This window comes from Indicator indicator, chromosome 33 (genome assembly GCF_027791375.1).
Source record: "Indicator indicator isolate 239-I01 chromosome 33, UM_Iind_1.1, whole genome shotgun sequence".
NCBI classification, from domain to species: domain Eukaryota; kingdom Metazoa; phylum Chordata; class Aves; order Piciformes; family Indicatoridae; genus Indicator; species Indicator indicator.
In genome coordinates, this window is record NC_072042.1 from 6,788,146 (window position 1) to 6,853,627 (window position 65,482).

The 65,482-nt window shown below is 59.6% G+C and overlaps 7 protein-coding genes across 7 annotated transcripts; 3 read left to right on the forward strand and 4 right to left on the reverse strand.

Moving 5' to 3' along the window:
• The first annotated feature begins 2,367 nt into the window (after window positions 1-2,367).
• SFN (stratifin) lies at window positions 2,368-3,108 on the forward strand. The gene has a single exon (XM_054395307.1). It carries the CDS (start codon window positions 2,368-2,370, stop codon window positions 3,106-3,108), a length of 741 nt encoding a protein of 246 aa, XP_054251282.1.
• A 5,269-nt stretch (window positions 3,109-8,377) lies between these two features.
• GPN2 (GPN-loop GTPase 2) lies at window positions 8,378-13,638 on the reverse strand. The gene is made up of 6 exons (XM_054395306.1): window positions 13,610-13,638; window positions 12,562-13,004; window positions 10,899-11,055; window positions 10,051-10,211; window positions 9,362-9,492; window positions 8,378-8,898 (listed from the first exon to the last, which is right to left on the reverse strand). Exons 2-6 carry the CDS (start codon window positions 12,976-12,978, stop codon window positions 8,826-8,828), a joined length of 939 nt encoding a protein of 312 aa, XP_054251281.1. The 5' UTR covers window positions 12,979-13,004; window positions 13,610-13,638; the 3' UTR covers window positions 8,378-8,825.
• Window positions 13,639-14,784: 1,146 nt separating this feature from the next.
• GPATCH3 (G-patch domain containing 3) lies at window positions 14,785-19,212 on the reverse strand. Its single transcript, XM_054395393.1, has 7 exons — window positions 18,855-19,212; window positions 17,789-18,201; window positions 16,302-16,476; window positions 15,911-15,970; window positions 15,498-15,616; window positions 15,223-15,350; window positions 14,785-15,115 (listed from the first exon to the last, which is right to left on the reverse strand). Exons 1-7 carry the CDS (start codon window positions 19,210-19,212, stop codon window positions 14,896-14,898), a joined length of 1,473 nt encoding a protein of 490 aa, XP_054251368.1. The 3' UTR covers window positions 14,785-14,895.
• Window positions 19,213-19,250: 38 nt separating this feature from the next.
• On the reverse strand, window positions 19,251-22,729 carry NR0B2 (nuclear receptor subfamily 0 group B member 2). Its single transcript, XM_054395207.1, has 4 exons — window positions 22,198-22,729; window positions 21,069-21,340; window positions 19,826-19,876; window positions 19,251-19,349 (listed from the first exon to the last, which is right to left on the reverse strand). Exons 1-4 carry the CDS (start codon window positions 22,718-22,720, stop codon window positions 19,251-19,253), a joined length of 945 nt encoding a protein of 314 aa, XP_054251182.1. The 5' UTR covers window positions 22,721-22,729.
• Window positions 22,730-24,359: 1,630 nt separating this feature from the next.
• Window positions 24,360-32,907, forward strand: NUDC (nuclear distribution C, dynein complex regulator). The gene is made up of 9 exons (XM_054395372.1): window positions 24,360-24,455; window positions 25,309-25,386; window positions 26,665-26,865; window positions 27,526-27,609; window positions 28,386-28,499; window positions 29,016-29,210; window positions 29,650-29,733; window positions 30,269-30,387; window positions 32,254-32,907. Exons 1-9 carry the CDS (start codon window positions 24,360-24,362, stop codon window positions 32,303-32,305), a joined length of 1,023 nt encoding a protein of 340 aa, XP_054251347.1. The 3' UTR covers window positions 32,306-32,907.
• Window positions 32,908-36,453: 3,546 nt separating this feature from the next.
• KDF1 (keratinocyte differentiation factor 1) lies at window positions 36,454-39,764 on the reverse strand. The gene is made up of 3 exons (XM_054395457.1): window positions 38,675-39,764; window positions 37,107-37,181; window positions 36,454-36,533 (listed from the first exon to the last, which is right to left on the reverse strand). The coding sequence occupies exons 1-3, from the start codon at window positions 39,762-39,764 to the stop codon at window positions 36,454-36,456; spliced, it is 1,245 nt and encodes a 414-aa protein (XP_054251432.1).
• A 5,280-nt stretch (window positions 39,765-45,044) lies between these two features.
• Window positions 45,045-46,042, forward strand: TRNP1 (TMF1 regulated nuclear protein 1). Its single transcript, XM_054395208.1, has 2 exons — window positions 45,045-45,064; window positions 45,373-46,042. The coding sequence occupies exons 1-2, from the start codon at window positions 45,045-45,047 to the stop codon at window positions 46,040-46,042; spliced, it is 690 nt and encodes a 229-aa protein (XP_054251183.1).
• The last annotated feature ends 19,440 nt before the right edge of the window (window positions 46,043-65,482 follow it).

Genomic DNA, 65,482 nt, shown 5'->3' on the forward strand with positions numbered 1-65,482 from the left:
TGCCTGAGCTGGGCTGAGGCTGTGCAGTGGGAGGGCACAAGCTGGCTGCTGGTGCTCATAGGGGGCTGAGCTGAGCCTAGCCCCCACCCCAGGATTGCTGCCTGGTGTTTTTGCAAGGGAAGGAGGTGGGTTTAAGGGGGGCTAGGTATGTTAGGCTGCCCCTTTGGCCCCCAGCCCCTCCATGGGGGGGGGCTTTTGTGTGTGGTTGAAGCTCTCAGAGGGGCTCTGCAGATCTCTCTCACCCTTGATGCTTCATCTGCTGGGCAGTAGGTGGGAGGCAGGCAGTGGGCTCTGATCTGACCTTGCCTTCAGCAGTGCCTTTTCCCAGCTCCCTGGGGTGTGACCTGCTCCCAGGGTGGAGAAGGCTGCTCTGGGAAGAGCTGCACTTGGCATGGCTCTGTGTGGGGACACAGAAGGGCTGAGGGCAGGCTGGCAGAGCTGGGCACCCTCCTGCTGCCTGCACATGCGAGCCCCTCTCTGGGCAGGTGGTACCCCAGACCCACCATGTACCCAGAGACTTGGTGGGGGGGTATGAGCAGCTCCAAATCTCTTCTTGCCAGGAAGGGCAGGGAGTGGTCTGGAGGCTGGGGGTGTTCTCCTGGGTGGCACGTGGCTGGGAAAAGCATCACAGAATCACAGAAAGGTTTGGATTGGGAGGGACCTTAAAGCTCATCCAGCTCCAGCCCCCTGCCATGGGCAGGGACACCTCCACCAGCCCAGGTTGCTCAAGGCTTCATCCAGCCTGGTCTGAAACGCTTCCAGGGATGAGCTGCCCACAACCTCCCTGGGCCTGTTCCAGAGCCTCTCCACCCTCAGAGTAAAGAACTTCTTCCTAACACCCAATCTAAACCTACCCTGCTCCAGTTTCTATCCATTGCTCCTTGTCCTGTCACTCCCAGCCCTTGTCAAAAGTCCCTCCCCAGCTCTCCTGTAGCCCCTTCAGGTACTGGAAGGGCTGCTGGGGTCTCTCTCCCACCCTCATACCCCCCCCACTTCATCTCTGCAGCACCCAGGTGAGGCAGGGTGGGGATGAGGGTGCTGGAGTGGCACCGGGGGCTGTCTGCAGGGATGAGTAAAGCAAGGAGTCATTAAAAACCCCTTTTACACCCCGGCCCAGAGCCAGCAGGCACCCGCCCCAGCCTGCCCTTCCCGCACGGCTCCCGCACAGCAGATAAGGGCTGGAGCTTGGCACGGGCCAGGGCTGTGCCAGCGTGGCCAGGAGCAGCCGGCGTGTGGCAACAAGCTGGAGCAGGCTGAGAGTGAAACTGCAGCGCAACGCGGAGCGCAGATCCTAATCGGGGCGGCGCTTCTCCACCGTGGGGCCAGCACCTACAGCCGCTCCCTGGGCAGCAGAATCAACCCCAGAAAACGTCTAAAAGGAACAATCCCCCACCCCAAACACTCCAGCATCTGGAGAGGTGAGCAAAGTCCCTGGCGAGATGCTGGGCAGAGAAAGGGGCAGTGGAGGAGCCCCAGGTTGGACCAGACGGCGCTTGGGGTCCTTTCCAACCAGAGGAAACTTGGGGTCCCTCCCAGCCTGGCATTCTGTGAAGCTGTGATTCAGGTTCAGTGGGGCCGGGGGGTGTCCAGGCTGCCCTGCTGGTGGTTGCCCCTCTCTGGGGTGGCTGGGGGGGACCGGTCCTGCTGCGCGACGGCTCAAAGGCCGGCGCTGGGGCGGTCCCTCCCCGGGCGCGTTGCTGAGCCTCTCTGCCTCGGTTTCCCCACCTGTGGGAATCAAATACCTGCCCGGCCAGCCCTGGCAATTACCAGCGAGTTAATCACCATAGGAAAAGGGCAGAGATAGGATTTTTTTTTTTCTGGGGTGGGGGGGAGGAGGAAACCATTTTTACGACCTGACACACCCCGTGCCCCATTTCTCGGGAGGGTTGGGGGTGGGAAGAGCTGAACGCTGCCACATCTCGGTGTGACCCCCCCCCGAATGGTACCCCACCTCCTGCCCCCTTCTCAGGCACTTTGATGGGCGTCCCCTCGGCCCCGGGGTGGGCGTTGGCTGGGGGAAGATCCCCAGGGCACCCATGGGTGCTGCACCCACTGCCGAGCCCTCCCCGGCGACCCGGAGGGCAGGGCGTCGGCCACCACCCCTCGCCCCTTCCCCAGCGCCCGACGCCTGGGGGCAGTGGATGATTCACGGCAATTTTCCTTTTAAGGCTGGGCTCGGTGGGGAGGAAGCAGAGGAGGAGGAGGAAGAGGGGGACACTCCTTCGACCTGGCTGGCTCCTCCTGCTCTCGCTCGAGGCTCCGACGCTCAGCCAAAAGCGAATCGCGGCGGCAGGGCTCGGCAGAGGCTCCGACGGCTCCCAGCCCTGCTCCTCGCCCCAGCGTCTGCGCCGCGCCCGCGTCCCAGCCATGGCAAGAAACCACCAAGTGCAGAAGGCCAAGCTGGCCGAGCAGGCCGAGCGCTACGAGGACATGGCAGACTTCATGAAGGCCGTTGTGGAGCACGGGGACGAGCTGTCCAACGAGGAGCGCAACCTCCTCTCCGTCGCCTACAAGAACGTGGTGGGCTGCCAGCGCTCGGCCTGGAGGGTGATCTCCAGCATCGAGCACAAGACCGAGGAGGGGGACGACAAGGCACAGCTGGTGAACGAGTACCGAGAGAAGGTGGAGAGGGAGCTGAACGGCGTCTGCAAGAACGTCCTGGCCCTGCTGGACAAGTACCTCATCAAGAAGGCGAGCGACGCCGAGAGCAAGGTCTTCTACCTGAAGATGAAGGGTGACTACTACCGGTACCTGGCCGAGGTGGCCACCGGGGAGGACCGCAAGAAGACGATAGACAGCGCCCAGGAAGCCTACCAAGAGGCCATGGACATCAGCAAAAAGGAGATGCAGCCCACGAACCCCATCCGCCTGGGGCTGGCCCTCAACTTCTCCGTCTTCCACTACGAGATCGCCAACGCCCCCGAGCAGGCCATCTCCCTGGCCAAGACCACCTTCGACGAGGCCATGGGGGACCTGCACACACTCAGCGAAGACTCCTACAAGGACAGCACCCTCATCATGCAGCTGCTCAGGGACAACCTCACGCTATGGACAGCCGAGTGCGCTGGGGAAGACGGTGGCGAGGCTGCCGAAGAGCCCAAGAACTGAAGGGCCCCTGTGGAGCTGGGGACCGGCCCCCGCCTGCCCCCCCTCCAGCCCCCTCGGCATCTCCTCATGGTGGTGTTTTTGGTTTTGTTTTGTTTTGTTTTTCCTAGTTTTTTTTTTCGGTTGGTTCTGGTTGTTTTTTTTAAGGGGGGAGGTATCTCAGCCTTTCCCCCCCAGCCTGGATGCCAGGAGCAGGGGTGGGTCGTGTGTGGTGGTTGCTGGGTGGCTCTGGCATGACCACCCCCTCCCCCCCCCATCTTTCTCTCTCCCCCATGCTTTTGTTTGTGGGGTGGAAAGGGAAGGAGAAGGGGAGGGGGCGCTCCACCTCGGAGGGCTGCCAGCACCCCACTATTTAACATTTTGGGTGGGGGTTTCCCAGTCCAGCATGTGCTGGCTCCAAACTCACCATTCCAGAGGGCTGGAGCTGCAGCGGGAGGAGGTGAGGGGTGGGGATGGGTGAGAAGGGGGGTCCGGGCAGCCCCCCCATCCCAGGGCTCAGGGAGGGGGTCGCCTGTTGCCAAAGCCTCTGTGCCTCTCCAATAAACCATCTCCTGCACGCCTGCCTCTGGTCTGCTTCGTCTCTCCCCCGCACACGTGTCCGGGCAGCTCCCGCCGCCAGGCACCACTCTGCGTCCCACCCCAGCAGGATGTGGAGCAGTCGATCCCCCGGGATCTGCAGCACCGCTTCAGCTGCTCCTGGTCCCTCCCAGTCCCTTGATGGGGTCTTGGGGTGCCCAGCGAGCCCCATCCCGTGGCAAAACCACAGCCCCTGGGAGGGCTCTGCCTCCATGGGGTGAAGGCTTTGGCAGCCCTGTGTGGCACTGGGTACTCTGTGGGGTGAACTGAGGTCTCCCATCCCACGGGAGGGTCTCCCACCCCCTTGCTGCAAACTCAGGGTGCTCCAAACCCCACCACTGAGGCCCTTGTGCACGTCCCCAGCTCCCCCCATCAGCTCTTATGTCCAAAGTGGTGGTGGGGCCCTAAAGGAGCATTGACAGTGACACAGGGAGAGCCCTGGGGTGGGGATGGCCCCAGTAAGGTCTGGACATGGTGGAGAGGGACAAAACTCAGCACTTCTGGCCCTGGCATGCAGCCACAGCCAAGGGTGCAGCTCCCAGGGCACAGCCCCCCCTGCCAGCACAAGTTTCGACATGAAAAAATAATTACCCTGAACTGCAGGCAGGGCAGGCAGGGCTGAGCTCACCACAGCAGGCAGGGCAGGCAGGGCTGAGCTCATCCCATCCAGGCAGGGCAGCCCGGGCTGAGCTCAGCACAGTGGGCACGGAGGGGCTGGGCAGGTGCTGGCCTTTGATAGCAGACTCTGGGATGCAGCAAATGCAGGGGGTCAGGATGTGTCCCCTCCCTTTACTGGGGTCCCCAACCTGGGGACGTGGGGGACATGCCAGCCCCAACCCCCAAGCATGGTTAAACCCCAAGGTGCCAGGAGCTCCTGGGCTTTGGGGAAACTGAGGCACAACCCTCCCGCACCCAGCCTGAGGCTGCTCCTCCCTGCGCAGCCACCGGCCGGGGACACACAGGGGTTTGCCGGGGCTCTGCCGTGGGAAAGACCTGGCAAAACCAGAACCTGCTCACCCCGGGTGGCACAAATCGCGGGGCACAGAGCCCAGCCGAGGGCATTAACCCCTGTGAACCCCCTGCACGCCCCCCAGACCCCTCTGCGTCCCCACTATGGCATCCATGGCAGCCACGGCGGCCGTGCCTTGGCCCCGCTGAGGTCCGGGGCAGGTTGCAATTTGCTCGGCAGGGCCCAGCCGAGCTGGGGGCCCCCGGCGGTGTCGGGGAGCCCAGCCGGTTGCCGGGGGGGAGGCCGGTGAGGGGCCCCGACGCTTGGCCTCCGCCTGGCCCTGAGCGCTCCCAGCCTGGGAACCGGCCCCAGCCCTGTAATTAGCGAACCGGGGCCGGCCGACGTGAAAAACCAGCCCAGGGCTCTGGCCGACCCCGCAGCCGCGGGCTGGGGACACCAGCAGCCCGGGCTGGTTGTACTGGGAGGGTCTGAGGTGGGAGCTGGGGGCTGCCCCTGCCCGGGAAGGGGGTTAACAGGGGCTGGCAGGAGGTCAGAGGGGCTCCCCTGGGCTCCCGGGGGTTAACCGATTTCGCCGGCACTCAGCGCTGCAGCAGGAGGATGCTCCTTAGCCCCCCAGCCGGTCCAACAGCTTTCTGGGGCCCTGTGACACCTCCTGTGACAGGTCTGTGCTGCTGGGGAGCACGAGATGCTCCTCAGGGCCCTCCTGGGTCCCCCTCTCCTTCCTCCTTCATGTGTGTTTGTGTGACCCAGATGGAAAGGACCAAGGTGACACTGGGACACCAATCCCTTCCTTGTCCCCTGGCTGGAACACCCACGAGGATGCTCTCAGCATCCCTGGCACAGCCCAGGAGGGGTGGAACAGCCAAGCTCCCCGGGGGGGTGTTTTAGTATCTTTAACAGCAGCAGAGCAAAGGCCTGTGGGTGGTCTGTGGCCAGGCAGTGTCCCCCCACCCTGGAGCCACTCTCCCAGCCTGGCCCTAGGAGCAGGGGCCTGGCACAGCCCAGGCACTAGGGCTGTCCTTCACTGTGGCTGGCAGCCACGGGGTCAAGGCTCCTGAAGGGGCTCTCTGAGATGCCACCCCCAGCCCAAAAGGCTCTGGAGGGCTGCAGGACCACAGCCTGGCTTGTCCCTTGTCCCCAGGTCTCAGAGTCTCCCCTGCAGGGCTCCATGCCTGGGGCTGGGGCTGGCCGGATCCTGGCCGAGGCTGCACCACCCCCAGCACCTCCCTGGTGTGGCGACACCCAAGGGAGACAGCAGAGCTGGGTGGCTGTCCCTGCTGGCCCCAGGGCAGTGCTGGGGTGTCACCAGGGTGTGCCAGCCTTGTCCTGGACTGGGGGGGGGTGTCTGTAGAGTTCAGAGAGGCTTTTTCACCAGGAGGTCCCACGGGTGGGCAGAGTGGGCTCAGCCTCTACTGGCACCAGGCTCAGAGGGGCCAGGGCAGGTAGGACCAGCTCTGCAGAACGCCTGTGCCCCCCACCCAGGGATGTGCCTCGGCTGGGGTGACTAATCCTGGCCTTTTGCCCTGCCTGGTTGCTCAACGGGAGTGACAGCAGCCAAGGTGTCACCTCCCTGAGCCCCAGGGAGCCTCCCAGCGTGGGGACATGTGGGTGCAGGAGCTGGCTGCATGGCACACTCCGGGTTCCCAGCCTGCTGTACCCCCTGCAGGGCCATTTCCCTCTTCACCCTGACCAGGAGCACTGAGGCTCATCCCTGCCCCACTGCAGAGCCTGGCCCAGCCTCTGCTTTCCAAGCCTGGGCTGGGCAGAGACCCTTGGTGTGCAAACACTGCTGGGCTGGGGCTCTGCCAGAGCTCAGCATTCCTTAGCTTGGAGCCAGCAGAGGTGCCCTCAGCTGACAGGTTTCTCCCCTCTGATGCCCATTTTGTCCAGCAGCAGCACAGTGTGGCAGGGCTGGGGCTGCAGGCACCACCTGGGTATTAAAATAAAAAAGCCAAACAGCCCCAGAAGCTTTGCTGGCCCTTGCATAACTCCAGCTCGACCTGACCATACCCTTTTAAGCCACCAAATCTCTCAAAGCCATGAAAAAGCTGACATCAAATCAGCATCTTTATGACCACAGCTTCCTTTGCTTTACAGGAGCAGAAAGGAGTCCACAAGAGCCCAAGGTAGGGATGGAGTTTCAGCTCTAGCTGTGGTTTGATTGACTTCTAGATCTTCAGGCCCAGAGAGCACTGAAGTCCTCTGCCAGGAATGCTGAGGGAAATCCCTGGGATCTTGGGAAAAGAGCTCAGGCACCGCCAGCAGCCAGGAATTTGACTTCTGTGCTTGAAATGTGGGACCTGAGCTGCTTAGAGCAAAGCCTGTGGCTGTGTGTGCACGTGGAAGGTTGTTGTCTTCTCTCTCCTTCTCCCCCTGAGCTCCACCTTGTCTCCAGATCCTGGCCACAAAGCTGTGAGGGGCAGGAGAATTCAATTTTAAATCCCTGCCAAGTCCCTGCCAAGCAGGACCCCACTCACAGATTCCCTGCATGGTCTGCAGTGGCTCTGCTGAGGGCCAGGCTGCCCCTGCAGGGGAGGCTCCTTGGCTTGGCTTGACTTATGCAAGGTCTTGGGCAAGAAGTGATGCTGAGTCTGCAGATGGAGCTGGGAGCTGGGACTCTCACCTGCTCCCATCCTTCCTGGTTGCTGCTGGGAGGCTGTGTGGACACTTTGCTTCTCACCACCCTGAGCTCCTTCATTCACTGTGCTGAAGGACACAGGCTGCTGCTTGCTTGGGGCTGGGGGCTGCTGCCACCATCCTGAGGAGCTGCAGCTGGGTGGAAATTTGGAATTACCCAGGAAGGAGGGGAAGCCCCAGGACTTCAGCACAGGACTTTTCCATCCCAGGCTGAAAGAATTTGGCCTGGAGAAGAGAAGGCTCCAGGGAGACCTTAGAGCTATATTTCAGTATCTGCAGGGGACATGGGCAGGCTGGGGAGGGACTGTTCAGAAGGGCCTGTGGGGACAGGATGAGAGGCAACAGCTTGGAACTGGAGCAGGGCAGGGTTATGTTGGACATCAGGAGGAAGTTCTGCACAGTGAGGGTGAGGAGACACTGGAACAGGCTGCCCTGGGATGTGGTTGAGGCTCTGCCCCTGAGACATTTCAGCATCAGCCTGGATATGTCCCTGGGCAGCCTGCTGTAGCTGGAGGTGTCCTTGCTGCCTGCAGGAGGCTTGGCCAAGATGCCCTTGCAGGGTCCCTTCCACCCCAATGCCATCTGTGAAGCTGTGATTTGGGAGCTGGAGAAAGCAAGGCCAGAACAAGGAAGGTGGCTGAGGGCAGCCAAGGCAGCTGCTGGGTCAGGTCCTGCCTGCTGCAGCCTCCTCCTGACTCACTCAGGGTCTGTCTTCATCACAAGCCTCCAAAAGCCAACCCTGCAGTTTGTGCATCACCACCAGCCTGCTACCCACACACCCAGCACCAGCGTCCAGCCCCTGAGGGGTGAGCTCCTTCCACAGCCATGGTCACTGCTCCTCACCCCCTCCCCAGCCACAGCTTCACCTGCTCTGGGGGAGGTGACAGAAGGACACCAGGCTCCAGAACGGGGCAGAAGCTGCCCTGACCCTCCCACCAGAGGCTGCTCAGCCCCAGGCTGTGGAGCACTCCTGGGTTTATTTATTCAGCTTCAGCACAGTCCCAAGATGAAAGAGAGAGGAGGGTTTGTTTTATTAAGAAAGAGTCCATCATTAGTTAGAAATAAAAGAAAAGCAAATGTGATCTGCCCTCCCCAAGACAGGTCAGAGGCTCCTTGGCCTCTGAGCACCAGGCCCACACATGCTCCTCCCTGGGACACCCAGAACTGGCTCAAGTCTCACTGCAGGAGACAGCTCCAATTGATTTGTCTCTCTCTGGTTCTGTCTTGGTCATGAGGAAGAGGAGACTTGGCAGAGGTCAGTCTCCTGGCTCTTGCTTCTCCTCTCTTCTCCACCTGGCTGAAGCCAGCTTGCTGCTAAGGGAAGGCCTGGCCTGGTGAGGAGCACAGAAACCCTGCCCTGTGCAGCTGGGCTGCAGCACCAGAGGTCAAAGCCTTACAGAGAGGGAGGCCAGCAGCCAGCCCTCTGCCTGGGCAGGCCTGCCCTTGGTCTGAGTCACAGGACGCCGAGGTGCTTCCAGCTGCTGGGAGGAAAAGCAGAGGTGTGACAGCAGGGAGCAGCTGTGGCAGGGTGGGTGTGTCACAGCTCCAGCACCTCTTCTTCCACAGCTTTGTCCTGAGATTGCAAATACTTCTCCTGCACTGCCAGCGTGCTGATAACGCAGTAATTAAGGCAAACAAGGGGCTGGGCTCAAACACTCCCTTCTGCAAGGAGCTCCCAACGTTCCCAGTGAGGAACCAGCCCCACACTAGCCTGGAGGCTGGCAGGGAGGCAGCAGGCTGGCAGCAGCAGGGCTGGCAGCAGCAAGCAGTGCCACAGGTGTTTCTGGCTCTGGCTGACCCCAGAGCAAGCAGAGGAGAATCAATGGCATGGTCTGAAGGAGATGGAATGACCCAGCCCAGGCGAGTGTGAGAGAGAAGAAAGTTGTCAAAAGATTCCTCCCACACTGACAGCTTCAATCAGCAGCAGCTGTGGTGGCTTTGGTGTGGACAGCCAGGGCCTGGCTGAGCTCTGTGCCTATCGCCCAGCAGCATCAGGTGAGGGCAGCTGCTGCCAGCCCCACCCCAGCCTCCCCCCCGGGGAAAGAGAAGTTAGAACTTGGCAGAGAAGGATACGAAGTGAAGTGGAAATCAGCTCCCACTGCTGCTGACATCAGGGCTTCCAGACTCCTGTGCTCCTGGTCCCCAAAGGAGCAGCCATTGGCCTTGTCCACTGCCTGCAGCACCTGCCGCATGCTGGCCTTGTCCTGTGGGGCAGGGGGTGGCACTGGCACCTGGCTGCTTCCCTGCAGGCAACAGCTCCTGATGGCCTTTACCAGGGATCTTCTCACAGGCTCTGGGCTCCCCATCCAGTGCCCAGGGCCCCAAGGGGCTAAGCAGGGACACTGAGCACATGACAGGCAGACAGCCTCCATCCTCTGGCTGCCTTTCATCACCTCTCAGCCCATTTGCCTTTGTTGACAACTTCTGCAAGCTCCCAATGAACATCTGCAGCTCTCCCACCCCAAGCTTCTCCTCCCAATCTTCTCATTACTTGGTGTTCCCTCATTTAAAACCCTTTCAGGTCCTCCTTTGCCCAGATTTGAAATGCAGGCAGAGCAGAGCCCTAATTGCCCACCCCAGGGACACAAGGCCCACACAGCCCCAAGCCCCTCAGCCTCTGCTGCTCCTCTGGCTGCCACAGGTCATTTACAAGTCTGGGTGCACCTCCCTGCCTGCTCCTGCCAGCTGAGCCCTCCAAGCCTGATGGCTCCCAGCTGCTGTCATCCAGCTGCTGGCAGAGGTGCTGCTCCCTGCCCACTCACCTGGACATTGAGGGGCACAAAGGACACCAGGCTGTAGTCCTCGATCACCTCCACCAGCTTCTCGTTGAGGCGCCGATAGTGCCTGAAGAAGGGGTCAGAAGCCAAATGGTCAACCAAGTAAGAGAGATCCAGGACCTCTGTGTAATAATCCAGGTTGAAAGCTGCAGGGAAACAGCAAGAAGGCAACTTGTAAATGTTCACAGTCCAGTGAGATTCACAGCAGCTCCCCAGCCAGCAGGGCAAGGGAGGGTCTCCTCCTGCCTCCACTCTGCCCTGGTGAGGCCACAGCTGGAGCACTGGGTCCAGTTCTGGGCTCCCCAGTTCAAAAGAGACAGGAAACTGCTGGAGAGAGGCTCTGAAGACGCTGAGGGGCCTGGAGCAGCTCTGTGAGGAGCAAAGGCTGAGAGCCTGGAGAAGAGCAGCCCCAGAGGGGATCTGAGCAATGCTCAGCAAGAGCTAAAGGAGCTGTGAGGGGCAAGAGGCTGGGGCCAGACTCTGCTCAGTGGTGCCCAGGGACAGGACACATGGGCACAAACTGGAACCCAGGAGGTTCCATCTGAACAGAAGGAGAAACTTCTTTGGTGTGAGGGTGCTGGAGGCCTGGAGCAGGCTGCCCAGAGAGGCTCTGGAGTCTCCTTTTCTGCAGAGCTTCCAGCCCCCCCTGGCCATTGTGCCCTGGGGCAAGCTGCTGTGGGTGCCCTGCTGGAGCAGGGGGGTTGGACTGGGTGAGCTCCAGAGGTCTCTTCCAACCCCACCAGTTTGTGATCTCCCAGCAACACAGCCCTGCACCCAGAGAGCTGCTGAGCCCCTGGCACAGCCCAGTCCCAGATCTCTCTCCCAGGCCTCACCCAGCTTCCCGTACTGCTCGATCAGGTCCATCTTGGAGAGGACATTGACATGGGGCAGCTCCACGTGCAGCATGGTGGAGAGTGAGGTGCAGAGGACAGAGATGAACTTGCCAGGGTCTGTGCAGTAGTGAGAGTCCACCAAGTGCACTGCAGCCAGCTGGGACAGCAAAGACACAGAGGAACAGCACAAGGTCAAGCCTGGGACAAGTCCATCCCCCTGCTCTGGGGACCCTGTGAGGTGGCTAGAAACAATCTGTGCAGACCTGGCTGCACCACAGAGAGCTCCCCACATAGGAGAAGTGACCTTCTAGGTCCTGCAGTACCAACCACCCCCATGCTTGGCTGCACAGAGTCACAAATGCCACCACAATCACCCCCATGGGCATCCCAAGGCACTCAAGCCTCAGGCTGCTGGAGCACTGAAAGGGCTGTGGGGAGGCTGAGCAGGGTGCAAGACACTAAAGCCTGCAGCTGCTCTTCCTTCTCTGAGGGTTTCTTTCTCTGCAGAAGAAATTTCCAGGCTTGTCTGAGCTCTGCAGTTTTTCTGGGGGTGGGAGCTGGGGTTAACTCCCCTCCTGCATGACCTCCACAGCTGCCTCCACAGGAACGCTCCGGGGCAGGGAGCACTCAAGAGTAGCGACTGCAGCTCACCAGGCTCTGCTGGCAGAGCCAACTGCTGTGTGAAATAAAGCTCCACAACTCAATTAATGAACACTTTGATCCCCTGGGTTTTGTGCAGCTCTAAAATGTGGTCCAAGATTTCTGTTCAGTCCCTGCCTGTTACACAAGGCTGCTCAAAGTCACAAGCAAGCAGGGCTGAGTCACAGCTGTGCTTCTGCAGCACAAAATAAAAGCCACTCTGAAGCTCACAGGCAGGTGTTAAGCACTTCAAGCAGCATCAGAAGAGCAGTGGAACCTCCCTTTTTTAGTATCTGCCATTTCATAGCCATGTCTTTGGCTAGAAGCCATGGCTAATGTGCAGAGCCCCAGTGCCATTCTCAGGCAAAGGACCTGCCCTGCCTGCTCACACCACACAGGCTTTGCTCACTCCTGGCTTGGCCCAAATGTAAAGCAAATGCAAGGCAAGAAATGCAGCATGGGGCTGGGCCTCTGCTCACCTGGGCCCCCTCATCTGCATCTGCCATTGTGCAAGAAAGCACAGAGCACGTACTGCAAGGTGCAGAGTGATCCAGCTTGGCTGTGTCAGAGCCAGGCAGGGCCTGGGGGGAGGCCTAAGCCTCTCTCAGTGCTGTGCACAGAGTCTCACCCAGCACAGGAAGCTTCTTCCCTGCTCCAAAACGCAGCAGGTAAAACACACAAGGGCTGTGGAGAGGAGCCTGGAGCAGAGCAAGAGTGTGAGGAAGGAACCCATGATGGTTTGTGATGATCCCACTGCGTTGAACACCCTGAGCAAGCCACTCTTGTGCCAATCCAAGCACAACATGCAGCAAAAGTCCCTGCTAAAGCTGCCTGCCATAGAAGGCCAAGCAGGGCAGTAGGCAGCCACAGAACTGGGGAGCGGTTTTGGCTGGAACAGACCTTTCAGATAACTCCTCAGCCACCAGCACCCACAACCAAAAGCTCAGAGCACGCAGGGCACAGCTTCTGAGCCCCTTGCACAAGCCTGTAGGGTGCCAAGGGCTGATCCCAGCCCCAAACCTACCCTGAAATTGCACTTGGCCAGCTGTGCGAAGACGTTCTTCAGGGCATTGTGGTGGGTGTAGAGCTCCACCTGCCCTGGGCAGTCAAAGAGGTAGTAGTGACCCCTGAACGCTGCCAGCTTCTCCTGCAGCCAGTCAAAGTTGGCTTCCAGGTACTCCATGCAGTAGAGCAGGCCCCCGTTAGGGCCCAGCCTCAGGCTCTCCATCACGTCGGGCAGGGCGATGAGCTGGGCGATGTCCAGGGCACACTGGTAGGGCATGGCCTCGTTGGCAGGGTCCAGGTTCACCACAGCCACCTTGCGCCCGATCCTGCCCATGAACTCCTGCATTCCATGGCAGTAGGTTGTCTTCCCAGAGCCTGGAGGCCCAATCACCACCTGGCCAAAGGCCAGCGAGCTGCCCTTGCTGCCCTCAGACATGGTGGCTCATGGCCTTCTGCTGCTGGCTGAGAAAGGACAAGGTCCCATTGGCCACTGGAGCTGCATTTGTCCCAATGCAATCTGCTGGAATTCACACCCAGGCAGCAGTGGAGAGCAAGGGAAAGTGCCACAACTGCTGCCTCTGTCACCCCTTGGGAGGGTAAGCCCTGTGACCCTCCAGCTATGCCTGGAAACAGGCCCAGAGCCCCAGTCAGACCCACAGGGCTGTGCCTGCAGGACACAGATCCCTGCTCCTGTCCTCGTGTGGGATCACTTTTACCCTAGCTGGGTCCCTGCTGACATGGCAGTGCCCACACGTTCCCTCCCTCACCCCAGCATGTCCCCACGTCCCCTCCACTGCTCCATATCCTTTTCTCCTTCCTGTCCCCTCTCCAAGTATCCATCCCCTGCACTCCCATGCTCTACTTATCCTCTCCCACTCTGTATTCCTTCTCTTCACCGTATCCCCTCTCCTCTCTTGTCCCCCACTTCCCGTACCCCTCCCTCTTTGCCTGCATCCTCTCCTCTCGCCACATGCTCCCTGCCCGCCGTGTCCCCCTTCTGCCCCCACCCCTGCCTCCTTTCCCAGGTCCCTCACACCCCTCCACTACCCTCATGGCCCCCTCCCTACCCCAGCAGACCACTCCGGGTCCTGGTAGGCCACACCCGGGCCCGGCAGACCGCTGCCCGGTCCCAGCAGGCCACTCCCCCGTCCCGGTACACCTCTCGCCGAGAATGACAGATCACTGGCTCCTGGTAGGCCACTCTCCGGTCCCGGCAGACCACCCCCAGCTCCGCCAGGCCGCTCACCGCCCGCCTCCGCCGGTGCCGCCGGCGCTGGTCCCGGGTCGCCAGCGGCGCCCGAACACCGAGTTCCGCGGTGCGGAAGGGCTGCCGCGATCCTGGCGCCCTCTGGCGGCCGGAGGGACGCACGGCTCCTCCGTTAGCGGGACACGAACCTGTGTCCGCGACCTCGGAACCGCGTCTGGAGTTCCAGGTTCGAGTCCCGGCTCTGGCCCTTGACCCCTTGGCACAACCATCCCCACCTCTGCCTCCAAGAAGAGGGGAAAGGAACTCTCTGTATCTCTCCCCCGACACAGCCACAGCCAGCTGGATCCTGCCAGCAGAGCTTCCAACCAATTCCCATTCACCCTGCAGAGTTGGGGCACCGGGACAAGGGCTCTGCTGCCCCCCAGCAGAGTGCCTGCGGCAGGGAACAGCGCAGGGCACAGCAGAGCCATGGACGGCAGCAGCCTCTGCGCCCGCCCCCAGGGAACCGCCTCCCGCAGAATTTCTCCCGAGGCTGCCAGGAGGCTTTCATCCCCACCAGTTTCTCCCGGGAGTGTGGGATCGTCACGCCCAGAGCAGCAGAGAGCTTTTGGCAGGACAGCTCCTGTGCCTCGCTGGCCCTGTCTGTACTTGTCCTGCACGAGGGCTCAGGCAGCCAGGAACCATGAGCTTGGGGTTTTGGGCTGACCTAGCACCCAAGCGTGGATGATCCAAGCTGTAAACTGTCACAGCCTGTCCCCTTCCCAGTGACCAACCAGGATCAGCGTCATTCCCCCCCTCAATGCAATTACAGGACCCCAAAATGGTAGAAGTTGGAAAGGACCTCTGGAGATCATCCAAAGCCAGCCTCTTGCCCCTCACCCTTCAGCTCTTGCTGAGCATTGCTCAGATCCCCTCTGGGGCTGCTTTTCTCCAGGCTCTCAGCCCCAGGACTCTCAGCCTCTGCCCCTCACAGAGCTGCTCAGCATTGTAGTGGTGTAGAAGACAAAAAGTCACTGAAGCAATTTTTGTCACAAATCTGTCTTCCAAAAATAAATATCTGAACACCCTGCTCCAAACCCAAGCCCAGGAGCCAGCCTGTGCTCGTGAGGAGCAGAAGCAGCACACAGGCTGTGTGGCAGCCTCTGCTCAGTGTGCCTGGGCACCAGAGCTCTCCTGAGCCCCCTGTGATGCCCGCACAAAGGCCATGTTCTGCCTGTACTTCATGGCAGTGGGTGGCTGGCGCCTGAGCAGCTGGTCACCACTGTCCCTTGGGTCAGGGTCATCATAGATGGTAGAGATGAGGATAGGAGCATCCTCCCGGCGCTTTTTCACCCTGATGAAGGTTGGTAGCTTCTCCCCATGGTACCTGGAGAGGCAGCAAACATTTGGGTCAGAGCTGCTGAGGCAGCTGGGACACCCCATCCTGGGCAGAAGCTCTGAGCACAGGCTGGCAGGGCAGGGATGGGCACTTACCCCAGTCCCCTCTTGCATCTGGGGTTCTGACCCTCGTTGTCCAGAGCTTCTGTCATTCCAGAGTTGCTGCTCCCCAGCCCCTGTCCCTCCATCCAGCCCTGCTGCTCCAGCAGCTTCCTGCCAAAGCCCTGGGACAGCGGAAAAAAACATCAGAGTTCCTGGACAAAGGCCATCTCCATCTGCACCCCCTCCCCACATCTAAGACCTCTCCTCCTCCTGACCCACATCCCTCAGGTGTCACCCCCACAGCCTGAGCTGTGCCCTCTAGAGCTCACCTTGGTGTACTTCTCAAAGCTGCCAATCTGCCCTGGGACAGAGCCACCCTCCAGGCCACTGCGGCGTCGCTGCTCCAGCCACATCCGGATCGAATCCTGAGCATCCTTATCACCTCCATCTAGGGAGAAAGGAGCAGGAGTCAGAGCAGCACAGCTCAGGACAGCACTTTGCTACCCTCATTTTGCCCAGAGCAGCAGGGAAGCAAAACCTGTTCTGTTTGGCAGCTCTCACTGCCAGACAAGAAAAACATCATCTGAGGTACACTGAGGGCTTGGCCCCTTTCAAAGGGTAGCAGAGCCCCAGAGCTCCACACTGCACAGATCCTGCAGGCTCAGAAATCCCCAGCCTCTCTGCAGCAGGCTCAGAACTCCCCAGCCTCCCTGCTTCCCTGCAGCAGGCTCGGCCTAGGTACCTCTGTCATAGTAGATGCTCATGTCCACGTCCCAGTCATCTGCAGTCTGCTCATCAAAGTCTGCCAAGAGAAGGAGAGCAGCAGTTTTGGTGATGGCTCTGCAAGTCTGACACACAGGAGCTGGCTGCTGGTGGCCCAAGTCCCTGCTTTCTCTAACAAAATGGGAAGGAAGCACTGCTGGAGACTCCCCAAAACCCACAGAACAGGCTGCAGTAGGAGCACTGAGGGGACTCTGGGGGGACTCTGGTGCAGGTTCTGTGCTGAAGAGCAATTGCAAGGTGCCCACAGCTGCTGGGGGATGCTCCCATGGGGGTGCTCCTGATTTACCTGCAGGGCTGGGCCCCAGCTCTGGGGGTTAGGTTGTGGCTCAGAACACAGACACCAACGTTACCTCCATTCTCCTCCTGCCAGTACTGAGCATCTGTGTAGAAGACCAGGCCAGAGCCACCCTTCTCCCACTTGAGCTCAATCTCCTCCTCAAAGAGCCTCTCCTCGCTGCGCTCCTGCCTGGTCACATCTTCGTGCAGGGCCTCGTGTCGCTCCCACTCCTCACAGGTGTCATTGTCCTGCAAAGGGGGTGCTGGAGAGTGGGTGCCAGTACCACCAGCACACAGCCTGGGGGGTGCCAGCACCACCAGCACACAGCCTGGGGGGTGCCAGCACCACCAGCACACAGCCTGCTGCCCCTTGCCCTGACCCTCGTGGCCCATCTTGGCGCCTTCCTTCCAAACAGCTTTGTCAACAGAGCTGGTCCCAGCCTGCTGTCTTCAGGCACTGACACGACTGGCACCATGACCTCACCCCCTGACTAATGCCATCTCCAGAGTCAGCAGAGAGAGGTGGTGAGAAGCCTCACGTCACATCCAGGGCATGCCGGCAGCCGCGGTCCCGCACCCAGATGCCCATTTAAGGAGCAGCTCTGCTGGGCATGAAGTCAGCACCAGCAACAAATTAACTCCACTCAAGCTGATCCCCATGGAGATTGCGTAGAGGTGCAGGCAAGCAGCTCACTGGCACAGACACAGGCCAAGGCTGACAACTTTACTGCTGCCTGCCCAGCTCCAAGGAAGACATTAAGCAAGGGACAGCCAAAGAATGACTTGGAGAGGCAGGAAACAGCCTGGGAGAAGCCTCCAGAGGAGTCTGTTTAGTCTGGAGAAGAAAAGACTGACTGAAAAAGTTTGTCACAGAGGGAACAAAGAGCTCTCTGTGTCCACTGTTGCTAGGGGAGCCTAATGGGAGAAAATTGCAGCAGGGTTTTGGCAGCTCAGTTAATTCTGCTCGAGCAGAGAACGGGAATGGCTTGCCCCAGGACTGTGCTGCCTGTAATGACAGAGGGCTGTGGGAAGAGGCTAGACAGGCGTCTGGCAGGTGGAGCCAACAAGATAGTCTCTGGAGAGCCTGTCCAGCCCAGTTTGCCAGGAGTCTTTTGTCACTAAAGCCATTTTTCTCACAGTGACTAACTTGACTCCCAGGAGCATTCCAGGTCAGCCATTGGTACAGCTCTGTGCTCCTCAACCTCTGCTCACCTCATTTACAAGGAAAAGCAGAGCTGGGACCATCTGCCAGGCAGCAGGGCTGAGATCTGCTCCCACAGCACCAGCCTGCACCTCTGCTTGCTCCCTTTGGGCTCCACAGCAACCAAACCCTCTGGGCTCAAGCCCTACAACCAGCTCAGTTTGGCCAAGCAGCGCCAGCAGGTTGAAGCCCACACCAAGGGGCTCAGTGCACCAAGAGGTGAACCAAGGCCTACTTTAACCTCATTTCAGATAGGACACTACAATTAGAAGACTCAAAACAAGCTCTGGGTGCTATCAGCCCTCCTGGCTTCCCAGCTCCGATGGCTACACTTGGACAGTGCTAGAAAAATCCACTTACATCATCCGAGTGTGACTCCTCTTCCTCCTGCCCCTCTTCATCTTCCTCAGCACTGGCTGGGTGAGTCAGCTCAGCTCTTGCCACAGGCCCCTCTCCCTCTGTGATCTCATCCCCCGCAGCAGTGTAAACTCTTTCTTCCTCTGCAGCCACCTCCGAGCCCTGGTACTGGAAGGGCACATTCCCATACCTGCGTGAGGAGCCTGTCTTTGGAAAATCCAGCTGTAACTTCTTGATGATCCAGGGAGGCAGTCTGCAGGCCCGGATCAGCTCCAGGAAAACTCTCAGGGGGGTGCCCACGTTGCCGTAGGGCATGAAGGAAGGGGGGTTCAGCTCAGGCAGCCGCTTCAGCTCTGCCTCTGTGACAGAGTTGCCTGCAGCTGTCTGGTCCTCACTGCTGGAAACTGTCTCTGTGCCTGGAGGAGACAAGGAATGGTTTTGTGGGATATGCACTCCACCAGAGAGGGCTAAATTAGGGTCCTCCCAGGCAGGAGGGGGACAAGCAGACCCCAGACCAGCTTTTCTTGCCTCATTTAGTCTGTAGGAGACTAAGGAGAAACCTTCTTGCTCTCTACAACTCCCTGAAAAGAGATCGCAGTGAGGTGGGGGTTGGTCTCTTCTCCCTATTATCAGGTGATAGAAGGAGAGGAAATGGCCTGAAATTGTGCCAGGGGAGGGTTAGGTTGGAGAGGAGGAAAAAATTCTTTGCTGCAAGAGTGGGCAGGGACTGGCACAGGCTGCCCAGGGAGGTGGTGGAGTCCCCATGCCTGGAGGTGTTCCAGAACCCTGTGGCCATGGCCCTTGGGGCCAGGGTTTGGTGGCTGTGGTGGTGCTGGGTCTCAGAAGGCTTTTCCAAGCCAAACCACTCTGCGATTCCATGACAAGGAAGTTAACACACGAGCGAAATTCCATGAGGAGTTTAAACCACCATACACCCCCAGGTTGGCTGCCGAGACTCGCAGGGCTGGGATCCGGTGCCCAATGGGTCCCAACGGGTCCATCGAACCCTTCCAAGCGCAAGAGCTGAGGCGAGGCCCGATCCCCGCCGCCCCCCGGTGCCCTCTCGTACCTGTCCCGGGGCTGACGCGGACCCTGCGGATGAGGCAGAGGCCGGGCAGCGCGGCGCCATCGGGCCCGATCCAGCGCTTGCCCGAGTACATGCGGACGAAGCGGCGGACGCGGCCGGGCCGCACCGCCACCAGGCAGGAGCAGCTGCGCGGCGCCGCCGCCGGGGCCTTCCCGCCGCTGCCCACCGGCGGGCGCTCGGGGCGGTGCCGGTAGTGGAAGCAGAGGAAGCCGCCGGCCTCCAAGAACTGGCTGAAGTAGGAGCGGAGCTGAGCGGAGCGCAGCACGGCCGGGATGCCGCTCACGAGGCAGTACCGGGCGGCGGTGTCGCCGTCACCGTCACTACCGCTGGGCGCAGCCATCTTGGCCCCCGGGCGGCGCTGCGCGCGCGGTGATGGCGTCACGGAGGGCGCCGCCTGGTGGCTGCTTGGAGCTCTACAGCCTGGCGAGGGGCGTAGCGAGGGGCGGGGGGTCGCCAGGTCCCGATGGGGACACAGGGCTTGGGGGTAGCAGGAGGTGGTCAGGTCCCAGGGCAGGCCCTGGGGGTGGCCAGGCTTGGAGATGCGTCACAAGGCATGGAGATAGACAGGACCTGAGTGAGGGTCACCAGCTCTGGAGACCGCCAGACTCAGATGGAGGGTGCAGGCCCTGGGGGTGCCAGAGTGTGCCTGGCAGTGTTGTGGCTCCCTGTGCCCTGCTGCAGCTCAGCCCCGGGGCCTGGCCTTTCCCTCTTGCTGAAGTCCCCACGCTGTGTGCTGCACAACGGAGGGCTGGCCCCATGGTGTCAGACCTGCCTCATGGGCAGGCACCCTCTGAGCCAGGGGAACCCACAGTGTCCCCCTGTCCCCAGGCACTGGTGGGACTGGTGGCAGAGTGGAGGCACTGGGAGCTGTGCCCTGTGCCCAGGTGTCTGTGTGCCTGGCTCAGGGTAGCTGTGGCAGCAGGGCTGCTGGCACCCGGTGTGCCATGACTCACACGCACGTCACGGCGCTGTGGGGCTCGGGGCTGCCCATGGCTGGCGTGGGCCTGTGGAAAGCATCCGGTGAGTCAGGTGGAAAATGGCTGTCACGGGGCTGAGGTCATCTGGGAAGTTGCTGTCACCTTCCAGCAGGGGTGGGAGGCAGGGCACAGACTGGCAGTGCCATCCTTCCCGCCCCGGGGTGCTGGGGGCTTTCTGTGGGGGATGGGGCACAGGAGGCTTCATGCAGCTGGGCCAGGCAGGGCAGACAGGGTGGCTTTTAGGTCTGTTTTCTAACACCCTCCCTCCCCCAGAATTTGACACCATCTCTTGGGAGCCACCAGCACCAGCACCTTCCAAAAGGCAAAACATTTTATTACAAAACAAATAATTTATTGTATCTTATATACAGACCACAGGAATGTTTGCTTAGAAAATACTGACATCAGACTCCTTGCAAGAGCTGCAGGCAGGAGGAGAAAGCTCTCCAGGTGGACACCTGGCTCTAAGTCCAAGCAGGTGGTTCTACCACCAAACCAGCTCAGATCATCTCTGCAGTACTCACAACTTGGGGTTCACACAAACAGAAGCAAGACCCCAGCACAAGTTAATGTGGAAGAGCTTTAGGTGCTCTTAAGGTACCCTGTTGTTGGAACTAGATGGTTTTAAGGTCCTCTCCAACCCAAAATGTGCTGTGATTTGCTTGCTCGGGGAGAAATCCTGGTGGATTTCACACAGAGAGAAAGAGCACAATCCAGGAAAGGGTATGAGGGCTCAATCTTCACACCCTGGAAGACTCAGTCCTCTGGCTCTAGCCCTCTTGGTGCCACAGGAAGATCTTTCATGAGCACTTCTGAGATTCCAAGCACAACAGACAGAGCAGGACTTCACCCAATCCTAATTCCATCATGTTTGGTCTCAGGAAGCAATCTCCCTGAGCCCTGTTCTACCATGGGCCTAAGCACCACAGAACCAAGCTGCTAGCAGTCACCAGTGGCTGAGCTGCTCTAGAAGGAAACCTCTGAGCTGCACACTCCCTGAAATGGAGACCAGCCAGCGTGGAGCAGCAGCTGCTGGGAAGCTGACCTGGAGCTGTGGCTGTGTGCTCTGCAGCAGCCTGGCTGCATCCTGCAGCCCTGCGAGGCGCAGCTCCCCGTGCAGTCCAGGGCTGCCCTCGCTGCATCCCCACTGCCCGGATCCATGCTGCTGGCCGGGGGAGGTGTGGGGAGCACCCCCGGGGCTGGAGGCTGCTCAGCAGGCCCCGGGCAGGCTGGGGGCCAGCTGCCCCCCCGTGATCTCGTAGAGCATCTCTGCGATGAGCTCCACGATGTCAGCGTTGCCAATGACAGGGCGGAAGAAGAGGTTGGTGATGAGGGCAGGAGGCATCGACTTGAGGGTGGAAGCCACCAGCAGCAGGCGAGCGAAGCGGCCCTGGTCCTCAGGGTGCAGCGGCTGCAGCACCTCCTGCAGCGCTCTCTGCGCCTCCCGCTGCAGGCTCTCGATGTACAGTGAGGCCCTCAGCCCAGGGACATCTGCAGACAGAGAGGAGGCCTTCAGCACCCTGGGCTGGTGGGAGGTGACCCTGCCCAGTGTGAGGGGGAAGAGCCCTTAGGCAGCCTTGCACCCCCGGCTCCCACCACCCCCAGGCTTCCCAGGTTGCCCAGAGAGGTGGGAGATGCCTCAGCCCTGTAACCTTTCCAGGTCAGGTTTGGAGCTCTAATTGGGGATGTCCCTGCTGACTGCAGGGGGTTGGAACTGGATGAGCTTTTAAGGTCCCTTCCAACCCAAACCACGCTAGGATGCTAGGAGGAGCACCCAGTGATGAAGGAGGCTGGAAAATAGTCCTGGCTGTCTCCTATTCCCACCCTTCCCCTTCTCCATGTCTCAAATAGGATCTCTCATGTCCAGCTAATGAGATGTGCCCAGTGCTAATGAGACAGAGCTGTCACAGGGCAGCTTTCCCTTTCAGGGAGGAAAAGCTGAGGCTTTCCATAGGAAATTCTGGGATCCTTTATCACCTGTGGGGCAGGAAAAGGGCTCTGGCTTTTGCCACCCTGACCTCCCTCCTCCCTGTGTCCTGGTGTGTGGGTAATGATCGGTGATCAGCAGCTCTGCCCATGCTGATGGTCTCCAAGACCAGAGCACTGCTTGGAGACTGCTTTGGGCACAAACTGGAACCCAGGAGGTTCCACCTCAACATGGAGAGAAAATTCCTTGGTGTGAGGGTGCTGGAGCCCTGGAGCAAGCTGCCCAGAGAGGTTGTGGAGTCTCCTTCTCTGGAGAGCTTCCAACCTCCCCTGGCCATTTTGCCCCTGGACAAGCTGCTGTGGGTGCCCTGCTGGAGCAGGGGCTTGGACTGCATGAGCTCCAGAGGTCCCTGGGCACTCACCAGGATTGAAGAGGATGGCTCCCTTCAGGTAGGCATATTCCTTGGGGCTCAGGTCCAGGCTCCAGAAGGTGTTGAGGCAGCACTGCAGCCGCTGCACAGCAGCCAGTGTGGGCTGTGTCCGCTCAGGTTCCTGCTGCTGGTTCTGCCCATCCAGGAGGATCTTCTTGAGCATGCTGGGGGCTGGGGTCTCCATCACCTCAAATGTCACCATCTCCTGAACCAGCCCCAGGAGGAAGAGGGGGACCCAGCAGCTGTCCAGCAGCAGGAGCTGATCCTCTCTTGGCAGCAGGTGGAAGGAAGGGAGGTTCTTGATGAAGCTGATGGTTTTGACCAGCACGTTGGAGGCAGCCTGGCAGGTGGCGTGGGGGGTGCGGAGGCAGACGGTGCGGCGCTGCTGGCACAGGCAGCCCTGCGGGGCCTGCCCACGGCCAGCATGGCCCTGGCTGAGGTTCTGGCTGAGCAGGGTGTAGAGGATGGCAGTGCGCTTGTCCTGGCCGTGGCACTGGCACTGCTCACACTCCATGTCCGTGCTGCTGCTGCTGCTCATGGCACAGCTGTGCAGCTGGAGCCTCAGCGACAGCAGAGAGCCCAAATCCCCCTCCCAAGCGCTGTGGGCTGGCTCCGAAGCCTCCTCCCTGCTCTGCCAGCGCATGGCTGCTGGAAGCAGCTCTTATAGGGCTGGGTCACTGCTGCAACACCCCTGGGCAGCCTTGACCGCCCCGGGATGGAGCAGCTCTCATCAACAGAGCCCAGGCAGCCCTGCCCTGATTGGCTGTGCCCAGCCAGCTCCAACGACGTTTTCTCAATGAAGCGGCGGCGGTGGTGCGGGCAGGGGTGCAGCGGGTTGGGCACCTTATCACCATCACCCCAACAATATAAACAGAGTCATTAACCTGGGCTGTACCCTGGCACCAAGGCCCCACGCTGGCACCGGGCAGGTGTCTCACACACACAGGGCACTCGTCTGGGGCCAGCGTTCAACGGCCTTGGAAAGAGCAACCTGGAAGTGACTTTATCAGAGGCTGTTTGCTTAACCTTGCTGACAGGAGGCTGTTAGGGGTGAGGAAGAGAAATGCAGTGAACAACGGACTGTGGGGCTCAGTCCCAGTCATGGCCTTTGGCTCACATCTCCCTGAGGAAACACAGGGCAAGGGAAAGAGCAAATTCTCAGATTTTCACCTTGAATTATCAAGGATTTTTTATTTGGTGAGCAGCAGAAATGAATTGAGAAGCTTCTGGTGAGGCCACACCTCAAATGCTGGGTTCAGTTCTGGGCCCCTCAGCAAGACATTGAGGTGCTAGAGAAGTCCCGAGAAGGGCAACGAAGCTGGTGAAGGATCTGGAGCACAGGTTTCGTGAGGAGGAGATAAGTGATAGGACAAGAGGAAATGTCTTCAAGTTGCACCATGGGAAGTTTGGGTTGGACATGAGAACAGTTTCTTCCCCCAAAGGGTTGTCAAGGTCTGGAACAGGATGCCCAGGGCAGTGGTGGAGTCCCCATCCCAGGAGGGGTTTAAAAGCTGTGCAGATGTGGTCCCCTGGCAGTGCTGGGTTGACAGTTCCACTCCATGACCTAGGAGGTCTTTCCCAACCTTAATGATTCTGTGTCTCTACCATTCCCGTCACTGATTCCCGGGGGACCAGGGGCAGGGTGAGGGATTCCTGGGGCAGCCAGGGAGAACCCCCTGCCTCGGGAATGGCTAGAGGAAAGGCTAAAGCCAAGCCTTGGCCCACGAAGGGGGCACACACCTAGGGAAGGGCCGAGAGGGCTAACCGAGCAGGGGCGGGGGGCTCACAGGCCTGCGGCTTCCAGGAAAGCAGAGCAAGGCCCGGCCGGACACGGAACTCCCTAGCGGCCCCCGGCCGTGCCCTCTGCCCTTTATCTCCTGGCACCCCGCGGGCTCAGGGCCCTCCGCCGAGCTTTCTGGAAGGGCCCGGCCAGACCGCTGCTATAGCAACGGGAACTCGCGCCTCGCGTCCCGCCTCCTCCCGGCGGATTGGACCCGGCCGCGGCCAATCCGCGCAGACAGCGGCGCGGAGGGGCGCTGGGATTGGCAGACGCAGCGAGGCGCGCGCCCGTGTGCTTCCTTTCGCGCTACTTCCGCTTCCGGGCTGCCGGCGCGAGGGGGCTGAGGCGGCCGGTGCGGCGGCAGCAGGGCAGGATGGGGCTGAGCGCGGAGGATGCGGCGGAGCAGGAGGATCGCTTCGATGGCATGCTCCTGGCCATGGCCCAGCAGCACCAGGGCGGCGTGCGCGAGGTAGCGCCGCCGGGCCCGGGCGCGGGATGGGGCAGCGGAAGCTTTTCTGTATTCCCGGGGAGGGGTGGAAGGAGAGGCGGAGCAGGATCGGGATCGGGAGGAGCGATCGGAGGTGGGGACAGCTCGGCCTCCCCGGGTCCCGGCCTTCCCGGGGGCCTGGCTTTTCCGGGCAGTGCACATGTAGCACGTGTCCTCCTCACCCCGCCTCCGAGAGCAGCGCTAACGGCCTAGGCCTGCGACAGCCCCGGCGAGCGCGGAGGATGCGCTGATCAATTACTGTAATGCTAAGGAGGGGCCGAGGAGCCCCTTAGGCAGTCTTGCACCCCCGGCTCCGGCCTCCCCCGGGCTTCCCAGGTTGCCCAGACAGATGGGAGATGCCTCATCCCTGTAACCTTTCCAGGTCAGGTCTGGGGCTCTGAGCAGCCTGCTCTAGTTGGGGATGTCCCTTCTGGCTGCAGGGAGTTGGACTGGATGAGCTTTAAGGTCCCTTCCAACCCAACCCATTCTGTGTGTGTGCACCTGTACACACCACCCAAATTCCTGCCTCTGCTCCCAGTGACCTCCAGGCTGACCTGAGGGCCAATTGCTTGTCCTTCCTCCATGTAAACCACACAAATACCTCTTTTGAAAACTTGAGATCCAGGAGCTGAGTCTCCACAGGAGCCTCTGGACATTTTCCCTGGGAAATGCTCATGGGGCTGATTTCAGTAGAATCCTGGCACAGATAGGAAGCAGAAGCACAAAGACTAAAGGCTGCTCAAGAGACATGAGGTGGTTTAGAATGATCTGTTCTCATTGCTCTTTGTTTTTTCCCTCTCTATCCCTTCTCCTTCCCCTCCCTGTTTCCTGCCAGCTTGTCAACACCTTTTTCAGTTTCCTGCGGCGTAAAACAGATTTCTTTACTGGTGGAGAAGATGGAGTAGCAGAGAAGGTAAAACCCCCAAACTCTCAAGCTTTTGTGTCTTCTGACCTGCATCCCCCATGTCTGTGCCTGGCTGAGACTCGCCTGCCCCTGATGCTGATGAAATTCACCCCTAAATCAAGGCAAGGCTGAACTGCCCTGGCTGAGGTGAGGCACCCCCAGCTGCTGCTTCCAGTGGTACTGACAGCACAGGGCTTTGCCATGCTCTGGCCAAAGGCTTGTTTGGAAAGCAAATGTGCCAGACACACTGACTTAACGGTGACAGACACTGCCCTGGTGATAACCCTGAGATACCTTGTTTGTTCAGCTCAGGAAAAACACAAAGTCCACATCTCTGCACCTTTGTCTCAGAGCTGTGGGGCTGGCATGGAGGGGGCAGGCTGGGGAGCTGCTCTGGGTGGCCTTGTTGGCAGCCTGAGCATCTCCTGTCCACTGGATGTCATCTGTCGTGGATGTCCCCTCCCTGGAGGTGTTCAAGGTGGGAGGTGTCCCTGCCCATGGCAGGAGGTTGGAACTGGATGGTCTCTAAGGCCCCTTCCAAACATTCTGTGATTCTCTATCAAGTATTACTTGAAAGCCCCAGCTGAGGGAGATCTCTGCTGCAGTTCATTTGCTCAGGTTCTGTGCACAGTGTTGTGGAGGAGGCTGCAGCTCCCAGACGTGCTGCTCTGCACAGCACTGTGCTCTTATCAAGCATGGGGCAATTGCTCTGGCTCCCTGCCTGTGTACTCAGCCTCCCCTCTGAGCAGCACAGCCCTTGGCAGCAGGGACCTTGAGAGCTTGGCTCTTCAGAGTGGCAGCACCACCAGAGCTCAGAGAAAGGTCAGAAGCAAAGGTTTGTAGTGGAGGCTGCCCCTCAGTGTAAGCCACTGACCTGTTCCAACCTTTCTCCTCTAAGCAGACCTCAGAGCTGCACTGCAGTGTCTGAAGGGGCTACAGGAAGGCTGGGGAGGGACTGTTCAGAAGGGGCTGTGGGGGTTGGGGAGCGGCAGTGGTTTCACTGGGCACGTTGAGGTTGGACATTAGGAGGAAGTTCTGGATTGTGAGGGTGGGGAGACACTGGAACAGGTTGCCCTGGGAGGTGGTTGAGGCTCCATCCCTGCTGCATTGCAGGACTTGGAGTTTTCTCCTCATTTTTGATTTCCAGTCAGACAAAGGAGAGTGAAAATGAAAGGCAAAATCCCAACGCTTCCAGGAGTGAGAGGCCTGCTCCTCAGCACACAGTGAGTTGGCTTCCCTTGGAAGCAGTGGTGGTTGCTTTAACCCCCCCTGCTTTGCTGCCTCCAGCTGATCACAGACACCTTCAAGCACCACAACAAACTGGCTCAGAAGGAGCGGAAGGAGAAGGTGGCTCGGGAGGAGGCGGAGCGGCGCCAGAGGGCAGAGCGAGCTGCCAGGCTGGCCAGGGAGAGGCAAGAGGCCAACGAGCCCAGGATCAAGGAGCTCACAGATGAGGAAGCAGAAAGGCTGCAGCTGGAAATCAACCAGGTGAGAGCAGTGTCTGGTGCCTGCAGCTACAATCCAGGTCACCTCCACTGCTGTGCTCCCAGCTGGGGTTAGCCATTAACCACTGCATGTTTACAAACAGCTGAAGGGTGGGGGGCAAGGAGGGGACAGGCCCTTTTCAGGAGTGTCCTGATAGGACAGGGGGCAGTGGAAACAAACTGGAAACCAGGAAGCTGCAGCTCAGCATGAGGAGAAACTTCTTTGGTATGAGGTTACTGAAGGCCTGGAGCAGGCTGCCCAGAGAGGTTGTGGAGAGCTTCCAACCCCCCCCTGGCCATTGTGCCCCTGGGCAAGCTGCTGTGAGTGCCCTGCTGGAGCAGGAGGGTTGGACTGGGTGAGCTCCAGGGGTTCCTTCCAGCCCCTCCATGCTGGGGCTCTGGGATTTCCATATGGATTCTCCCACAGCTCCCTTTGCTTTTCTGCCTTCAGCAGCAGCCTCTGCCACAGCCAGCAGGGTGTGAGGACCAGGGGAGTGTTCTCCTTGGCTGTTCCACTGCCCTCTAGCACAGCTCTGAGGGCTGAAAATTCCCCCTCAGGTCTGAATCCTGCTCTTTAGCTTCAGCTGAAGAGGCTGAGGCCACCTGGTGTCATCAGCTCAGAGTGGCACCACTTGGCTGAGCCTGGTCCTTCTCTTTTGAACAGAAGAAGGAGGCCCAGGGGGAGCTGAACAGCATCCCAGTGAACAGCTCCAAGGAGGAAGGAGAATCTCTGGAGTCCAACAAAGAGGTAAAAGCTCATCCAGGACACAGAGCTGTTGGAGAGAGTCCAGAGGCCACAAGGATGAGCCAAGGGCTGGAGCAGCTCTGCTATGAGGCCAGGCTGAGGGAGCTGGGGGTGTGCAGCCTGGAGAAGGCTCCAGGGGGATGTTAGAGCTGCTCTCTAGTGCCTGAAGGGACCCTCCAGGAAGGCTGCAGAGAGACTTTTCCTGAGGGTGTCTAGAGACAGGGCAATGGGGAATGGTTTGAAGCTGAGGCAGAGCAGGGTTGGACTGGAGCTGAGGAAGAAGTTCTTCAGTACCAGGGTGGTGAGACTCTGGCACAGGCTGCCCAGGGAGGCTGTGGAAGCCTCCTGCCTGGGGGTGTTCAAGGCCAGGCTGGATGAGGCCTTGAGCAGCTGAGTCTAGCTGAGAGGTGTCCCTGGGCATGGTGGGAGCTTGGAGCAGATGAGCCCTGAGGTCCCTTCCCAACTGAACCTTTCTGGGATTCCATAATCTTGGGACTTTTGGGACTTTAGGCTGAGAGAAATATGGGGATAGCTGTGAGAATTCCTGGGAATGTGAGGGGGTCTCCAGTCTGGTCTTGGAAGTTTCCCAAAGGCTCCCAGACAAGGTCTGTGTTTTGCTTTTTTCCTTGTAATTTTCTTTTAACAGCAGAGCCTCATTTGGGTCTCATTTCTGTGAGCATCTTGCACCTGAGCTGAAATTCTAACCCCAGGAAGTGTTGGTGCAAGTGAAAAAGAAACTTGAAAAGCTTCTTTCTTAACACTTCAAATTTGTTGCTTAGGAAACAGATGATGAAGAGGAAGATGAGAAGGATAAAGGAAAACTTAAACCCAACTCTGGCAATGGAGCTGACCTTGCAAATTACAGATGGACACAGACCCTCTCAGAGCTGGATGTAAGTCTGGGCTCCCTCGCTCCCAGAAGGACATTGAGGAGCTGGAGCAGGTCCAGAGAAGGGTCTGGAGAAGAGGGCTGGGAAGGAGCAGCTGAGGGAGCTGGGGGTGTTGAGCCTGGAGAAGAGGAGGCTGAGGGAGACCTCATTGCTCTCTGCAGCTCCCTGAAGGAGGCTGGAGCCAGGTGGGGGTTGGGCTCCACCCAAGGAACAAGAGAGAGGACAAGAGGAAATGGCTTCAAGTTGTGCCAGAGGAAGTTTAGGTTGGGCATGAGGAACAATTTCTGCCCCCAAAGGGCTCTCCACCCCTGCCCCAGGCTGCCCAGGGAGGTGGCTGAGTCCCCGTCCCTGGAGGGGTTTAGAGAGGCAGAGCTGTGGTGCTGAGGGCATAGCCCCAGCCTGGGTGGGGCTGGAGGATCTCAAACGGTTCTCCAGCTGAGGCAGTTGTGTGGCAGAAGGTGAGGGCAGCAGAGGAGGGCAGGAGGCCACTGGTGCTGACAGCTGTCCCTGCTGGCCCAGCTGGCTGTGCCTTTCAGGGTGAGCTTCAGGCTGAAGGGGAAGGATGTGCAGGTGGAGATCCAGAGACGCCGCCTGAGGGTGGGCCTGAAGGGTCACCCTCCTGTCATTGATGGAGACCTCTTCAACGAGGTGAAGGTGGAGGAGAGCTCCTGGCTGATTGAAGATGGGAAAACAGTCACTGTGCACCTGGAGAAGGTAAAGCAGAACAGGTCAGGGAGCATTCAGACTTGCCTGGGCTCCCCAGGCCAGGAGGGAAGGGAACTGCTGGAGAGAGCCCAGGGCAGGCCCCAGGGGTGCTGAGGGCAGCGTCAGTGACTGCTCAGCAGTTTGGGAGCCAGACATCTCCAAGCAGCTTCTTAACATTTGTTGGTGACCCAGGGACAGACTTTATTGCCTCCTGTGTCCCCTCTGGGCCTCTGCAGCTGCTTTGGTTGTAACCCCATTTGTGCCATGCCAGGCAAGACCTCTCTCAGCTTTCCCCTTGTGGAGGCTCAGAGCCTTTACCCCTGTCAGATGGTGCTGAGCATTGGGGCACTGTCAAAGGTTGATCCCAGCAGCCCTCTCTTGGGGCTGAGACAAAATTCCTGGAGCAAGCCTAGGAAAAAGATAACATTTGTGCTGCTTCATCCTTCAGATCAACAAGATGGAGTGGTGGAACAAATTAGTCTCCACAGACCCTGAAATCAACACCAAGAAAATCAACCCAGAGAACTCCAAGGTAAGAACTCCCTGGATGGAGCCTTCTGATGAGGGAAGGGACTTCTGACAGGGGCTGGTAGGGACAGGATGAGAGGGGATGGATTGAACTTGAGGAGGGAGATGAGGAAGAAATTCTCAACAGTGAGGGTGGGAGACACTGGCACAGGCTGCCCAGGGAGGCTGTGGCTGCCCCCTCCCTGGAGGTGTTCAGGGCCAGGCCTTGAGCAGCCTGGGCTGGTGGGAGGTGTCCCTGCCCATGGCAGGGGGCTGGAGCTGGAGGAGCTTTAAGGCCCCTTCCAACCCAACCCATTCCATGAATCCATGAATAAAGATCCTCACTCCCAGCTGCTGTGTCCTCTTATCACCAGCATGACCACACTGGGACACAGCACAGGTGCTGGGACACAGCACAGGCAGCCCCAGAGCTCCAGAGGAGTGGGGCTGGGTCTAGCTTGGGGTGTGCACAATACTCCTGCAGGCAGCTTGCTGTGGCCTCCAGCTGCAGGCAGGGGCTGCAGGTTGTGCTCCTGCTGGGAAGGAATTTTCTCTCCTAGCTGTCAGACCTGGACAGTGAGACCCGCAGCATGGTGGAGAAGATGATGTATGATCAGCAGCAGAAGTCCATGGGGCTGCCCACCTCTGATGAGCAGAAGAAGCAGGATATTTTGAAAAAGTGAGTAGAGCTCATTGCAGAGAGCCCCAGACTGGGCTGGGTTGGGAGGGACCTTAAAGCCCCTCCAGATCCCACCCCCTGCCATGGGCAGGGACACCTCCACCAGCCCAGGTTGCTCAAGGCCTCATCCAGCCTGGCTTTGAACATTTCCAACCTGTTCCAGAGCCTCACCACTCTCCTGGGGAAGAATTTCTTCCTAATGTCTCATCTCAGTCCAGCTGCTTCCAGTCTGAAGCCATCCTCCCATGGTCCTGTCACTCCAGGCCTTTGTAGAGAATCTCTCTCAGCTCTGCTGTAGCCCCTTCAGGGCTGGCAGGCTGGAGAATTTTGGGGTGTTTGCTTTCAAAGCCCTTCTCTTCCCTTTTGACACAAACACATGAGCAGAAGCCAGCCCTCAGCCCTCCCCATGGGAACCCTGCAGCTGGGTTGTTGTTGCCAACCACCAGTGTGTGAGCCCATAGGAGGCAGAAAGGGGGAGAGGAAATCCTGAGCCTGGTGCTGGAATTGTCTGAATTTGCCAAGTTCAAGTCCAGAAGGCATGGCTGGGCCTGGAGGTGCCATCTCTGCTGAACTTTAGCATACTTTTGATTGTTCCCTAATCTCCCTCAGTAGCCCAGATAAGGGCCCCTGCCCCACACCTGCCACCAGGCAGCAGCCTCCAGGCCCATGGAGCTTTTATGTCTTTATTGCTCTGTTTGGCCTGAACACACCTGGCAGGGAGATTACCCAGGGAGCTCCCAAGGCCGTTGGGGAAGGTGTGGAGGCAATTCTGGGTCATGCAGCTTCCTCAGCCAGGGCAGAGCCAGGTCTTGTCTCAGGGCTGGCAGGAGCAGTAGCACAGCAGCCCTGACTCCTCTTCCTGGGCTTATCTGTAGCAGCAGAAGCTTCTCTGGTTGGGGTGCTGAGCACAGTGTGGGCTGCAGCTGTCCTGCAGCAGGGACCAGGCTTCCTTCATGCCTGTCTGTTGGGATAGCAGCAGGGGAGGTAGCTCTCCCTTCCTGGAAAGTCCACATCCAGGAGCACTCCATGGCAAGGCCACTCATGCAGTGCTCTGGGAGCTTGGCTTGAGCACAGCTTGGCTGGTGAGGAGTGGAGGGGAAGCTCAGACTTTGGTCAGGCCAGAGGAGGCTCAGTGACGTCCAGCTGGGTCCTGCTGGCTGCCAGTGAAGCTCTCCTGGCTGCTAAACAAGGTCACTGTCCTCACAGGGCAGATTTCAGTGGCCATGGGAAGTGGTGGCCTCTCAGAGAGCAGGGAGGAAGGCAGAGGCCTGCTCTGAGCTGTGCCCAGTGCCTGAGGCCTCCACAGGGCTTTGGGTTGTATCCTGTGGTGAAGCACAGGGCAGAGGAGGCAGCCAGGAGCTGCAGCTCACTCAGCAGGCACAGTGCAGCACACTCAGAGCTTTCTGATGTGGCAGCCCAAGTCCAGCTGGTCCTATCTGACAGCCTGGCACCAGCTCTGGTTACGTCCCTGGCACAGCACTGGAGACATTCCCTGTGTCCCCAGGGCCATTGAAGCTGACAAGCTGGAGGTCACAGTCTGCCCTCACAACCTCTGCTCTGCCCCAGGATTGGTGTCACAGCTGCTACATGTGACAAGTGGCAGCTGCAGGGTGTGAGCATTAGTAACTGCCATGCCCCTGGACTCCCTGCCCTGGCTGCCTGGCAGGGCTGCTGATACCACTGACCCCAGCAGAAACCTCTCTGGAGTGTGGGGAGTGTGTCCCAGGGAGCTCAGCAGAGCAGTCCCTGCTCTGGAGGCTGTGGGGAGGAAGCAGGTACAGGAGGCAGGGCTGCCTGAAACCCCCCAGACAGAGCTGCTGTGTGGCTCCTGCTGAGCTCCTGTCTTGGTCTTTGTTCTCCTTGCAGGTTCATGGAGCAGCATCCAGAAATGGACTTTTCAAAGGCTAAATTCAACTGAGGCCTCCTCTTCTCCCCCCTCTTCAGTCAGCCCATGGAAGGGGGCAGGATGTGCATTGTTGGACGTCCCCCACCCTGGGCAAGTGACCACTCTGAGCACCCCACCCAAGCCTGCTGCAGAGGCAGCTCCAGGAGGTCCTCCTCAGTTGTCCTGTGTGGAGCAGAGCAGGAGGCCACAGCCTGCAGCAGCTCCACTTGGAGCCATCTGTGCCACTTCCCAAAGGGCAGCTGAGAGCCAGGGAGGGCTTGGAGCCAGAAGAGGGTGAGGGCTGCCAGAGCCAGGCTGGAGAGGCCTGGGGACAGATCCTGGATGTGTCCCTGGGCTTCCTCTCCTGGCTCTTCAGAGCTGCTGATCCTCTCTTTGCCATTACAGTTGGGCAGCAAAGTACCCCTGGTTTGTGCTGCCTCTCCCTTGCCCTTGCTGCTCACTCAGTTTATTTTGTACAATTCTCCTCCTGCCTCCTTGGGGAGGGCAAAACCAGCTAAGCCCCCCAGCTCCTGCAGCAGAGCCTCTGCTCCTGCTGCTGCTTCTTCTCTAGCCCTGCAGGGGCCAGGGGCAGGGCTCCATCACTGCTGCCTCCTGCAAGGGAAGGCTGTGGGGGGGCTGTGGGCAAGGGAGAGGAGGGGAGGGGGCTCTGGGGTGCTGGTTTTGCTGGGTGTGTCTCTTGCCTCTCTCCTTGCTGAGCTCTGCCAGCTGTGGCAGTTCTGTGCTGGGCTGCTGCTGGCAGCTGGCATCACTCTGCATGTCCCTCTCTGTTAGCTGCAGTGCAACATAAAGTTCCAAAAGCTGCATCTGCCCAGGCAGGGTTTGTGGTTTGTGCTGGGGAAGGGATCCAGGCTGGGCTGGGAGCTGGGGGTGCTGCCTGGCAGGGGCTCTCAGCAGCCACGTCCTGAAGCCCTCTGGTGCTCCCTGCTGTGGTCGGGGTTTGCTCCCCAGCTAAATGGTGACAGCCTCCATGCCCAGGCTCTGGGTGACCCTGCTCTAGGGGGGGTGGATTAGATGATCTCCAGAGGCCCTTCCAACCTGGCTGCCCATGGCTGAATCCCCATCCCTGGAGAGGTTTCAAACGGCAGAGATGTGGTGCTGAGGGCCAGGGCTTAGCCCCAGCCTTGGTGTGGAGCTAGAGCAGGAGTTGGGCTGGAGGATCTGAAAGGGCTTCCCCATCCAAACCAACTCTGATTCCATGAGGGGAAAAGGCAAACAGGGAGAGCAGGGCTGCAGCTGGGAGCCCTCAGGAGGTGCCTGCCCAGGGCTCTGGTTGGCTGTGGCTGAGCCCTGCACTACCTCTGGACTTCAGCCCCAGCAGCAGCGGAACAGAAGGTGTTGGTCCTGCTGGCCTTGTCCTCTGCAACCACCCTGCTGCCACCAGCTGTCCCTGGGCCAAGGTGACTCTGAAGCAGCCTTTGGCTCCCAAAAGGCAGCTTCCCTGGATTACAGCAGGCCAGAGGGCAGCTCTGGGCTGGGCAGCTGCAGGAGTGGCTTAAAGAACACAAAGCTCCAGCTGAGCCCAGGGCTGGAGAGCACAGCCAGGGCTTCCTGTCCTTGTGCCCAGGGCAGGGAAACAGCAGCACGAGGGACCTTGGGCACCAGACCCCACCAATGGCCTTGTCCTGCCCTCCAGCAGATGTTTCCCTGCCCAGCAGTGTGAGGAGGGCTGTGCTGGAGGCTGCCAGGTGATGAAGGTCCCTTTGCTTTTCCACACCTGTAGAGGTGGCTCCCAGGCAGGTGCAGGACCTGTGTCACTGCTGCCACCAGCTGGAGCCGGCCCTGCTCCGAGCCCTGGGAGCCCTGCTCTGAGCCCCGGAGCCCTGCTCCCAGCCCCAGGGCCCTGCTCCCTGCCCCTGTGCCTACCTGGGGCCCTGCTCTGGTCTCTGAAAGCAAGGCCCTGATGGCACACAGGCTGCAGAGGGGGAAAAGATTCCCTCCTCCAACAGCAGCTCTTGGCTTGGCTTTTGTTAATGAATCTCACAGCTTAGACCTTCTGGAGGTGGTCCAGAGGGCAAGGCTGCTGTGGAGAGAGCAAGGGAACAGCAGAGCAGCCTCATGCACCACCCCAGCCCCCTGCCCGGGCCCAGACTCACTCTGCTCTCCCCACCCTGATGGAAGCAGGAATGGAAGAGGCAGAGCCCACGTCCAGAGCACATCTTTCACTTTATAAAAAAGACACTTGAAGGCCAAGGAGTGCAAAAGAATCCCACAGGACACCACAGGGGCACCAGCTCCAGGGACACCGAGCTGACAGCCTTCCTCTTAGTGAGGCTTTGGGGGCATGTGGGGGGGTTTAGGCTGGGCTTTTTGCAAGCTTAATCCAGAAACTTTCACTTCATACCCAGACTAAACATCACAAACACAGCACTGCAGCTGGCACTGGCAGGTCTTGGCAAGCCCCTCCTCAGCCCTCCAAAGCTGCAGCAGAGCTGTGTCAGCATGACCCTGGCTGGAGCCTCTGCACAGCTCTGAGGGAAGCTGGTCCCAGTCTGCTGCACAGCAGCTCAGCAGCAGGAGGCCAGACAGGTCCCTTGTAGCTGTGGCATTCAGGAGGTGACCAAACCCAGCTCCTCTGGCAGTGCTGGGCTGGTCTGGCTGCCAGTCCCTTCCTGCTACCAACCAGTTTTGCACCAACAAAGGCTTTTAAGAACAAGGCAGGGAGGGGAAGGCAAATCCCAGCCCCATTCTCTTGGTTTTCTCCTTCCAATCTCTCCCCAGCAGTTTCTCCAGGGTGGCCTCGGGGTGGCCTCAGGGCTGGCCATGACTTATGGCAGGAGCAGCTCACAAGCCAGGCTCCAAGAGGGGCTTGAGCTGCACCTTTCAAAGGGCTTTGGCCAGTGGAATAAAGCTGTCAGCTCAGGGCAGGAGTCAGATCCCCCCCTCCCCACTACCTTCTGAAGAGCAAACCACAGGCTGTGTAATCAAGGTACATCTCAGCTCAATTAAGGCACAGAAACTTTGTCCACACCCCAGCAGGGACTACTTTGGGCTCCCTCTCCCCCAGCTCCCCTGGGTGTGTTTATTGCAGGGCTGGGAAATCCAACTCAGCTTTTTCTATTCCTGTCCAAGGGCACCCCAATGCCTCACCAAGTGCCAGGGCTTTACGTGGGTATTTATGATAAGCACCCAGGTGGCAGCAGCAGGGAGACAGAGCTGCAGTGCTCTCAGGGCACCACTGACCATGAGTCCTGCTGGGAGGAGAGAAGGTGCCCAGGGGCAAGGCAGGACCAAGCAGCTCCTCACAGAGCCTCAGGAGGGCTTTCTTTGGATGCAAGGCACTTCTAGGGCAGAAGAGACAAACAGCCCAGTTCTGGATTGTGAAAACTCCACACTGAATGCTTCCCACACCTGCCATGACCTGAGGTTTCATGCCCAGCTTTCAGCACCAAGGGCTTGGCAGGTTGGCCAGGAGGAGCTGACTGGCATGGAAGGCACAGGGCAACGTGCAGCTGGCAACACCTCACAGCCACAGCTCACAGCAGGCTGCAAGTGACTGATCCCCAAGGTCTGCTCAGCAGATGGGAGCAGGGCAGCTGCCCAGCATCCCTGCCCTCTGCAGCTGGCACCATCAAGGGCAAAGATTAAACAAACTTACCCTGAACCTTCTCCTGAGGAGGCAGCAGGAGAGGACACCACTAAGGGTCAGCAGGAGGAGCAGACCTGGCTGCAGCAAGCACCAGGGACAGAAAGCTCAATGCCTTGGGGCCCACCCCAGGCACTTTGAACAGAGATTTTGGTCCCTGGACAGCAGGTGCTGGGCCCTCAGCACTGGCACAGCCACAGCCACCATCCAGCTGCTCCATACCCAAGTCAAGCTCTGCAGTGCCAGAAAGAAGGAACTGCACCACAGATCCTCAAAACAGGGGCAGGGCTGCTGAGGCCAAATGTGAAGTATGGAAACCAGAGGCACAAATTAGCTGAGACTTCCTTGTCCATCACCTCCTCCCTGGGCACACAATCCACCTCCCAGCTCCAGCAGCTCCACAGCTCACTTCCTTGATGTCCTTTCTATGTTGTCCCCAAATGAATCAAAACATCCAGTGAAATTCTGACAGCAGGAGGAGTTTGGCTTCACCAGGGCAGACCTGAAGTGGCAGAGCACACACAGAGGAGGAATCTGATTGCAGCCCTGGAGCTCCTGCCTGCTGCTTGGGTCCTTCTTAACAATAGACCTGAAGCAGAGGTGCCCCAGACGAGTCAGTCTCTGTGTCCTGGAAAGAGGAATCTCTGCTGGGAGAACCTTGGAGAGGGAAGAGAGAGGTGGTGCCATTAGACAAGGAGAAGCACAGCAGCTGAGTGCCTGGCAAGCAGCTGCCACAAAGGCCTTTGTGTATCATGAGGGAGGAGGAAGCCACACAAAGCCCATAGGCAGGAACAGCCCTGCCTGTGCTGCAGCCACCTTCCAGGCAGCTGTTATTAGAGAGGAGAGAACCTGGCCCTTAGCCTTGGGCTGCTCCTGGGAGTGCAGCAGGAGGAGCTCAGGGGACAGCCCTTCACTCTCCCCTGCTTCCCTTTGGCACAGTTCCTTTTGCTCCCAGTCTAACCCAGCTGTGACCTCAGCTGGTCACACCCAGATGTAGCCCCAAACGTCGTGAGGACACCCAGGGCCTGAGAGCTGCCAGGCCAAGCACTGTGCCTGGACACAGAGCACTCCACACCAACCTGGGCAGCCCTCTGAGCTTCCTCCACTCCTGAAGCTTAGGGCAGCCCAAGAGGCAGGTGGCAGCTCAGCCTCTGCAGGGTGAAGCCACACAGAGCCCAGAGGTTGAGGGCACTCCCTGGGTGCAGAGGTGCTGCAGGCTAGGTGCATTACCTGCACTGCTGTGCCTCCTCATGTTCCTGGCCAGCACATCTGCTGGGGTCTCCTCTGATATCTGCACAGCCAAATCTGCAAGGGAAACCAAGAGGGCCTCAGACAGGCAAGGATGGGCAGCTGTGAGTCAAAGATCCCAGCCCAGGAACACCCAGGGCCCTCCTGCAGAAGGCAGCAGCCTCAGGTGCCAGCAGAGGCAGAGGTCTGCTCCTCATTGTCTTCCAACCTGAGCTTTATAGGCCCTGGGCACCAGGAAGCAGCTGGCTGCTGCCCAGGGAAGCACAGCAGGCACCTGGTGGCCTCTGTTCTGCAGCACAGAATCACAAAATGCATCAGGTTGGAAGGGAGCCTCAGAAGCCACCTTGTGCAACTCCCCTGCAGGCAGCAGGGACACCTCCAACTGGATCAGGCTGCCCAGGGCCACACTGAGTCTGACCTGGAATGTCTCCAGGGATGGAGCCTCAACCACTTCCCAGGGCAGCCTGTTCCACTGTCTCCCCACCCTCACTGTGCAGAACTTCCTCCTGATGCCCAACCTACATCTGCCCTGTCCCAGTTTCACACCTCTGCCCCACAACCCACCTTGTCCCCCACATCTCCTTGGCCCCCACCCTTGGCTTCTTCAAGGTCTCTCTACAACAAACCCTCCCAGAACCTCTTCTGGAGGTCAGTCACTTCAGGCAGCTCCAAGCCAAGGAGGAAACCATCCCTGAGAGCCATCAGGCACAGCCCTTCCCTCCTCTCTGCAGGGGTACCTACTGCTGCTCCTCACCCCAGGGCATGCAAGCAGCCCCAGCTCCACAGAGGCACAGACTCTGTCCTGGTCACCTAAGGGTGGCATTAGCAGAGTGCTGGTGGCACAGGAGGGAAGAATCAGCTCTGGCACTGGCCATCCTCTGGCACAAGCCAGCTGGTCTGGTCATACCAGTTAGGTTTGACTCATGGCCTTTCTGCCTACCTCAGAGGTGAGGGTGAGAGCCAACAGCACTGCAGCAGCAGCAGCTCTGCTCAGCACAAACTGCCCTGCAGTGAGATATGATCAGGAAGCCAACCCAGCAGGACTGCTGAGAAACAGAGCTGGTCTGCACCTGAGGACCTACATCCACACCTCCCACGGGAACAAGCCCAGCCTGGAGGTGGCTGTGAGCTGTCAGCCCTGCCCCCCCACCACACAGATCCATGGAATGGGTTGGGTTGGAAGGGACCTTAAAGATCATCCAGTTCCCAACCCCTGCCATGGGCAGGGACACCTCTACCAGCCCAGGTTGCTCAAGGCCTCATCCAGCCTGGCCTTGAACTCCTCCAGGAAGAGGACATCCACAGCCTCCCTGGGCAACCTGTTCCAGTGCCTCCCCACCCTCACTCTAAAGAATTTCTTCCTTGTCTCCAGTCTCAGTCTGCCCTCTTCCAGCTTCCATCCATTCTCCCCCACCCTGTCACCACAGGCCCTTGTCAAAAGCCTCTCCCCAGCCCTCCTGTAGCCCCTGGGCCACTCTAAGGTTCTCCCAGAGCCCTCTCTTCTCCAGGGCTTTGACACAAGAGGCAGCCCCCGGGCAGCCCCCACGAACCATCTTGGCTGAGGAGCATGGACTCCAGCATGGTCTCGGTGCCGCTGTCGGGTGCGGGGCCCCTGCTGGCCTTCTCCGGGTGGCCGTGGGCGGCAGGGGCAGGGAGGTGCGGCCGGACCCTGCTCTTGCGCGTGCTGATGCGGATGATGCCTCGCACCAGCCTGCACTCAGCGTCCTGCTCGTCCAGGTTGTAGTCCTGCGTGATGCTGTTGATGAGGTCTGAGATCTTGTTGGTCTTCTCCAGGAAGACAGTGTCGGAGGTGCACTTGGCCAGCTCGTCGATCTGGTGCACGCTGAAGAGCTCCGTCAGCTTCCTGAAGATGAGGACATCGATCTGCCTGCTGGACATGGAGCCGTTCAGCTCGCTGATGTCCAGGTCGGACTCGTGGAAGGAGTAATACTCCTCGGAGCTGCGGGGGCTGCTGGGCAGCGCTGCCTTCTCCATGCTGCTCCTGGAGGCCTTCTCCGCCAGCTGCTCCTTGCAGCAGGAATCCTCCGGCTGGTGGCTGGGGCTCCTGTTGGGGTAAACAGGAATGCCCTTCAGTTTCACGTCTGGGTAGCTGAAGCTGCTGCCCACGCTGGACTTTTTGATCTGGTTGCCGTTCTTCTCGGCAGCAGCGGCGCCGCTGGGGCTGTTCGCCAGCCGCCCGTTGTAGTCTCCCTTCTTGCCCTCGTCGGTGGGGGTCTCGGCGGGCCCTGGGTAGGGGATGCAGACACTGCAGTCCTGGAAGCAGCTCCCACAGGTCACGATGCAGCAGAACACAGCCTTGTAGGTGTTCCAGGCCTGGGACAGCGAGGAGCAGCAGGAGCTCTGGCTGGGGGGAGCCTCAGCCGTGCCCGAGATGAAGGTGATGGTCTCTGCCTCCCTGCCCCTGGGCTCCTTGGGCTCGGCCCTGCGGCTCCTCCTGCCCCGCGCCTGCTGTGCCCTGCGGCCTGGCCTGGCCTCGGGCACCGAGCCGCTGAGCACCTCCAGGCTGACATCGCTCTCCTTGCACGCTCTGGGCCGCAGGGGCACAGCCTCCTGGCAGGACTGGTTCAGCTGGTGGTGGCTGTTCAGCTCGTGGGGGAGCCTTGCTTCCCGGCCCAGCATGGCTCAGGGCTCAGGCACCTGCAGGGTGAGAAGGGCTTGAGTCAAGTGGTCGTCACCAGCCTCACCTGGGAGAGCTGCTGATCACCAGTGAAGGATGGACTCAGCACCAGCACTCTGTGGTTCCTGAGCTCAGATTAAAAATTGCCACTACCTATAGAAATGTTAGCTTTAGGACTCTGCTGTTCTCCCTTACAGCCACAGAATCTTTGGGTTGGAAAAGCCCTTTGAGAGCCTCCAGTCCAACCAGCCTCAAACTCTGCCCAGGCTGAGGCCAACCCATGGCCCTCAGCACCACATCTCTGCCTCTCTGAAACACCTCCAGGGATGGAGATTCAGCCACCTCCCTCAGCAGCCTGTGCAGTGGTTGAGAGGCCTTTCAGATAAGAAGTTTCTTCTAATGTCCAACCTAAACCTCCCCTGGTGCCACCTGAGGCCATTTCAGGCAGCTGTAAAGAGCAACGAGGTCTGCCCTCAGCCTCCTCTTTTCCAGCCTGAACAGCCCCAGCTCCCTCAGCTGCTCCTCCCCATCCCTGTTCTCCAGACTCTTCCCCAGCTTGTTGCCCTTTTCTGGCCCTGCCCCAGCCCTCAATGTTCTTCTGGGAATGAGAGGCCCAAAACTGACCCCAGGATTTGAGGTGTGGCCTCAGCAGTGCTGAGTCCAGGGGCACAATCCCTGCCCTGGTCCTGCTGACCACACGATTGCTGATCCAGGCACAGCCTCACCTCCTGCTGCTCTCTCCCACAGGCATTTGACCCCCACACAGGGAATGCTGCTTTGCTGCTTCCTCTCAGCAGATGCTCAGGTCAAAGGGGATGGGCTTTGAAAAGACTATTTTTAATACATCAAAACCTCTGCAGCCTTCAGAACAGGGTTGCTGGTATCCCAAGTAGGTGAGAGAGGGGATGGAGCAGGGGGTTGGAACTGAATGGTCTTTAAGGTCCCTTCCAACACTTTCTATCATTCTATGAAATACTAATTAGGGAAATGAAGGAGCAGGGAGAGCCCAGCCACAGCACTCCTGGACTGACCCTGCTGCTCCAGGCCACCTCAGGCAGGAATTAACCAGGTAGAACAATTTGAACATTGCCACTTTTTCCCTTTTCTGGAAGCAAACAGCAATGCTGGTCCCAGCCCCAAAGCAGGCAGCTCCAGCACACCTCTGCTGTCCAGGAAGATTTTGGCTCCATCAGCTTCTACAAACCCTGTAAGCAGTGCATGTCCCAGGAGCTGCCTCTGCACATTCCTGGCCAAGATGTTCAATATAAAGGGCCCAGATGCTCCAGTTTTGGGGCTGAGCTCCCCAGGCTCAGCATCAGCAGGGAGTTTTGGCTGCTTTCACTGCACCACAACAGGGATTTGTATCTTTCCCTTCCCCACCCCTACCAGCTTCATCATTTTTGTGACGCAGTTCAGCATTGAAAGCCAAACAGGAAATGTCTGAGGTGGTGGAAGCACAGAAAGGCCTCCTGGGCTGTTTGTCTTCATACCAAGGCCTCCTCAGGAGACCCAACACATGCACTGCACAGGAACCATCATTTAATGAACAACCTTCTGAGAGCTCAGAGCATTCTCTCAGCTCTGCAGAAGCAGACTTGCAGACTCGGAGATTAAATCACTTGCCTGGCATTGCACAAACCTCCAGCTGCATCAGACATTAGTGACACCTCCAGCCCCTTCCCATCACAGCTCATGCTTCTGTGACCATCACATCACTCACCCAAGACCCAGCTCCCTGATCCACCCCCGTTCCTCCAGCACAAGCACCAGACTGGACCAAAACCCACAGCCATGAACTGCTTGGAGTAAACTCCAGAGCAAGGCTGACACTCACCAGGTCGTTGAGAGCTTCCTCTGTGCTCACACAGGCACTGTGTGAGAGGAGAAGATCCTTCTGAAGAGCTTCAGCATCTGCCTCAGGAGGGCCTCACGAGCAGACTGCACGGCTAAAGGTTAGCCAGGGTCTAAGATCTTCATTGTTCAGGGGTCAGGATTTGCTGCCAAAGGGTTAGAAAAGCTAAACTCATTGGTGAGCCTGCCTAGGAACACCACCCTGGTCTGCCCATAACCATACTGCCACTGGCTTTAGAAGCTATGGAGGACAAAGCTTTGAGTGAAAAAGGGGCCAGAGGACCTGCACTTGGGAGAGAAAATTGACACAAATCCTCCTCAGCCGAGGAAGGCATCAACAGCTGTGAAGTTTTCTTAGCAGCCTTGCCAGGAGCTGAAAGCCAGAAGAAAGCTGCTGAAGTCCTGACTGCTTTGCTGGCCCTGGGCAGTGAGAGAGACCCTGGCCCAGGGCAGCAGGGATCCAGCCTCTTCCCTGTGCTCCATCCCCTCCTCTCACCTACTCGGGATACCAACAACCCGGCCAAGGAGCTGCCCCTCGCCAAACGCTTCCCTGTGCCCCTGCCCCCAAATACCCCCTGCAGCCCAGCTGACCATCAGAACTCCACCACAGCACAGGGAAACAAAATTCGGCCCTTCCCTCTCATAAACGAAGCACTGCAATGGACAAAACCTGCCTGGGCACCGAGCAGGGGCCGCTCTGTCTACCCTGGGCCCCCGGCCGTTTTCTGAACGGTGGGTAGTGGGGAGCAGCCGGCAGCAGAGAGCTCCCGTTTCCCAGCGGGGCCACCGACCCATCCAGCAATGCCTGCCCTTTCCCGCACAGCCTCCCCACTGTGCTCTCCGCTTAAGTTTTCAACCTTTGAAAGCCAAACTGACCCCAGGAAGGGCCAGGGAAGAGCCGAATTCCAACCCCAAGACAGTTCCTACCGACACCAGCCCCCCAGGGCAGGGTTATGGAAGGTCCCAGAGCAGCGGATGAGGACAGAGCCGGGGAAGAACGAAAGCACAGAGTGGTGAGGACGGGGTTAGAGAGGAAACTGTCCCCCAGTCCTGGCGAGGACGGCCGGGGCACACGGCCTGGGGGCTCCTGTGCCTGGGGCAGCCCAAGGCTCATAAGGAAACGAAAAGCCGGTCTTAGCCGAGGGACGGCACCCTGGTTTCGGGGTTCGCAGACGAGCGTGGGGATCCCTGGGGTATGGAGCAGAGCAGCTCCTGCACCTCCTTCCCGCAGTCGCTCCCTCCCGATCGCGGCCTGCTGCTGCCCCCAGGCCCGGCCCGGGCGGCCCCGCCGGGGAAAGTGCCGAGCGGCGGCGGGCCGGGGGCTGAAGCTAAGATGGGGGGGCTAAGGTCAGAGCCGGGACCGAGTGCTCCCCTCACGACTGCATCACGACCCCCACCCCGGCGTTACCTGCGAGCCAGGGAACGGCGACCGGCCCGGCCCGGCCCGGCCCCGCCTCACCTGGGCCAGGTGCGACACGTGACCCGGCCCGACGGGATGCCGCGAGGGACAGTAGAGGGCGGCCGCGAAGCTGCTCCGCACGGCCTCGCCCCCGCCCCGCCCGCTCCCGGCGCCCATCCCCGCGGTCCCCATCCCCGTGGATCCTGTCCCTGCAGACCCCTGTTCCCAAGCACCCCTGTCTCCAACGACCCCATGTCTGCTTGGTGCCTCCGTGGTTCTCTCCAGACAGCTGTTCATTCACTCTTGGGGGGCTGGATCCTTCCCTGAAGGTTTGGGGGAAAGGAAGGAAGCCAGGAGAGGAAGGGAAAGCAGGGCAGGTGCGGAAGGAGCCCGGTGGATCCACAGCCACACGGGGAGGATGTAGCTGGAGCATCTCAGACACAATAAGCAGATTCTGAGAGGAAAGAGGAGAGAAAATCGATGTAAGGATGGTGCCAGTGCCAAGCAGCTCATTCCTTCTCCGAGGGGAGCAAAGCCTTTATTTGTTGCAGCCTCTGGCAGAGGAAGGCTGTGCAGGAGTCCAGCCGGTGTCATGTCCCTGGCCACCTTCTCATTTGTGTGTAACTCAAAGCACTGCTTGGAAATGTATCGTCTGCCCTGCCAGGTGCCCTCAGCACAGATTCCAGCCATTAAACCTCTCCCAGCACTGCTCCATCAAGCCTGGCACTGCCAGGATGAATCGAGCAGCACAGTGTGGCCCCTTGAGCCCAGCACCACACTTCATGCCCCCCAGCTCCTGCCTTGTCCCCATGCCCCATCACCTCCCAGCCCAGCTGCCACCATGTACCAGGGCTTCAACCCCAAACTGCTGCTCTCAGTGTTCTAGGGTCCAGGACAGCAGAGCAATGAGCTGGGTTGACCTAGGAGCCCTGGAGCTTAAAGCTGAAATCCTGGTGCAGGATTCCTTCATTTAAACTGGGCCAGAATGAGAAAGCAGTGCCTGGGTTCCCCCCGCTCTAGTAACAGGGAGCACCTGAGGAAAAGTCTTGCGGAGAGACCAGGAGATGTGGCACCACTGTTAATTATTTACTGCCTAAAATAAGGCTCCACTTTTCTGGAGCACTGCTCCCTGTTCCCATTTTTTTTTTTCCTCACCCTGGACCAGGGACTGGAGTTGGGAAGGTGACAAGCAGCAGAGCCCTGGGGGGTGGCCCCCAAAACCAATGATTTTGTGAGCAGGTGGCTGATGGAGCAGGTACCTGAAGAGCTTCTTCTAGCCTCAGTGACTCCAAGGGAAGGGGGCAATGAGGGAAGCTCACTGCAGGACAGATCCCAGCCCTTTGCCCCTTTGGGGGTACCCTTGGGGGTTCAGGTTCCACCAAAGCAGAGCAAACCCTCAGAGAGGAAGATGTTGTGTTCAACACCTGTCTGTGCCCACAGATCCTTTGGGTTGGGGGCAGAGGAAGCAGCAGCAGAGCTTTGACCCTGAGCTTGTGATGGAGCAGCACCCCTCAAATCCCCAACCCCCCTTTCCAGCAGCGTTTGCATCATACACAGCGATGGCTCCTCCTGGGATCTGGCTTTGCTGCAGAGCTTCAGAGAGCACTGGGGCCGGGTCCCCAGCACCAGGCAGTGGAGATGTGGTGGGAGCTGGGCAGGGAAGGGACGAGCAGGCAGCGGGGGCTGGGGACGGTAACACAGCAGCCTCTGACGCTGCTCCGGTGTCTGGCAGCCCTGTGGCAGCGCTGGCAGGAGCAGGAATGCCACGCAAAGCACAAGGGATGGGGTGGGTTTGTTCCCTCTTAAGGTAAGGGAAGCAAAGCTGCCACGAGCCCACATGGGGCAGGGATGGCATCCAGCATGGGCTTGGATGTGGCTCTGGCGGGAACAGATTCAGGCTGGGTTTTGGTTTGTCAGCTCAGGCTTTTGCTCCTGTCGGAGGGTGGGATGAGACCTTGGCACCAGGTTCCTGTCATCCTTTTTATCATCTCTGTGAAACAAAAGCAGGCTTTACCCACGCACCTTCGTGACGATGCAGCCCCTGAGCGTGACGTCCCAGCTGGAAGAATCCCAAATCCCAGGCTCCTCAGGGGGGAGCAGGGGGGCAACAGCCCCCTCCCACTCCAGGCCCCCTCCCTGTGCCAACTCAACCCACTCTCAGCTCCATTAACAGCATCCTCAGTGATAATGAATTTGGCAGCGATGTTGCTGTAACCATCATCAAGCAAGGACACCCTGCCCTGGTGCCACATCCCCTGCACCCCACGGCTGTGACACCCCAGGCTGGGACACCCATACCCAGCCTGGAGGGGTCCAGCCTTTCCCAGTGATCTCCCAGTAACCTTTCCATCCTTCCCCAGTGACCTTCCGCCTGTACAGGGCCGGGCCCGCTCCCGATTCCCACCCCGTGCCGGTGCGGAGCCGGTGCTGGAGCCGCCCCCGGCTGGGCCGAGCCGTACGGAGCCGGCACCGCCCCCGGGCTATATATCCTCTCCGCGGCGCTGGCTGGCTCCCGTTCCCATGGCGGCAGCGACAGCGGCGGATCCGGGTCCGACAGCGGGCGGCGAACAACACCCCGACCGCAGCGGTATCACCGCGGGCAACGGCACCGGTAGCGGCACCGGCAGCGGTACCAAGAGCAGCAGCAGCCCTGGGTCGGTGGAGCTGGCGGCGGCGCGGCGGAGGCTGGTGGCGGCCGAGTGTCGCCGTCGGGCGGTGGCGGAGCTGGAGGGCCGCGTCCGGCAGGTTCACTGCGCCCTGCGGCACGCAGAGCTCCGCCTGGCCGCCCGCGCCGAGGCGCTGGGCAGATTGGGCACCAGCGTGGCACAGGCCCAGTTAGCGCTGGCAGCGCAGAGCCAGCGGCTGCAGAAGGGGCTCCGCCGCCGCCCCCGGCCCCGGCCCGCCGCTCTCCTGGCCGCCGCCCGCGCTCTCCGCAGCTGCGTCCCCTGGGCCCCTGCCTGTTCCCGTGGTAGCGCATCACCGGCTGCCGCTGCACGGCGGCTGCCCGCCTCCCCCCGCAGCCCAGCCTAGGGAAGGACCTGGGGGGTGGAGAGCTGCGAGCGTCTGGGGTCTTTGAGAGGGACTCTGCTGGATGTGGGGGACCTCATGGGGAGGGGGGAGCCAGCGAGGTCTGGAGTCCTTGTCCTCCAGACTCTACTGGGAATCTGGGGGACCCAGACCTTGAGGGGGTCCTGGGGACTCTGATGGGTTGGGGTCCTGCAGCATCTGGGATGTTTGGGGGACCCCAAAGTGTGTGTGGGGAACACAGCAGTGTCTGGTGACCTTGAGGGTGTCCTGAGGAATCTAATAGGTTGGGATCCTGCAGAGTTTAGGGGTTCTGGGCCCCATGGAATCCAGGGAACCCTATGGGGTGGGGGAACCCATTGGGGTCTGGGGGTCTTGAGGGGGTCTTGAGAAGTCTGGTGGATTGGGGCCCTGTGGGATCTATGGGCTCTGGGAGAACACTGCAGGGTCTGAGGGACCCCATAGGGTGGGGGACTCAGCAGGGTCTGAGGACCTTGGGGGCATTCTGGGGAGTCTGATGAGTTGGGACCCTGCAGAGTCTGTGGGGACCCCATGGGGTGGGGTTACCCAGCAGGGTCTGGGTCCTGGGGAGTCTGATGGGTTTGAGGGTCCCAGGTGGACCCTGTGGGTTTGGAGGTCATGATAGGACCTTGCTGAGGTGTGGGGAATCTTGGGGACCTAGCAGGATCTGAGTCTCTTGAGGGGTTCCTGGTGAGCCTTATGGATTTAGACTGCAGGGTATGAGGAACCCAGCAGGGTCTGGGGTCCTGGGGATGCCTTGAGGAATCTAAAATGGGTTTGTGAGTGTGGGTCCCTGGGGAACCCTGGGGGTTTGGGGTGCTCCAAGGACCCTGCAGGGTCAGAGGTCCAGGAGTATGCTGTGAGATTGCAGACTGGGAGGGGTGCAGTGGGGTTGGGGAACCTGGCAGGGTCTGGAGTCCCTGGAGGATCTTGCTGGGGCTGGGGGTGTTTATAGGAACCCCAAGCCCACTCTGGGGTCATCTCTCCCTCAAAGGCAGCAGGTTCAGGGAAGCCACTTCGGGGCTGTCCAAGCCCCACTGCCCCCCAGGAAGGGTCCCCAAGACTCTGAGCCAGCAGGACACTGGAGGGACCGTGCCTCACACTGGGGAGTAGCCTTCACGTGTCTCCATGGAAGCCTCAGCGGGGGATTGAGTGGCCTTGGGGTCACCCCACTTCCCCTATCCCCGATGGTGATTTTGGCTCTGGACTGTGCACCCCCCCAGGAACAGAGAGCAGAAGAGGACTGGTCCTCGCCGTGGCACTGGCACCGTTTGCTTCCCACCAAGCTGGATCTTTGGGACTGCTTTGGCGGCACTTTGAAACGTCCCCCTGCTTCCAGCACGAGTCCTTGGGCACCCCAGCAGTCACCCTGCAGCAGAGCTGTTGCTGTGGGCACCGGAGAGGTGAGAAGGCACAAGGAGGGCTCAGGATGAAGAATCCTTCTCTGGACAGAAGGCTTGTGTGGGGCTCTGGCATTGCTGTCCCCATCGCTGCCCTACCAGCCCTGAGCTGGCCTCGGGATGGAGGGCTCAGACCTGACAGCATCGTCCCTGTCCCACCGGGAAGGACAACAGCGCAGCCGGGACAGCTCCTCCGTGAGCCTTCACCGGACACAGCCACGACTCTCTCCATCGCTGTGCCACCGCTCACTGTCGCTGTGCCACCGGCGCTCCGTGGCCAAGCCACCAGCACGGCCTCGCTTTGCTGCTCCAGGCTCCCCTAGCCACTGTCCCTGGAGGCTGCGGAGCTCCCTGCCTCCTGCCGAGCACCCTGAGCTCACCTCCCTGAGCTGCTGGTTTTTAGTTACAGAACCCCCAACCCACTGGACTGGGGGAGGGCGCGCGGGGAGGGGGGAGGGATTCCACTGACTCATGAATGTGCTGCGACTCCCTTGGTGTGAGACAGCAGCGCCGTGCTGCAGCCATCGCTTCTCGCCTCTGCACCGCCTGCTGCCAGGCTGCTGCCTGCACTGGGCTGCCCGTGCTGGGCTGCTCACCCTCAGTGGCATGCCCACACTGGGGTTACCCACAATGGGATGCCCGCATTAGGCTACCCACACTGGGCTGCTCACCCTGGGCTGTGCATTGTGGGCTACCAGTCCTGGGCTGCTTGCCCTGGGCTGCCCATTCTGGGCTGCCCACGCTCCACAGCAGGGCACCAGCAGAAGTAAACTTTGCTCTGTTTTATGTGTTCCATGCTGTGTCCTTAAGTGCTGAAACATAACCAAGGAGGTGATTAGGACTGGGATTAGCAAACAAGCTCTGCTAATGTCTTGTAATTAACACCAGGGTGGATTTCTCTTCCCTCCTCCGATGTGGAAAATGTGCTGGGAGCTGCGGGCAGCAGGGTGCTGCTGTGGGTGGCTGGGGTGCCTGCCCTGCTGCAGATGCAGATGTGCAGGTGTGGATCTGCACATGGTCTGTCCTGAAATAGCTCTGGAAGGTCACAAATAAGCTCCAGCTTTCTCCTGAATGGGTGGCAGAGAAATATTTGAGCACAGGGGGGGATTTGTCTTTCTCCTGCTTCCAGACAATTTGCTTGGGGCTGTGCTACCCCACGTGGAGCTCACATGCTCCAGCACCTCCTGTCTCCTCCATGCTTCCTCACTTCTGCTCTCTCACCAAATCACAACCTGCTGGAGGTTCTCTCATGTGTGCAGAGCCATAATCCCAACCAGGAGATGATTCCTCAAGCTGGGAGAGGAGTTTGCTGCGAATAGCAGCTTACAGGTCTCAGCCAGGCACAGGGACACATTTATCTCTCTCAGGCTTTCAATTAATAGTATGAAATGCACAGCTTGGGTTTAAATCCTTCCCCTCCCCTCCCCCCCCCCCCCCACCCCCGGTGATTATTTGCAAGTCAGCTTTTGACCTGATTAGAGCAGAACCTGCTTAAAAGAACTGCAGGAAAGACCTTAATAAAAATATTTAAATCAACTCCATTAAACCAGTAAGAGCCAAATCATTGCAAATTCTCTGGTGCAATGACTCCTCCTCACCCTTTGGTCTCAATATGGTCCCTCTCTCATCACACTTGGTGTTCCTGCAGGATCTGTGGCTGGAACAGGACATCAGTTCACAGCCTCCTTCCCATTTTCCTACCTGTTGGGGAGGCTGCTGGGGTTAGTGAGGCTGGGAGGGCAGGAGGAGATCCCAGAGCTCCCCGATGCAGAGAAGTGCACCTTTAGCTGGGATGAGGATACTCTGATGCCCAGGGAATGCTGCCTTCAGGATTCCAAAGGATGGGGAAAGGCAGCTGGGTCCTCTCCATCTCCTGGGGTTGGGAATGTTACTTCCCATTCAGCCCTGCAAGGGCAGTTAAACCTCATGGAGGGGTGATGGGAAGTGGGGTTGTGGCCACATCTGAGACCTGGATTTGGGAGTGGAGGGGTGAGAGCAGCACCCCAGGCTGATGCTGGAGCAAGATGTGATGCCTGATAAATCCTCATCTAGTGACTCCAGCATCCCCTGCAAGACACTGCTGGTCCCCAGGCCCTGGGGCTCCCCAGAGCTGGGCTGTGGGGTGCAGCAAGCCCTGTCCCCCATCACAGACACAGCTGTGCTGGCAGCTGTGTGTCCATGTTCACTTCTGGATGCACAAGGATGGTTCAGCCACTGGCCAGGAGCCTCCCACAGCACCAGTCAGGGATCATCCTCGTTTAGTTTAGTGGTGACCCAGCCCATGACCCTCCAGTGCCCTGTACAGGGCAGGAGCCCTGTGTCCCACCCACCCCCCAAAATTGTGGCTGACACCAGCACCAGGCTGCTCATGCATGATGAGGACGTCAGCAAAGTCCTGCTGGAGGGTCCTGGGCTGGTTTGGGCTACGGATTTGGGGAGAGAAAAATCCACATCACCTGTGGGAGAAGGTCGGAGGGAAAAGGCAAGGCAGCAGCTTGGTCCCTCAGTCCTGCCCCTGGGGAGCATCTCCTGCCCCTGGGGAGCATCCCCTGCCCCTCGGGAGCATCCCCTGCCCCTCGGGAGCATCCCCTGCCCCTCGGGAGCCCAGGACTTTACATAACCTCTGCCCTGCTGCCAGCAATCACCTTACATAAAAAGCACCCCGACGGCGTGGGTTTAGCAGATTATTGGGAAAAAATGACATTAACATGGCATGATAATACCCAGCCCCAGCTTCTCTCCTTACCACTCTTAATTCCTTTGGGTGAGTCCCAATGAGGTGTGTTGGCACAAGGTCGGTGCCAGGGAGGGTGGCAGGGCTGCAGACACTGGTGGGCAGAGACAGAAACTCTCCAAGGATGAAATTCTGCTGAGACGCTGATGTGAGAGTGATGGAGGGGCACAGGGCTGGGTGAGAGTGGTGGAGAGGGACAGGGCTGGGATGAGAGTGGTGGAGAGGGGACAGGGACAGTGTCAGGGTGATGGAGAGGATACAGGGACAGAGGGAGGGCGATGGAGGGAGGACAAGGACAGCATCAGAGCACTGGAGGGGGGGACAGGGACGGGATGAAAATGATGGAGAGGATCGGAAAGGGACAGTGCCAGAGCGACGGGGATGAGGAGCACAGAGCTGCCGCACCGAGCTCCCCGGGACAGGTGCCCAGAGCCTCTCCAGACGCTGCCGCAAGAGGGCGCTCCAGGACCCTGCCCAGCGCCGTGGAGGAGCGCGGCCGCCAGCTCCGCTCCGCACCGGGAGGGGGCACCGGCGCTAGGGTCCTCAGCCCAACCTGGCCTCGTCTCACAACCCCCTCTCCCCGCAGCCCAGCCTTTATTTCCCTGCACCAAACCAAGTGTTAGCAGTTAGAAGGCATCGCCCCCCCTCCCCTTAACCCTTTCCTTCTGGGACCCCTCCAGTCTCCATTCATTCCCTCTCCCCCCTCCAGCCTTTACTCCTTTAAGAGGCCCCAGTTAGCCCCAGCTGGCCTCAGAGGATGGAAATTGCCCCCTTGGCCCTTGATTTACAGCTTTGGGCAGCTAAGCCCAGCCTGGGCTGCCCCTGAGCTTTCCGGCGGGGGTGGGGAGGGGGGTGGTGGTGGTGCTGGAGGTCACCACACCAGGATCAGGAACACATCTGGAGATGTTTTTGGCTCTTTAGAGCCCAGGAGTTTATTTATCCATCCCCCACCATGTGGCAATCAGCCTTGGGGTCGGACACCTTTGTGCTCCAAGCTCCAGTTCAGCCCTGTGGAGAAATGCTGATCAGTCCTCTCTTTTTAGTCCAGTCACCCCATGCCTGGTCAGGGTTGCACCCCTAGACCCAAGGGGCAGGGGTCACTGTGTGCCTGCAGCCATCCCACCCCGTGGGTGAAGAGCAGTGGAGGTGCCCAGGGCCATTGGAGTGACAAAGGCAAGCAGCCCTTGTCCCCAACACCCCATCTCCCCCTGCCCCAGCACCCCTAGCCCAGCACAGCCTTGTCCCTGTGTCCCCAGGCAGGGTCCTGCCCTGGCTCTGGTGGGTTTCCTGGCTTGGGGAGCTGGCTCCTGCTCCTTTGGAGGAAGCTCTGCACCATGAGGGCAGTGAAACACTGGAGCAGGCTGCCCAGGGAGGTGGCGCAGGCCCCATCCCCGGAGACATTCAAGGTCAAACTCAGTGTGGTCCTGAGCAACCTGCTCTAAAATCTGTCCCTGCTGACTGCAGGGTGGTTGGACAGGGTGGCCTTTGAGGGTCCCCTCCAGCCCAGTGCATTCTGTGATTCTGTGCCCTCTGCCCTGCATGCTGCCAGGCTGGCTGCCCTCACTGTGCTAAGCACATCTTGGTCCAGTTGTCTCTGCCCACTAAAGCTCTTTAGGTCACTGCACTGAGCTGGTTAAACCTCAGCAATCACTTTGTTTTGCCCTGCAAGTTAATGCACCTAATTCCTGCCCAGTTGACTCCTGCTGCCCAGCCTGCAGAGCCCCTGTGCCCACGGGCATGGGCATGGGCACGTCACACATCTCCCCTTGCTCTTGTCCTGGGTGATTTTGAGTGTGGCAACCCCACATGGAGTGAGGTCCTGGGTAAACCCTCTGCCTCAGCCCCAGGGAATGAGTGGCATGGACAGGATGGTGCCCAGTGTCCCCAGCTCAGTGCAGGCAGGACCAGCCCTGGCAGAGAGATGCAGCCAGAAATGAGGATGCTGCAGAGTTGGGCAGCCCTGGACCAGGGTGCAATGCTCTACCAGCTGAGGCCACATCTGGAGTGCTGTGTCCAGTTCTGGGCTCCCCAGTTCAAGAGAGATAGGAAACTACAGGAGACAGTCCAGTGGAGGCTCCAAAGCTGCTGAGGGGCCTGGAGCAGCTCTGTGAGGAGCAAAGGCTGAGAGCCCTGGGGCTGAGAGCCTGGAGAAGAACAGCCCCAAAGGGGAGAGATTCTCTGGGGGGATTCCAAACCCACCTGGCCATTGTGATCCTGCTGCTGTAGGTGACCCTGCAGAGGAACTGGACTCCAGAGATCCCTTCCAGTCCCCTTCATGCTGGGATTCTGGGAAGATTAACCCAGCCAGGAGCAGGCTCAGGGCTGTGGTTTCTCGTGGCCTTTCTCCTTCCAGGAAGGCTGGGCTGGAGGAGGTCTTTGGGCAACAGCTGGGGCAGTTCAATCTGTGATTTTCCAGGGTGTAGCTATCTCTGCATCTCACCTCCCACCCAGGCTTGGCTGTAAGGCTCCATCAGCCTCTTGTCCTGGAGCAGTGCCTCTATTTTCAGCCCTGGCTGCCCTAATCCCATTGCTGGCCCCTGCCTGCACGGCAGCCAGCTCCGTCCCAGAGCCCCCAGCTGCTTTCTGTGCCCAGCCAGGGCAGGAGCCAGAGCCTTCTCCAAGGGCTGTGTCTTCAACAGAGAGCCCTTCTCCTCCTCCTCCTCGTCCCCAGAGCTGATCCCAAGCCCTACACAAGCCTCTTCTCTGCAACTCTGGGATCCCATCACCCACAGCAGCCACGCTGCTGCTGAGCCCTGGCCAGGGAGGTGGTTCCCCAAAATAGCTCCAGAACGTGTGCAGCAAAAGGGCAAAGAGCAGGGGGCAGGCTTCACCCTGCTCCCTGCCCCATCTCACCCATGGCAGGGCACGGGCAGGTGGGAACAGGTCCACCTGGCACCCTCAACAGCTGTGTAAATAGATCTAAAATATGCAAAACCACAGAAAGCTCCATCCCTGTCCCTTTGGCTCTGCAGAGCAGCTCCTGCAGGAGACAACTCCTGCCCTGCACCGTTGGTTCCCGGTCCCTGCTGACCCTCAGCCGTCCCAGGTGCCAGGAGCCTGTAACCTGATCATGGTTCATTAGGGCTTTAAAGAGCCTAATTACCAAAAGCAGTAATTATTGCCCGCCCCAGACTGCTGCCTCCCCACCGGCAGGACCTGGAGGTCCCTGGGCTCTCATGTCCAAGTGCCTCCTAAAACTGCAGTGGTGTGAGCCCCAAAGCCCAAATATACTGAGTCTGGGGGGGCCCTCCCAGAGAAGGGGGAGCAGAGGCAGTGCTGGGTCTGCACCTGTGAGCTGGGGACACATCCCAGGTCCCACACATGTTGTTAGCCCTCAAACTGTGTGTGTCTGGGAGGAGGAAAAGGATGGGGAAGGGAAAGGAGAAGGGGAAGGGCACCCAACCCACATCCCTTCTTCCTCTTCCCCCTCCCATGCCTGCAGGAGTGGCAGACCTGCAGCAGCAGCAGCCCTCCCCACACCATGGCATGGCTGGCAGTGGCAACTCCAGTCTCTTCAGCTGGGAACACCCCCTGGGCAGTGCCCTTCACCCACCATCCTGTGTGAGACCCCCCGGCACCCAGCGGCATCCCCCGGGTGCGCCAGGTCCTGCCCGGGGGCCTGGCACCGCTGCTGTGTGGCCAGGGTGACGCTGGGGACTATAACTGCTGGTGACAGGCAGGAAAGGAATCTGTGGAGGGAGGCCAAGCTCAGGCTCCTCTCTGTTCTCCCTCTTATGGAGCTGAGGGAAGAGGGGCAAGGAGCAGCTCCTCTTATGGAGAAGCCCTGGGGAAGTCCTGGCTCAGAAGGGCACCCAGCTGGGCCCCAAGAGCCTCCATCCAGCCCAGCATGACACAATGGGAACATGCCTGGGACATGCCACAGGCCACGGGGACAGCCCTGAGACACAGCTCAGAGCTGCCCAGCTGTGGTGGGACAGGGCAAGTGAGCTTCCCCCAGGAGATGCAGTAATTCCCCCTGGGTTTTAGGCAGCTGCCAAGCATGCTGGGGGCATCCTGTGCCTGGGCAGAGGGACTCGTTGCAATAAAGCACCCAGGGATTAAAAACCAGCACAGACACCTTTAGATGACAGCTGATGCCTCCTGGAGAGGAGGAGGATGAGGAAGAGCTCACAGCAGGCATTGATGACTCTGCTGGGAGCAGCCAGGCCATTAACCTGGCCTCACCCCAGGGCTTTCCATGCTCCTAATACCCAATTAGTGCTGGCCCTTGGTGCTCAGGGGTCAGCCACTCTCTGCCAAGGCATGGGCAGAAGGACCTGGTGGGTGCTGGCAGGGTGCTTGGTGCTGCTGGGTGCCCCAGAGGGTTGGTGCTGGTGCCAGTGCAGCAGCCTTTGCCCTTCACACAGCCTCATTCCCTGATTCCCACATCGCTTCCAGGAAAAACTGTGTGAGTGGGCAGTGTGCTGCTCCCAACGCCCCAGCCTGGGAGATGGCTATGGGGATGCCAAGACAGGATTTGCTCTCCTCAGCTGCTGTCTGAGGAGTGCAGAGACCACTCTGTGATAAAAAATGAGGCTTTAAGAGCTGCAGCCACAAGGAAAAGCTTCAAGGTAAAAACTCTGGAGAGAATAAATGGTTGGTTGGAACCCTCCAAGCAGTGTTCAGAAAACCCCAGCAGGGAGGGGCTGGAAAGGACCTCTGGAGCTCACCCAGTCCAACCCCTCTGCTCCAGCAGGACACCCACAGCAACTTGGCCGGGGGGGGTTGGAATCTCTCCAGAGAAGGAGACTCCACAACCTCTCTGGGCAGCCTGCTCCAGGCCTCCAGCACCCTCACAACAAAGAAGTTTCTCCTCCTGCTCAGGAGGAACCTCCTGGGTTCCAGTTTGTGCCCCTTGCCCCTAGTCCTGTCCCTGGGCACCGCTGAGCAGAGTCTGGCCCCAGCCTCTTGCCCCCCACCCTTTAGTTCTTGCTGAGCATTGCTCAGATCCCCTCTGGGGCTGCTCTTCTCCAGGCTCAGCCCCAGGGCTCTCAGCCCAGGTCTTTCCTGACCACCCCTGCCCTGTTGCCCAGCCCCGAGCGATGCCCCTTTGCCGGGGTGCAAACTCCAAACCTCTTTGTGCAAACCTGTAGAGCATAAAGAGGTTGAAAGCTCAGCGTGGCCACAGGTCAGACCGAGTCTGGCTTCTCGGGAACCTCCCCCCGGAGCCGGGGAAGGGCCGGCGGCTCCTGCTCGTTCCCACGTGTCCCTGCGCTGTGCAAATATTTGCTTTGGAAAGCTCTGCCTTGCCCCAGCCTCGCAGCCAAGGCTGGCCCTGGCAGGGAGGCTGCTTGCACCAGGCACCGAGGATCCATCCTGCTCACACCCAAACCCCTGCTCCTTATGGACAAGAAACCAACCTGGAGCTCTGGGAATGCTCTGTGGGAACCTGGGATCTTCCTTGGAGCAGGGTGGGGAGATGCTGTCAAAGCCCATGGGGCTTGTGGGCTCCAGAGAGGGGAACCTCCTCCTCCTCCTCCTCCTCCAGGCACTCCTCGGCCACCTCCACAGCTGGGATATAGCTGGAGAAGGAGGCAGTGGGGTGAGAGGGGAGGCCGGGACCGAATCCTGCTGCACCCCTGGGTGCAGGGAGTGTGGGAGAGGCATTTAGGCAGCTCAGAGCTATTGGGTATCTGTGGTGGGCTCAGAGACCCCCAAAATCCTAAGAGATGGGCTGAGGGAATCATGGAATCATAGAATGGTAGAGCTTGGAGGGAACCCCCAAGAGAAGAGCCCTGGGAAGCTGCTTAAAGCTCTCGGAGGGAAATCCCAGCCCTTCTCGGCTGCTTCCCAACCCCTCTTTGCTCCTAGAAATGCACTTCTGGCCGTCGGGCAGCAGGAGAGGAGCTTGTGTGGGGAGCTGGGCGTGGCTGGGGGGGTCGAGGGCAGGAATTTGGGGCAGGGGCCCTTGTGGCAGTAGCATTTCTGGCTCTGCCTGCGCTCCCCAGCCCTGGCCCCCGCTGCGCCGGGAGCCCTGCAGCCCTGGGCGTCAGGGACACTGCGCTTTGTTCGGCAGAATAAAGTTAGTGCTGTTGCTCAGCCTGTCGCTATTCCAGCAATTCCTGCCCCCACTCCGCCTGCCAGCGCCAAACATTCCTGCCTGGGGGCTGCCAGGAAAAATACCACCGCGGGGACGTGCAGGGGCAGGGGCTGGCAGCCGTGCAGTGGCAGAGAACGGCTGTGGGACAAGGGACAGGGATGGATGTGGGACAAGGGACAGGGATGGATGTGGGAGCAGGGACAGGGAATGGCTGTGGGAGCAGGGACAGGGATGGATGTGAGACAGGGGACAGGGATGGCTGTGGGACAAGGGACAGGGATGGATGTGGGAGCAGGGACATGGATGGATGTGAGACCACAGCTCCTCCAGGATGAGTATCACATCCTGGCTGTGGGGTGGTGCCTGTTTGGCAACCCAGAATCAGAGACTCACAGAAGGGGTTGGGTGGGAAAAGACCTTTGAAGCTCTTCTAGACCAGCACTGTGATGTCAGCAGGGACAGCCCCAACCAGAGCAGGTTGCTCAGAGCCACAAACAACCTGACCTGGAATGGTTTCAGGGATGGGGCAGCTCCCACCTCTCTGGGCAGCCTGGCCAGGCTCTCCCCACCTTCAGTGTCAAACATTTCTTCCTTCTCTCCAGTCTCAATCTCCCTCTTGGAGTTCAGACCATCCCCCCTTGTCCTGCCCCAGCAGGCCCTGTCAAACTCTGTTCCCAGCTCTGATCCAGAGCAGCCTTCTCTGGCAGTAGCCAAGTGAGGAGTTTTCCCATCCCATCCTCTCCTTTCTGGCATATACCAGCCTCAAGACAAGAGCTGCCAGCCCTGCATGCCCAAATGGTGAGCATATATGGCTGAGGGAGCTGCTGGCACTTCCAGTAACACAAACTGGATTGGCAGAACTTTGTCAAGAATTACAATTGAAGAGAGCAGGGTGGAGGAGAAAGGAGGCAGCCACCAAGAGCATGCAGCAGTCCCTGCTAGCACTTGGGGGTGAGCAGGGACTGCTGGCCAGCAGCAACCCAACCAACACCCAACCCCTCAGCTTCACCCCAGAGAGGGCAATCCAACCTCACCAGGAGTTGCTGTTCCACCTCCTGGGTGCCCACTCCCAGCACTGCACACAAGTTTCAATCCAATCCACATGAGTGTTAGTTTGTGGTCTCCTGGGTGACCAAACAGCACTTGGAGAACGTGGGGACAAGGTGTGTGCCACCCTGGTGTGTCCCAGAGGTGAGGCTTTATTGCCTGTGCCACCCAATTCCATGGAAAGTTCTGCTGATGCCAGCAGGGCTCCCACGGCTGCAGGAGACACTGGAGCTGAGGCACTGGAGCTCCCCTGCCTGGGTTTTGTCCTTTCCCTTGGGATAGGCAAAGCCAACAGCCCTGTCCCCAGGATCCCTCCAGCCCCAGGGACCTGCCACATCCTTGTGCTGCCACCCAGCTCTTGTCCTGAGTGGAACAAGGTGGCTGCCCTGATGAGCCCTCCCTGAGGGGCAACACAACCACCTGGAGCAAGAACTGTGGCCTCTCCCAGCTCCCATGGGGCTGCCCATGGCTGTGGTGGACTGTGGGAAACGGCTGTGGGCAGGAGCTGTGGGGGCAGGGGTTGGTGGCAGGGGCTGTGGGCAGGAGCTGTGGGCAGGGGCTGTGGGAAGGAGCTGTGGGCAGAGGCTCAGCAGAGCTGCAGATGATGCTGTGGTGCAGTCCTGGGGCTTGCAGGGAAGCTGTGCCCTGGTTTTGCTGGGAAGGAGATGGGGAAGTTTCTTGTGTCTGTGGTCTGCCAGGCCTGGGGGGGGTCTCAGCCACAGGCTGCCTTACCACGGCTGAGCACATCCAACTTGTCTGCACCAAGGCCACCCACAGTTCTTGCTGCAGGAATGGGTAGCAGGACAGACAGACAGACAGAGACTTGAAGCTGAAATCCACCAGCACCACCTCCCTGAACCCATCCCTTCCCTTGGACCAAGGGAGCCTCGATGGCAAGATTTGGGTGCTGCCAACCCCTGCCCTGGCAGCATCTCCTGCTGGGCTGCAGGGCACACGGAGCCTTGGAGTGCTGAGTGGCTCTGTGGGGGATGGTCCTCTCCCCTCCATGCCAGGGAGATGCTGCATTGCTTCCCCATCCCCTCCTCTGCATCCTGGGGCAAAGTCCTGAGGAGCAGACCCTCCACACCTGCACAGTCCTAGAAATCCCCGAGGGCACCGAGAGCAAACAGCTTTCATCTGGCCGACCGAGGGCCGAGCCGCAAGCCCAGGGCAGCGCACCCGCGGCCGGGGCTCCGCGCTACAGTGCCCAGCCCGGGGAACAAAGGGAGGGTTGGAGCCCAGGACCGTCCCTTCCCAGCCCCGGGGACATTAAACAAACCCCAAGAGTCCATTCTCCTTTTGTCAGCCCCGCAGGTCACCCAAGGTTTGGTCACAGCCCAGCGCGGCCGCCGGAAACATTCCCTGGGAGGGGTTTGGGTCAGGTCCTTCCTGCTCTGCTGGCTGGGAAGCTGCTTCTCGCTGGGCTGTGAACCCCAAAAAGATCAGCCCGGCCCAGCCCACCAAAGCCCCTCTGAAGTGGGTGCTAGGGTTGTGTGTTCCCCACTCTTCTCTTTTCTGAAAGCCTTTCAGTCCTTCCTCCAGCTGAGGAGGAAAGTTTCAAGCCTGGCTGCTGAGCCACAGACCAGCTCTCCAGCTCAGCACCTGGCAACGTCCTCAGCTCAAGCCCAGGGTGCCCCGAGGGCTACCAAGGACAAACCTCTCCAAGCCCTCATCCCCCACTCCACCTTCAGCCCAGAATTTTAGCCCAAATCTCTCCTTGCTCCCCCTGTTTGGGGCTCTCAGCAGCCTGCTCTGGGTGGGGATGTCCCTGCTGGCTGCAGAGCTTGGACTGGATGAGCTTTGAAGGACCTTTCCCACCCAAACCCTTTCATGAGTCTCTGATTCTCTCCAGCACAAGCCTCACACAAGGCAGCCCTGGGCCATGCCATGCCCAGGTGCCAGTGGGGGCCCACATCTCCCCCTTGGTCCATGCAGCCCGTGGGGCTGTGGAAGCCTGGGGCAGGGCACAGCCCACAGCTTGCCCAGAGCTGCACCAGAGGTGCTCAGTGCAGCTGCAAAGGGAGGGGGGAGGCTGGATCAGAGGGAGCAGGCTGGAGCATTGGCACAGGGCACAGGGACAGCCAGGTCCTTATCTCTGGTGACCTTGTCAGGGGTGGGACGCGTGCTGAGTGCCGCCGGGCACACGCTGACCCTGCACGACCCTGGCAGCCCCAGTGGCACTGGCTGCAGAGGAGGCACTGGGCAGTGGGCACCACGGAGCTCCTTCTCCTCATCACCTCCTTCTGCCAGCCTGTGGCCTGTGAGGGGACAATTAAAAGCTGTGACACATGGCGTGGAGACTCCCAAAGCCACCCTGGCCGGTTTGGGAGGGTGAGGCTCCCTTGGCACCCCTGCCAGCACCCTGCTCCAGGCTGTCCTGCTTCGTGGGTGGTCCTGCTGTGACAACAGCCTGACAGCAGTTCTGTCTCAGCCCCTCTGGCATGGCTGAAGGAAGCAATTCCCACTGGGATGATGCAAGCCTCAGGCACTGGATGGCAAGGTGTGGGCAGCTGCTCTGTCCAGTGGAGCCAGGGGAGCAGGTGGGATGCAGCTCAAGGGTGTGCTGGGCTCAGCCATGCTCAGTGTCCCTGCCCAGTGCCCAGCAGAACTTGCCCAGAGAAGGTCTGGATGCCTCCTCCCTGGAGGTGTTCAAGACCAGGCTGGATGAGGCCTTGAGCAACCTGGGCTGGTGGAGGTGTCCCAGCCCATGGCAGGGGGTTGGAACTGGATGAGCTTTCAAGGTCCCTTCCCACCCAAACCATTCCACAGTGACCTTGTGAACACCTTGTGCTGGCATTTAGGCTCTGCCACATGACACCTTTACACCAGGGCATGCAGCTGGCTGGTCCAACCCTGGCATTTCAAGCTCCCCACAGGCTGTAGTGTGACCCAGAGCCATGGCTCAGCACAGCTCCTGGGGGCTCCCCCCTACTATGAGCCCCTCTGTCCGTGCTGCAGCTTGGGTTCTTCACCCAGTGCTCACACAAGGCCTCTGCTCACCCTTCCTGATGGATCTGCCCAGCGTGCTTACACCCTGCAGAGCCTGACTGAGGGCATGACTGGCTTGGGCAGATCCCAGACAGTGTCCTGCTGTGCCAGAGGAAACCACCCCTCTGCTCTTCCCTGCTGCCTGGTGCCACAGCCAAGTTTTCCCTGGCAGTGGCCCCTAGAGCCCTGGCCGAGCCCAGCCGCAGGGCTTATTGAGCTGGCTCAGCTCCCAGCCAAGATCAGCCAGGGGCAGGCTCTGCCCAAGGCTGAAAGATCACCCCCTGCTTGCACCCCTGCTCTGCACCCCTCCCTCTGCACCCCTGTGCCCTGGGTGCTCTCTCTGCATGGGCAGAGGCAGCAGAACCACCACCACCATGCCTGGGTGGAAACCACAGACTGACAGAGGTTGGGGCTGGCAGAGGTTGGGGCTGGCAGGGCTCTTTCCCTTGCCATGGAGTGAGCAGAAAGAGTCAAGAGAAGAGTGAAGATTCCAGGGGAGCCCAGCACAGTTTTCCTTGTAGGCAGATGTGCCACATCTGGGACTCAGGGGTGAAGCTGTGCGTGGATCAGTCTGTTACAGACGTGCTCAGCCCCTGGTGCAGTCGGTGCCAGGGCACAGCCTGTTCCCTGCTCGGGAGGGATGTCCTGGCACGGGATGCAGCGCAGAGGGCTGGGTTCAGCAGCAACCACGCTCCTCTGGGGGTGCTGCAGGGAGCAGCAGGCTCCTGCTGGCAGCTCCACCCAGGAGCAAACCTGGTGCAGATGATTAGCCTTCATCCTAAAGCAGCCTGCAGGCAAAGGCAGGCATCTGCCAGCCTGCAGTTGGAGCAGAGAGAACAAAACCCAGCCCAAAACCTGGGATCCCACAGCCCTTGGCAGCACAAGCTGGTGGCTGGGGGAAGCCCTTCGGCCACCCCAGCAGCTTTCCAGGCTCCCCAGACCCAGGCAGGGCTGGTGGGGCCTTTGCTGAGGGTCGGGGGGAGCAGTGGGTACCCCCCTGAGAGGAAAGCAGGAGAGGGAAGGAGGCAGCAGGCAGCGATGTGGCTAATGAGAGGCTGGATTTCCTCAATTATAGGATAAGGCTCTAATCCTGGCTTTTGAAGGTTTAGGGGAGTGACAACTGCTGTGGGATGAGCCTTCTTCTCTTCCTGCCTTCCTCCCATGCAGTGTCCGAGGAGCCCATCGGAGCCTTCACTGTGCCCTGAACTGGGGAGCAGAGCAGCTCCTGGCCTCCCACAGGCACAGGCCCCAGCACCCAAACACCCTGCAGCACCCACACAGACATCCTGCAGCACCCTCACCTGCCAAAGGGTGTCCTGGCATGGGCTGAGCCCCACCAGCTGCTCTAGGGCAGATGGACTCTCCAGCCCAGCCTTGGTGGCACCTCCTGGCTGCCCGCACGCCAGAGCTGGCAGCATTTGCCAGCACCTTTCCCAGAGGCAGGAGTTGGCCCTTCCCAGCTGCTGGGTTTGGCCTTACCTGGGGTTGTGAGGACTTAGGATCACAGAATCGTTTGGGCTGGAAAAGATCTCTAAGGCTAAGTCCAGTCCAGCACCACTGTGGCCCCAAGGTGGGGACTGCACCACCTCCCTGGGCAGCCTGCTCTGGAGGATCTTAAGCACTTTTCCAACCAGATGGTTCTGTGAACATCTTTTACCATCCTGAGAAGCAGAGAGAGAGGTGCTTGGGGACCAGGAACTGGAGGGGTGGCAGAGGGATGGGATTTGGGTTTGGCACTGGAGAAGCCACATTCGTCCAACTGGGAGCTGCCTGCAGAACACAGCTTGTCCCTGGGGTCTCTCCTGGCTCTCCTGAGCAGCCCAGGACGGCCTCAGGGCAGCTGGGTTGAGGCAGCCTGCCAGGAGAGAACACCTCAGCAGTTAATTAACGACCGGGCAATCACTGCTTTCAGCAACGCCGGCCAGCTCCAGCTCCAGCTCCCTGGGCATTAATGGGAGGCGGAGGGCACCCAGCCCCTCCCAGGCTTAGGTCACCCCTGACGTGGGTCGGGGATGAGGATGTGGCTTAGTCACAGCGCCCTGCGCCCTCCGTCCCCGGCAGCGCCGCCGAGCAGAGCCGGGACCGCAGCGCCCAGCCCCGAACGAGCAGCTTGGCTCCAAAGGCTGCCCGCTGCGGGGGGCACAGCACAGAGCCCAGGCTGCCCCTGGGACAGCCAGCTCGATGCCACAGAGAAGGCCACACATGCCCTGAAGGTCCCCGCAGGTGGTTGGCGCCACAGGCAAGGGCTACAACCCTCCTGCCTGCCCACAGCCTAGGGGAGTTCAGCCAGCCCAGGATGGCAGTGCTGGGAGCTGGATTAAACCTGAATTGTGGTAGGATTCTGGTGGACTGAAGCTGGAGGAGGGCAGATTGAAACTGGAGATGAGGAAGAGGTTCTTTAGAGTGAGGGTGGGGAGACACTGGCACAGGTTGCCCAGGGAGGCTGTGGATGTCCTCTCCCTGGAGGTGTTCAAGGCCAGGCTGGATGAGGCCTTGAGCAACCTGCGCTGGTAGAGGTGTCCCTGCCCATGGCAGGGGTTGGAACTGGAATATTTTTAAGGTCCCTTCTAACCCAACCCATTCTATGAATTAACCCTTCCATGTGAGGAGCAAAGGCTGAGAGCCTGGAGAAAAGCAGCCCCAGATGGGATCTGAACAATGCTCAGCAAGGGCTAAAGGCAAGAGGCTGGGGCCAGGATTTTCAGGCATTGATTCCTTCCAAGCCTCATTGTGGCAGCAAAAAAAACTCTCGGTGAGGGCGTGATTTACACCTTGGGTGCTCAGCCTTTGGGCTCAGGAGTAGGCAGGGATGGTCGAGGGGAGGAGGAGGAGGAGCAGCGGCAGGAACTGGCCCAACTGGTTGCACTGGTGCCAGTGGAAGTAGGGTGGTTAGTAAGTGGCATGGCAAGAGGGTGTCCAGTCTGGGAGGAATGCAGGCAGCACTGCCCAGGGCAGCAGCAGCTGTGTGAGTCAGGCCCTGGCCACGCAGATTTCAAGCCCAAGCAGCCTCTAATTGCCCCACAGCAGAGGGATGCTTCAAGTAATCACCAGTTCCAGCCAGGCCTGGCTGCTGGCTGCTGGAGCAGGGCTGCAGGGGTGTCCTGCACCCAGCCCCTCCTTGCATTACAAGGCAAAAATGTAGGCCACACAAACAGCCTGGGGAAGGAGCTGCTCTGTGGCTTCTCTGCTGAAGGCAGAGTGACACTGCTGGGCCTGGGGGCTGATAGCAGGGAGATAGGGAAGGTGAATGTGCTGTGGTGGCAGGAGAGGGCAACGAGCAACCAGCCTGCTGCAGGAAGCTGGCCCCGGGCAGCTGGCTCTGCACACAGCTGCCCTGAAAAGAAGGCTCAGGGCAGACCTTGTCACTGTGGGCCAGGGCAGAAAGGGTGGCCAGGAGGAAGGAGACTGCCTTTGGACAAGGAGTTCCACAGAGAACACAAGGGATGATGGGGACAAGGTGCTGCTGGGGAGATTCCTGATGGAATCCAGAAGAAAATCTTTCCCAGAAGCACAGCTGGGCAGTGGAGTCCCCTGCAGTGGGCAGTTGAAGCCTCAGCCCTAGGTCAGCTCTGACCTGAGCTGAAATCCTACCTGGCAGACAGAAGCCTGAACCAGAACCTCCAGCAGACAGCATCCAGGACATGGAGCTCAGACAAGAAGGGTTCAGGGACAGAGCTCAAGTTGCACACTGCAGCTCCTCACCATCAGCTTTCACCCCACCAGGGCTCAGCTGCTTCTCAGGCTCAAGTCCACTGCAAAAGGAACCAAGTCTGTGCCATCCTCCAGCAGCTCAGCTCTATGCCAGTCCTCCAGCAGGAGCCAGCTGCCCTCTGGCATGTCCCTATCAATGGAGCATTTGTGTCATGGTTGGCAGCAGCAGAGCCAAGGGTCTGAGTGCTGCAGAGCCCAGACACAGCTATAAATGGCAAGGGGGAGTTCAGGGCCAGGCTGCTCCCCTCCCCCGTGAGCTCAGATGGCACAGCTAACACCAGCAGCTACCGGGGAGGAGGAGGAGGAGGAGCAGGGCAAGTCGCTGCTACCCTCACCAGACTCCGAGTGCCAGGCTGGGTCTAGCTGCCTGCCTGCATACAGATGGTGCCACCCTCAGCACTGAGCTGACAGCTGAAGGGCAGCTGAAAGCAGGGAGCTTGGAGCAAGATGCTGCTGGAGGCTCAGAGCAGTTGCTCCCTGGCAGTGATGCTGGAGCTCAGCCAGGTGTCCTTCTGGGAGAAAAGCTGCTGCGGGCAGGGCTGGGGCATTGCACCCCCTGGACATGGTCTGATGGGACCTGAGAGGGCTTGGGCACCTCTGAGGGCACTGCTTCCCTGCCAGCTCCTCCACTCCTGACTGCAGTCACCCCAGCTGGGCACTGCCAGCACGACCCAGACCAGCCTGCCACAGGCAGGGCTCTAAATATAGAGTGCTGGGGCAGAGCCACAGCCACCCTGCTGTGCTCTGCCTGGGGGCAAAGCTCCAGAGCCAGGCCTGAGACAAGCACTCAGCACTCACCACCAGCACCAGGCTCCAGACCTCATCCACCAGGACCTTGGGCACATCCTGCCCTGTCCAGCACCCTCTGCTCAGAATGGACCAAGTAAGAAGAGGCTCCAGACTGTCAGAAAGAGAGAGTTTGGTTTGGTTTAATTGACAATTAACAAAAGAGGGATCCAAATCCGAGTTGTAAACATTGATAACTCCTTTCTGATCACCACCAGTACTTTCCACCACCATCCCTTTGTGCAGCTTGATCCGCTCCAACAATGCCCAGCAGACTGTCAGGGCTTTTGCTGCTCTGCTCAGGGTCACAAATCCAGAGGCAGCTTATTCAGGGCATCAGCAGCCATGGCAGCACCAAGCACTGGCACTGAGGAGGCAGCTGATGACTCAGGCAGATCTTTCAGAGCAGCTCCCAGGTGTGAGACTCATCAGGGAAGGCAGAAGCTTGGTGAATGCCAGCAGCAGCCAAGCATCCCTCCCCCTGGTGAGGGGCTGAGAGAGAAATCAGCTCTGCAAGAGCAGAGTCCTGCTCAGGCAGGTGACAGGGACACCATCTCCTGTGGTGCCAGCCCAGCAAGAACCACCCAGAGCAGCTGGCAGAGGCAGGTTTGGCTCCAGGCTGTGAGAATTTGGATGCAGAGCCAGGGAGTTTGTCCCAAAGAGGGACTGGCACCTGGGCAGCTTCATTGTCACAGTGGAACCAGAGCTGCCTGCAGCCT

Excerpts from the sequence above, each read along its gene's own strand:
- KDF1 (XM_054395457.1), bottom strand. The coding sequence starts at position 39,764 with ATGCTGGGCCGGGAAGCAAGGCTCCCCCACGAGCTGAACAGCCACCAC. Across the intron at positions 37,182-38,674 it reads CATGCTCCTCAGCCAAGATG|ATTTGGCTGTGCAGATATCA; the intron begins GTTCGTGGGGGC and ends TTTCCCTTGCAG. Across the intron at positions 36,534-37,106 it reads GAGGAGGCACAGCAGTGCAG|GTTCTCCCAGCAGAGATTCC; the intron begins GTAATGCACCTA and ends TCCCTCTCCAAG.
- TRNP1 (XM_054395208.1), top strand. The coding sequence starts at position 45,045 with ATGCAGCCCCTGAGCGTGAC. Across the intron at positions 45,065-45,372 it reads ATGCAGCCCCTGAGCGTGAC|TGACCTTCCGCCTGTACAGG; the intron begins GTCCCAGCTGGA and ends ATCCTTCCCCAG.
- NR0B2 (XM_054395207.1), bottom strand. The coding sequence starts at position 22,720 with ATGGAGTGTGAGCAGTGCCAGTGCCACGGCCAGGACAAGCGCACTGCC. Across the intron at positions 19,877-21,068 it reads TGGCCCCCAGCCTGCCCGGG|GCCCACGCCAGCCATGGGCA; the intron begins GCCTGCTGAGCA and ends TGCTTTCCACAG. Across the intron at positions 19,350-19,825 it reads CACAGCGCCGTGACGTGCGT|CCCTGTGTCCCCATCGGGAC; the intron begins GTGAGTCATGGC and ends GCTACCCCCAAG.
- GPATCH3 (XM_054395393.1), bottom strand. The coding sequence starts at position 19,212 with ATGGCTGCGCCCAGCGGTAGTGACGGTGACGGCGACACCGCCGCCCGG. Across the intron at positions 16,477-17,788 it reads AGGAGTCACACTCGGATGAT|GACAATGACACCTGTGAGGA; the intron begins GTAAGTGGATTT and ends CCCCCTTTGCAG. Across the intron at positions 15,971-16,301 it reads CTGGCAGGAGGAGAATGGAG|ACTTTGATGAGCAGACTGCA; the intron begins GTAACGTTGGTG and ends TTCTCTTGGCAG.
- NUDC (XM_054395372.1), top strand. The coding sequence starts at position 24,360 with ATGGGGCTGAGCGCGGAGGATGCGGCGGAGCAGGAGGATCGCTTCGAT. Across the intron at positions 29,734-30,268 it reads TCAACCCAGAGAACTCCAAG|CTGTCAGACCTGGACAGTGA; the intron begins GTAAGAACTCCC and ends TTTCTCTCCTAG. Across the intron at positions 30,388-32,253 it reads AAGCAGGATATTTTGAAAAA|GTTCATGGAGCAGCATCCAG; the intron begins GTGAGTAGAGCT and ends TTCTCCTTGCAG.
- SFN (XM_054395307.1), top strand. The coding sequence starts at position 2,368 with ATGGCAAGAAACCACCAAGTGCAGAAGGCCAAGCTGGCCGAGCAGGCC.
- GPN2 (XM_054395306.1), bottom strand. The coding sequence starts at position 12,978 with ATGTCTGAGGGCAGCAAGGGCAGCTCGCTGGCCTTTGGCCAGGTGGTG. Across the intron at positions 11,056-12,561 it reads TGGCCAAGTGCAATTTCAGG|CTGGCTGCAGTGCACTTGGT; the intron begins GTAGGTTTGGGG and ends TTGCTGTCCCAG. Across the intron at positions 9,493-10,050 it reads TTGTGCCCCTCAATGTCCAG|GACAAGGCCAGCATGCGGCA; the intron begins GTGAGTGGGCAG and ends CCTGCCCCACAG.